This window comes from Leopardus geoffroyi, chromosome D1, assembly GCF_018350155.1.
Source record: "Leopardus geoffroyi isolate Oge1 chromosome D1, O.geoffroyi_Oge1_pat1.0, whole genome shotgun sequence".
Lineage (NCBI taxonomy): Eukaryota > Metazoa > Chordata > Mammalia > Carnivora > Felidae > Leopardus > Leopardus geoffroyi.
The window spans coordinates 102704917-102773913 of NC_059329.1; the positions used below are offsets into that span (position 1 = coordinate 102704917).

Genomic DNA, 68997 nt, shown 5'->3' on the forward strand with positions numbered 1-68997 from the left:
TTTTGTACCTTGACCTCTGAAATGGCATCCTGTCACCTGTGCTGTGCTCTGTTTGTTAGAAGCAAGTATGTAGGTCTGGTGCACACTCAAGGGAAGCACACTGTACCAGGAATGAGTAGCAACAGGCAAGACCATCGGCCTGCCTGCCTATTCCAGGACATTTCCATGTTTTAGCAGCCGGCTCATCTGAAAACCCAGAAGAAGGCACAGACCAACGCCTATGGGTCAAGCAGATGATGAGAAGGGAAGAAATTAGTGGGAATTTTGCTGCCCATCTTCCAGCAGATTGCCACTAAGCATGGATGTAGGCTGACTTGTGAGAGCTTCTAAACTTTCAAAAGAAGGCAAAGCCCAGACTTTCATGAGACGTTTCCTGATTGTAAAACTGTGATAATCTAGCAAAAATACATGAGGATTAGGAGTTCCTGACTTTTCCCTATGGCAGAAAGAGCCTAACCCATCCCCCCACCCTTTGTATGTTTGTTACCTCTCTCTTGTCCCCACCCTCCTGCCCCCATCCCGCCTCCCCCACCATTTGCGAGGGCAGGGTCCAAGCAAATTCACTTTGGACCCTTTCTATAGCTCTTTGCATGTCGCAGCAACAGTCAATATTGTTGAATGAAATTAGAAATTGCTGACCTGTATCTCTTTAAGGAGTGTCCCCCCCGCCGCCCCAATCCTAGGGGGGTGGTTAAAAGTGGGCTCTGTTATCTGAATAAGCTGGGATCCTGGCTCTGTCACTTGCTTGTTTTATGACCTTCAGCAAGTTACTAACTCTTCAGACTTCAACTTCTTCATCTAGAAAGTGAGAATAACGGGGGCACCTGGGTGGCTCAGTCAGTTGAGCGTTGGACTTCAGCTCAGGTCATGCTCTCACAGCTCATGGGTTCAAGCCCCGCCTTGGGCTCTGTGCTGACAGCTCAGAGCCTGGAGCCTACTTCTGATTCTCTCTCTCTCTCAATCTGCCCCTCTCCTGCTCATGCTCTCTCAAAAACAAACATTCTAAAAAAGAAAAGCAATAAAGTGAGAACTGTACCTGCTTCTGAGTTGTTATAAGGATTAACTGAAACAGTAGACTTATTAATACACCACTGCCACTCACGAGCTATCCTTACTGGCTCCCTGGCACCTCTCCCCTTAATCCATTATCTACCATCATCTTCCACTTCCCACCCAGCTGGCAGCTGGAGAGAGCCTCTGAAATGCCAATCTGTCACTTTCACTGCCAGGGTTTACATCTTTCAACAGTTTGCTGATGCCCTTAGTAGGAGAAAATCCAAAGTCCTTAACACAGCTTCTCAGGCTCTTACAGCCCTGTGCCTGCCCAGCAGGCCCCCCCCCCCCCCCCCCCCCCCGTCTCATCTCTCACCACTACCTCCCTTCACACTCCCGGGCCTGCTGAAGCGGTCTCTGGAACCCTCCACACTTTCTGCCACTGCAAAGCCTTTGTAAGTACCATTCGCTCCAGCTGGAACCTCTTCTCTCCACTCCTACCACCTCTGTGATGTTCCCGCTATGCACTATCGGAATTTGCGATGTTCCTTGCTAAACCTGAGGGCAAGCACAAGATCTTTCTCCCGGCTCCCCTCTCCCTAGCACAAGGCGAGCACAGAAGAGGCTAAGAATAGGCATTTGTGGAATTGTCCACAGCCGTGCTGATCCTGCGGGCAGACAGCGCCACCTGTTGGCCCAAGCTTGCACTTCAGTACCTAGGGAGAAGCCTTCACCTTCCGTTCGCCACTAAGGTCAAGGGACATGGTTTTGAGGTTTTCCCGGGGTCTATCCGCAACAGACAAACAAAAAAGCTAACATCGAGTCCTTAATGTGACAGAGGCAGACACTTTCCTAAGTGTTTTAGTTATTAACATGATTCATTTTCATAACACTCAGTGAGGTAGGTACCATTAGCCTTTTATGGAGGGAATAATTGAGGCACACAGCAGGTAAATGCCTCACCCATGATCACGCAGCTAGAAAATTTCACCCCAGACGGCCTGCACTTTTAAGCCCCAAACTCACTGCTTCTATCGCTTCCTTTGCTCGATGCCTAGAGATCCGGTGAGGTTCCATCCCAGGTACGCACCTTCTACCGTGAAGGCACTCCTTCCAGTGGCATTGGTGTCAACCAAAACCCCACCTGGAGTGACCCACACGTTCTGCAAGCTGAAGTTCTCTGAGGCACTCAGGACAGGAAGGACAGGAAGTCGAGGCACTGGTCTCCTCAGTGAGGCGGCAAAGTGTAGCAGTCAGTCCTGGCCCCCATGTGACCGCTCCTCTCATTAGGCCTCCGGCCAGCAACCACCTCTCTGGGCCCCCACTCCCCTATAGGACCCCTTAGCCCAGGTGAGTGGATTAGGTCAGATGTTTTGTGACCATCAAGACATTTTATTTGCATGCACGTATTCCATCCCTAGAAAGAGAATCCCAGGATTTTCCCTTCCGTGTGTTTTTGTCTTGCTTCTTCATGGTCCCCATGACGCCGGCTGAGGCGGTCAGTGCAACGACACCAAACTGGTGGGACAGGAGCAGATTATTCTGCCACTTTTCTGGATCTCTGAGTTGTATCTCAGATCACGCCACACGTGTTTAACCTGCCCGCGAGGCTCGCAAGCAATTTTCCCAGCTCTGTGATCATCAACGATTTCAACTTTGCCAACGTGACTATGCTTCATCACAATGAGGAACCGGACGATGACCCTGGAGCATGACCTAGTAAGGACCTGGCGCCTGCCTCTTTCAGCGTTGTTAATGCTCTCGAGGGTGTTGGCCAGGACATTCACGTGCACCATTATGGCAGCACAGAAAGATGGTGGAAAGAGCTACCTCAGACATCATGCGAAGAGTGAGGAGTGCAGTTTCTGATTCAGGTGAGCAGCGAGTGCCAGTGGGTTTCGCTCAGTCCCCTCCCCGATCACTCACGTCACACCCGAGGCTGGGCCCTTCACACGTTTCGATATTGCCATTTGGAACCAAGGGGTTGGCTGCTTCCTTCTCAAATCCCATCTCCTGTTCACTCGCTCCTCTAAGTATTTCCTTGAGATCTGGAAAAATGCCTGCCTGACTCCACTTAAATTTTAAGCTGTTATTTCAACACACGTATATGGTTAATACTTACTGGGCACTGCCTGTGCCCTAGTCATTATTCTAAAAGCTGTGCACATGGTACATCATTTAATCTTCCCAACAGCCCTACGACTGTCCCCATTTGACAGATGAGGAAGCTACAGCACAGGGAAGGGACAAGTTCAGGGTCACAGGACAAGTGGCCGACCTGTGGCAGGAACCTAAACCTTCGGACCAGTCTGTGCTTTCAAACACCACGCTGGACCCCCTCTGCTGGTAGAGCCTGTGTCTGCTGCCTCTACCCCAAGTGCCGGCCACACTGCTCTGCATATGGTAAGTGTCGACAAATCCGTTTTAATATATATGTATATATACACACACACATACACGTACATGCAGTCACATCCCAGGGGGACAAACACCCCTTCTTCAACCGGGAGACAGCTCTATCATACTCTGGGCTCCTGGAGCCTCTCCACAAGGAGCCTAGGCCTGGCCGTCTTCACAGATGACACCCAATGGGGGCACTTTTGTTAGACAAGTGGGAAGAGACAGGGCGCACCTCGGGATGTATACCGGCTGGGGCCTCACACGGGCCCAGAGCTCTGCTGCACCCTCTTTATCACCTCTTCATCCTGCATAGACAACTCTGTCAACTTTTTGCCCATCCGCTCATGGATGTCCAGGTACTTGGAGACACAGCGGTCCAGGCACACAGACTCGCCCTTGGACAGTTCTGCTTCCTTGTAGTGGGGAGGCACGCACTTCCGGTGGCAGGCACTGGTCATTCTGGGGGGAAGCAAGGGCAAGGTCAGGTTGGCAGCATCCTGAGGCATACCAGGAACTCTCCATCATTCCTGCCCTGTTACACTGATTTCACCTCCCAAGAAGGCGGTCTAAATCCTCGGTTTGCATCTCAACCATCTCGGAATGTCCTTGACAGTCCTCACGTCATCTGAGCCCACGTTTATGACTGATTATATAGGAACCGTTAGTTGAGCACTGGCTAGGTTCCAGGCATCATGCTAAGTGCTTGACACAGACTGTTATGCAGTCCCCACAATAATCCTCTGAGGTAGAGGCGCTATCACTATCCCCATTTTACAGATAAGGAAATTAAGGCATGGAGAGCCTCAGGATCCCATAAAGTTTGGCTATGAACCCATGGACCCTGACCTCACAGCCTACATCTTAAAATTATTTAAAATATTTGAAAAGTATTCTAACATACAGCTTCCCAGATAAACCACCAAGAGAAAATACCAGGAAGCTTAAGCCGATAAAAACAGCAAACGTGTGGATTGCCTTCTACGTTTTGGGCTCGATACTTAGAGCTTGTCATACATTTCTTTGTTTAACATTAACAATGTCTCCAGGAGGTAGGTACTGTTATTATCTCCATTTTCCGGGAGAACCACCAGTCCAACAATCCAAGTGATTTGCCCAAGGCCATAAGAGCGGTGATGGATGGAGTCAATTTGTTCCCAAATTTGCCATATGGCTGTGGCCACTAGTCTGGAGTCAGACTGATGTACTGGTCCTGACATTGCTATTCACCAACTGTGAACCCCGAGAAAGTTCTTGAACCTCCAGAAGCCTCCATGTCTTCACCGTACAATGGGACAACTAAAGTTAGCCCAGTGGGTCATTTTGAAGATTTTTTTAAAAGATTAAGATGTGTAAAATGCTCAGCACGTGCCTGAGGTGGAGTACGAGTTTAAGAAACGTCCACTGCTAAGTGGGCTACATACTGTTTGTCAAAAGGCAGATGCTCAACTGCTCCTGGAACCTAATCAGAGCTTTAACTGCCCTTCCTGCTCAGCTCCTTCCTCGCCATCAGCATCCCGATCTAAATGTCCAACTCATTCTAGTGACCCCATACTGCCTTTGCATTAGCCCTCCACCATGAGGTTCGCAGGTGGGGGTGGGTACCCTCAGAAAGGCACTCCGAGAAAGGGTGACCTAGGCTCATTCTCGAAGACAAGGTAACGCGCGGTTGGCTCTTACCTGTTGTACATATCAGCCATCATCTCCACCTCCAGCTCTGCAGCCAGCTGCTGGGCCCTGAGCGGATCCATCTCAGCCCTGCACCGTGGAAGGGATCTCCTCCTTCTGGCCTCCTCGACCTGGGAGCAGACATCACCGTCAGCATCCACTCCTCCCGTTCAGTTTCCCATCCCAGGGGATGGGGGATGTGGAGGAATCATAGGACACCGGGCGGGCAGGAGCCACTGACCTCAGTGAGTTTAACCACCCCATCTCACAGATGGGGAAACTGAGGCCCAGAAAAGGAACACTGCCTAGCCCAAGGTCACACAGCGCATCAATGGAGGGCCTAGAAATCGAGCCCGGGAGCCCTGACGCTCAGTCCCTCGTGGCCACTTCTATCCAGGAGAAGATGGGGAGCCCGGAAAGAAACACTAAACCGCGGGCCTGAACCTCTAGGGCGCTGGGAATTCGATCACACGCGGAGCGAGGGAGCCCAGGTCCCGGTCCAGAGGCTGCACCTCTGAAATGGCGGCGCCATTATCAGGGTCACCTTGAGTCGAGAGTTCACTTACCACGGCCTGGAGCCAGTCTCAATGCCCGCAGTGACCCCAACTTAGGGCAGATACCAGGAACTCACCGTAAAACCAGGTAGGCTAAGGCGGAAGCACGTGGGTCACTTCCGGGAGGGAAGTCCCGCCTCTTTGGTCGGACCCGCTTCCGGAATGAAGTACCAACGAGGTGCGCTGGGAAATCCGCTACCATAGAGAGGGAGCCGCCGGCCGCGGCTGGAGGCGAAGACGCCTTGCAAATGCTAGAGAGGACACCAAAACACCATAGAGGCTTGGGCGGAGTGCAGAGCGCCTGCAGCCTGGCTGTCAAGTCCCTTGGGTGATCGCGGGGAGGTCTGAATTTAACTGTTCCGGAGGAAGGGTCGCGGGGCCGAGCCCGATGAGCCTCGCCCGCACCCCCCGGAGAGTTGACGCCACGGCAGCAAAGTAGGCGCGGGGAAGGAAAGCCGCCCCCCAAAAGCAGTTCTGTTTGTGCTGCACATTAAGGTCACCTGGAACGCTTTAAAAGACCCCGAAGCCCATGCCTCACTTCATACCAATTAAATCAGAACTCCCGGGAATAGGCTGTAGGCATCGATAAATGTTTCAAATCCTCCAGTGCTCTCCGTGCAGCCAAAGTTGAGAACCAACGCTCCAAGACACTGGGAATACCGCTGCATGTAGGTGCTAAGATTTCTCTGGGATTGCACAGAGAAGCGAGGCACGGTTCCTGCTCGCAGAAAGATGAGACATGTGTACGGTCTGTTTTATGCAACTTCTGTTAGACGCCCTGGGCCATGAAGAGGTGAATAGGAGCAATTTTGGCTGCCACCAGAGCTAACCTAGTGTATTTGAACGAGGGACGAGGAAGGTACTTGTGAACTCATCTTTCCAGGTTCTATGTGTTCCTCGATCTGCACCCCGGCACAACAAAAACCCACCCTAATCCTTTGATTTTTCAAGGGATTTCCCAGTAAACGAAATTTAGAAGATGCAAATGAATGGTGCAAGCATACACTGCCCGTTGGAGAAGATGGGCTAGACACTATATGATTGGTCACTGTTTGCTTCCCTGGTTCCCCGGGAGAGTCAAGATTTCTAAACACTGGCCCTCCTTTCTGCTGTAAGGACTCATCTTTCTCAAACCCTGTGCCCCCATACTTTAAAATTAAGGTATGACAGGGGCTCTGGGCTGGTTCAGTTAGTAGAGCATGCAACTCCTTACATCTCCACCCCGTGGTGAATTCGAGCTCCATGTTGGGTGTAGCTCTTACTTAAAAAAATTTTTTTAATAAAACTAAGGTATAACATTTATACAGTAAAATGACAAATATATGAAACAAACTTGATTTTTTAACTTTTTAAAATTTTATTTTGTTTATTTATTTTGAGAGAGAGAGAGCATGTGAGCAGGGCAGGGGCAGAGAGAGAGAGGGAGAGAGAGAATCCCAAGGAAGCTCTATGAGTCAGTACAGAGGCCAGCACCAGGCACAAACTCAAACTGTGAGATCGTGAGCCACTCAGGCACCTCGTACATAGTCATTCTTAAGACCACCACTCAAATCAAAATACAGTATATTTCCAACACCTTCAAAAGTTATCTTATGGGGGCACCTGGGTGGCTCAGTCAATTAAGCATTCCACTTCTAATTTCAGCTCAGGTCATGATCTTATGGTCATGAAAGAGCCCCATGTGGGGCTCTGGGCTGGGCATGGAACCTGCCTGGGATTCTTTCTCTCTCTCCCTCTGCCCCTCTCCCAAATGTGTTCTCTCTCGCTCTCGCTCTCGCTCTCGCTCTTGCTTTTGCTCTCTCTCTTAAAAAAAAAAAAAAAAAAGTATCTTATGTTCCTTCCCAGTCAATAACCCCTCTCCCAAAGTTAACCACTATTCCAACTTCTTTTTTTTTAATGTTTTATTTATTTATTTTGAAAGACAGAGAGAGGGAGGGAGGGGCAGAGAGAGAGAGAGAGTGAGAGAGGGAATCCCAAGCAGGCTCCGCACTGTCAGCATAGACAGACATGGGGCACGATCCCACAAATGGTGACAGTGTGACCCAAGCTGAAACCAAGAGTCGGACGCTTAACCAACTGAGCCACCCGGATGCCCTATTCTGACTTCTGTTGCCCACTCTTGAACTTCATGTGAATGGAGTTATACATTATTTTGTGGTTTGTGCCCGGCTTCTTTAGCTCAATGTTGTGTCTATCTTTTATTCTTTTTTTAATGCTGTCTAGTGTTTGTATGAATAAGCTACAATTCATCTATCCATTCACCTGTTGATAGACTTTGGGGTTGTTTCCAGTTTGGGGCTATTATGACAATGCTTCCGTGAATATTGCACACATATTTTAGTGGACACACGTTGTGCTGGTTTTTGCTTTTGATATTATGGCCAACATATTATGGAATATTAAGAAAGTGCATGGGAAAAGGAATGGGTTCTTACAAGAGTTATCTGCTTCCTTGATGGGATTTTTATTAGGTGTTACAAAAGGTTACATACTGTATGATTCCACTTAAATAATATTCTCAAAGTGACAAAATTATAGAGACAAAGAGATAAATGGTTACAGGGTAGAGTTGGTGTGTGTGTGTGGGGGGGTGCCTATAAAGGGGTAGCACAGGGAGAGCTTTGTGTTGATGGAATGGCTATGCATCCTGACTGTGGAGGTGTTTATACAAATCTAAGCATATAAGATGTCATAAAACTATACAAACCATTGTTCCAGTGTCCATTTCCTGGCTTTGATATTGCAGATGGTTATGTAAGATTTAACCTTGAGTACTCCCTCCGTGTTATTGGGGCACCTGGGTAGCTCTGTTGGTTAAGCATCCGACTCTTGATTTCAGCTCAAATCATGATCTCATGTTTTGTGAGTTCAAGCCCCACATCAGGCTCTATGCTGACATTATGGAGCCTGCTTGAGATTTTGTGTCTCCCTCTCTCTCTGCCGCCCCCCTCCCCAAAGCATGCTCCCCTCTCAAAATAAATAAACGTAAACAAATAGTTTACACAGCCCTAACCTTCCAGAATCCAGGTACACCATCTTTGGAATCCAGACACATCATCTACAGTTGCTGACCTCTGTCAGCACCGCGCTGAACCTCTGGCCTCTCACTCTACTGTGTTCCACCCCTTCTGAGCCCCACAGCCTCCCAGAAGGGACTTGTGTATTTGTGACTCACCGTGGAACAGTATTGTCCTCTTGGTTGAGACCTCAACCCCAAAGGAAGGGATGCTGACTTGTCACCCGGCATCTTACACGGGCCCTGACCACTCATGAGAGGTGTACAGAATACAAAGACAGCCCAGGGGGACTCCTTTGAGATGAGCAGGAGACGAGAGAGTTAGACCGTCAATGGCTTGAACAGAATGGCCGTTCTATGAGCTTGGAGACAAAGCGGGCACAGTCTTGATCGCTGTTATCCTCTGTCACCATTCCTCATCACTGCCCCTCAACTTCAGCGCTGACCATCCTGTCCAAGCCACCACCATCTTGCACCTGGGTTACTGCAGTAATGTCCTGACTGCTTTCCCCGTCTCCGCTCATGCCCCCCGCCCCCCCCCAACTCCGTCTATTCTCAAAACAGCAACCAGAGTCATCTTGTCAACAACTAAAGTTAGATCATGTCCTTCGCCACCTGAAAGGGTCCACTGGCTCCCAATCACAGAGCAGAAGCCAACATCCTTACAGTGGCCTCTAAGCCCCACGGGATTGCCCCCTCCCCCTCCCATGACCTTCTATTAACCTATTTATTTATTCAATATATGTTTATTGAGCACCTCATATGAACCAGGCAGTTTGCTAGACCCTGGGCACACAGACATGAGCATTGTAGATAAAGTCCCTGCCTTCATGGAGCCTACAGTCCAGTGAGAGTCAGATAATGAAATAAATAACCCAGTTTTGGATATCAATAAATATTATGAAGAAAATAAAACAGGCTGAAGTGATGGAGAGGAACTGAAGCCATGGAGGGTCTCCGAGGGAACAGAATTTGAGGTGAGAGCAGGCTGAGAAGGATGAACAGTCTCGCAAAGGGCAGAAGCCAAAAGGTGACAGCCGTGAGTGTGGAAAGGAATGAACCTATTTGAGGGACAGAAAAGAGGCCAGAGTGGAAGGGGCTGGGGGAGGCGGTGGTGGGGATCCCAGGCTTCAGCAGCGACAGGGGCGTGCCCTGCACACATTCTCCCAGAGTATACCTCTCTTACATCACAGGACACATTAGAGAAGGCTCGATCCGTTCTTCTGAGCAAAAATCCCAACTCAGTACAAAAATGTGTTCAGAGCCTCCTATGTATCCATCCCTTCAGCTTAAAACAGAATTCAGTCCTGTATTTTCTAGACTCTAAGCCCAGCGATCCATCAGCTTGGGCCATCCCTCCTCACCTGTTCGCCCCTCCCCCCCACCCCCACATCCCTCTGTGCAGTGTGAGCCCCTGAGACACCCCCACTGTGGGCAGCTGTCCCGTTAGGCCCCTTGCAGCCCACCCCTCAGCAGCTGTTTCCGTCTGTAGAAGAGTAAAAGACTATTTAAAGGAACATGGGGTAGGGGTGCAGGGGCAGAGGGAAAAGGGGAGTCCCAGCCTGGGCTGTGGACGGGCCAGCGAGGCCAGAGGGCTGGTGACCATATTCCACATGGGCCTGCGGATGGTCTGCGGGGTGACCAGGGCCAGGCAAGTACAGTGGGAAGAAAGGTGGCCACAGGATGGATGCCCCCGGGGTCAGGGCAGGAAAGACGCGCTGTGATTGAAAGGTGCCACCTGTCAAATCTTCACGGGAAATCTGAGCCTCCTAGGCCAAGGGAAAGTGTTGTACCAACAGGGCAGTAAACAATGCTCTCCTTGGACCCAAGGCTCTTGAGGTGGGGGTGGGGTGCGAGGGGGGAGGAGGAGGGGGAGGCGGGCAGACCCAGGAGCTGGGGGCTGGAGGCCACTGGCTGGGGCTAAAGGCAGCCGGGGAGTGAGGCCGCTCAGCTGGAGGAAGGAGACAGCTCCAAGCCCCCAGGCAGAGGCCACGCAGGTAGGAGAAGCCCCAGCCATTTCTAAGTGGCCCCTCCAGCTGCCCAACCCCTCTCCCACCTTCCAAGGCCTGGAGCCTCTACGCAGAGCCCCAGAGTCGGAGAAATCCAGGCTCTTCACTAGCCCTCTCCACCTCTTTGTCGGCTCTCTTTAGATGCCAGAGGTCAGGGACCCAGCCCTAAGGTGTTGGGCAACTAGAGATCAGCCCACAGGTGGCCATTCACAGGGAGGACCGGACAGGGGCAGAGAGGGTCTTGGGAGTCCAGGCCAGCTGGGGTGGGAGGCAGACTCTCTAAGCAGTTGAGACTGGTTTCTCCAAGGGAGGGTCACTGGCTGGCGTGGGGGATGGTGGCAGCCTCAGGACCACCAGAAGACAGGGTGGGAGGCAGGGGTTCGGGGTCTCATGAACAGAACCATAAAGCGTCGTCTACAGGATTTGGAGCTTGGGATTCCAGCTCCTGGGTTCTTTTTCTCCCGGTCAGCCGAGAGAAACCCAGAGAGGGAAAGGGATACAAAATGTAGGCTTCCTGGGGAGGAAGGAGGAAGGGAAGAGGAGAGGGAGGAAGGGAGGGAGGACGGCACCTGCCATGCATGGTAGAGAGAGAGCTGCACTCGTCAGCCACAGCCAACCACCCTCGCCTGCCAGCAGGGTGGCCCTCACTCTGGGCCCCTGGCTGGGGAGCTGGTGGGAGCCGCATCCCTGTGGGCGGAAGCACCAGGCTGGTTGTCAGGAGACCTGGATTCTAGATATGGCTGAACCATTCAACTGTCCTGTGACTTTACTCAAGGGACTCCAACTCCGCGAGCCTCAAGTGCCCAATCTGTAAAATGGGGCCAGTAACGCCTACTTCCAAAGGGCGAGAGCGAGGAATGAATGAGGTGGAACAGGGCCCCACACCGTAAGCTGTCAACCTCCTGTAGATTCGTTAGTGTTGGGGTGGGATGGTGCTATCCTTGCTTCTCACCTCCTGAGTCTCTTCACTCCTTATCTATTTATGACGAGCCTGCGGGGCGGAAAGCTGAGGCGATGAACACGCAGGACGGCGGAGATGTGTGTGTGTGTGTGTGTGTGTGTGTGTGTGTGTGTGTGTGCACCTGCCCGTCCTTCCCCACCCCCGTCTCCCCCACAGTGTAAGGCATGTAGACAAAGGGAAAGATGGCTGCAGCCCTCCCCTATGTCTCCGCCAAGCACCACCGCGCTTCGAGGTGTAAAAGGGGCTTGTGGACATCTTACTGGCCTTCCGTTCTCTCTGCCTTGTCTCACCAACTAAATGCCCTCGTGGCTGGGTCAGGACATTACGAGCTGATGTGGGCCGAGCGCTCCCTTCTGGGCACCTACCCGGCTGGCTCAGTCGGTAGAGCACGTGACCCTTGATCTCAGGGTTGTGAGTTCAAGGCCCACCTTGGGCGTGGAGCCTACTTAAAAAAAAAGAAAAGAAAATCGGATGCGTAACGGACTGAGTCACCCAGGCACGCCAAAGTTAAGATTTCCCTTACTATGGGGTATCTAGAATCCACTTATGCGCTAAAGAAGTTGTGTATCTCTAAAAGGGTAAAGAGTAGGCCGTTTCTGGAATAACCTCAGCCAGAGACTACATCCCCCAATCCCAGCCCCTATTAATGTCTCAGGAGGCCCTCGTTTTCCGCAGAACAGTTTGGAAAACCTGATCTAGATGAATCCTATGTTTGTCAGTGAAAACTGAGCACTTGAGAAGGAAAGGGTCTGTTCAGGTCTCAGAGGGAGCGACCAGGAGATGGGGGGGTCAAGCCAGCTCTCGGCCTCCTGGCTCCCTGCTGATGTGCATTCCATCCTGCTGGTTAGTTTCCAGTTAATCCATTGCTGGAGCCGCTCAACCATGAAGGGGCTCTAGCGGGAGGGGTGCGAGCATCTTTGCAAATTCTAGCCGGCTTCCTCAGAAGCGGTGAGGGCACCAAATCCAGGGACCCCAGGGATCCGGACTGGAGGCAGTAAGACCCGAGTGGGTGGCAGGAACAGAGCCTTGTCACCAGTCCGCCTGTCTTCCTGCCCCTGTCCCAACTGCCCGGGTGCCCTGGGTACCGTGGCCCAGAATGGTGGCGTCGCAGAGGCCAGGAGGTATTTTTAGCCAGTGACAGGAGTGCCTACTTCTCTTACCGTCTGAGTCATGCCCTGAACACTATTTGAGGATTGTTTTCTTTGTAAACAGACACCCAAGAAGGGCAGGGGGATGAAGGAGGTGGCCCTGTCCCCCCCACCCACCTGTTTTTGTACATCCTACAGTAGGTACAGTACTTGGATAGGGAACCTCACATTGAGGTATCATAATGTCCCTCTCTCCCGACTCGTCCCTGGCAGTTGGAGGCTCAGATGTCTCTGGCAGAGGTTAGGGAGAGTACATTTCTATTCTTCACCAAAACAAACTCTTCCGTGTCCAGGCCCGGCTTTTCTGAGAACCACAGGTGGACCGTGCCAAAGCAGGGGCAGCTGGGAGAGACCCAGACACCAGCTGGCCCAGGTTTTCCCAGATTTCGGGCATTTTTACACCACCCCCAGAATTAAGCCACATCTGTACCACCTGTATCCTTTCCTGAATGCCTTCCTTTGCATTAACTTATTTTTAAATTCAATAAATGTATTTTCAAAAGAAACCTTATCTCCCTAGTGGAAATGGACACTCAATATCACCGGCCAGGATGAGAAAGAAACTGTAAACATAAGTACAGTGGAAACAGAACAGCCCTATCACATTCTATCTATATATTCCCGCCTGCTTTGGGCTCCATTAAAACGGGAGAGTAGCCTCTGTGCCACAGGCGTTCCTCAACGCCCGCACCACATTGTACACATTGTAACCATCTCGTTGGCTTCTTCAGAAAGAGGCAAACTCATTGAAGAGGCATCATAGGATCTAACGTTCTCTAGAGCCCAAGCCACAGCCCGCAGAGGGCTGTTAGGGGGGCGCCATCCAATGTCAAGTCACCGTGGCCCTGTACCCCTTTGGGGTACAGCGCTGTACCCCTTCACCTTATCACAGCGAGAAAACTTCATGTCTTGCTCAAGTCACAAGCCCAGGCATTGGGGGACCCGGGACTGAACAGCAGGCCTCCAGACTCTGGGGCCAGCGCTTTCCGCGCTAGGGGCCTTCACCTCACACGGCAATGGGGCACGACCAGGTCTGCTTGTCTCCACTTTCCAGAGATGGAGCAGAAGGAAGGGGAGCCCTCCAAGGACGGGACCACTGTCTCCCCAGCCGCAGAGGCCCCGGTGACGCAGGGAGGTGGAGCCTCTGCAGAAAAGGAGGCCAAAGCCACAGTGGAGAAGATCCTCAAAGAGGGGCCTCCGGAAAGAGCACTGGCCGAGGCCAGCACGTCAGCTGAATTTCAAGGGGAAGCAAACGGGTGGGATGAGGTCAAGGTGGAAGCCAAAGGGGAGGCAGAACTTCACAAGGAGGGCGGCGGGAAGGAAGAGATCACGGCGGCTCCTCAGGAGACCGCTGATGGGAAGGAAGAGACCCAGCTTGACCCCAAGGAGGCCAAGGAAGGGCAGGAGACCACGCCGGCCTCCGAGAAGCAGCAGGCTGACGAGAAGCAGGCCGAGCCTGAATCTAGGGAGGAAGCCCACGTGAGTGAGGAGGCCAAGGCTGAGCCCAAGCAGGCCACTGGGGAGCGGGAGGCCGAGACTGGGGCCGAGGAGGCTGATGGGAAGGAGGGGGCCACAGCGGCCTCTCAGGAGGAGAGCGACAAGCCCGAGGGGCCTGCAGCGGAAGCTCAAGGGAAAGCGGGTGCCCCAGAGGCCGGGTCGGACTCGGAGACGAAGGCTGCTGTGGAAGAGGAGGAGGCCGAGGCTGAGCCTCAGGAGGCTGACGTGAAGGAGGCGGTGAGTCAGGCAAAGGAGGGGAGGCAGGAGGCCCCCACAGTGTTCTGGAGTCCCCGGCAGCCCAGGAAGCAAGCCCCCGCCCCGCCCCGCGTTGTTCCTTTGAGAAAGTCCAGTCTTCCCACTGACATCGAGAGCCTGGGGTGGGGCCCGTGGCCCCAGGCTGCCTTCTAGATCTTTCTGCAGTCCTCACGCGAAGCCTTGGGCAGGCGCTTGTGTGCCCATGAGCCCACACAGATCGTGTTTGTTCCAGGAGTCAGGTGGTCCCCAGGAAGAGCAGGACCAGGGTGTGGAGAGAGAGTCGGAGGAAGGAGCAGGAGTGATTCCCAGCTCCCCCGAGGAGTGGCTCGAGAGCCCCACGGAGGAGGGCAGTGGCCTCAGCCCAGGTGAGTGAGTCCAGGGAGCTCCCCTGAGGGGGGCGCAGACAACACGACAGGGGAGCTCCAGCTTCTCTCCCCACCTTTCCCTCCCTCCAGCTTCTCTCCCTCCCTTTCCCTCCCTCCAGGTGGGTTGGGTCCAGACACCGCAGCAGCTTCAGGAGAGACCAGTCCTTCGGCCAGGTAATGTCAAGGTCTGGGGCCCCAGCTCCAACTCCCTCTACCACACGCTCCTTTCAAAGTCTACCCCCGAGCCTGGGTCTCCCTGGTGCCCGAACTTGAGATGCTCCAGGATTCCTGGCTTTCGGTCCCCTGTCCCAGGGCAGAGCCCACGAAACCAAAGGAGCCGGAGAATGAGAGCAAAGGAGGGGGGAGCGTGCCTCGTCCACTCACTCCTACTCCCCTGCTAAAGCCTCCTCATCCTCGGCGTCCTTGACAGATCTTTACGGGGCTCCTCGTCGTGTGGCTCGGCACATTCCCTAACGTCAGTACGACCCACAGAGCATGAGCAGAAAGCCTGAGTTCAGACCATGACTCTGCCACTTACCAACTGTGTGACCTTGGTTTTGTCACTTTTCTCCTCCTCTGCCAAGTGGGCACCGTGACCGTGCCTACCTCGGAGGATTACTGTGGGGCTTAAGTGACATAAAATGTACAGAGCACTTGGGGCGCCCAGCTGGCTCGGTCGGTAGAGCATTCAACTCTTGATCTCGGGGTCATGAGCTCGAGCCCCACGCTGGGCTGAGAGATTACTTGAAAAGAAAATGTATAGGGGCGCCTGGGTGGCTCAGTTGGTGGGGCACCGACTTGTGGTTTCGGCTCAGGTCATGGTCTCGCAGTTTCATGAATTCGAGCCCCGCGTCAGGCTCTGCGCTCCCCCTCTGGCCCTGTCTCCATCTCTCTCAAAATAAATAAATAAACTTCAAAAAATAAAAATAAAACGTATAAAGCCCTTAGCACAGTGCCTGGCACACAGCAGGTGCTGGATAGAGTGAGAGCTTTCTTGCCATCGCGTAACTTAACCCATTAGAAGAAGCTTCCTTTATTTTGACCTGAAATTCACCTCCGCGTCGCTTTTGTAGGGAAAGGTAATGGGTCAGTGTTCTCTGAGCACTCGGACGGTTACGCGACAAGCAGAGCTGGGTGTTCTCCACTCCCCCTCGCTCTCAAGCCTTAGAGCCCCCTTGGTAGGTAGTTCTTCTCGTCCCCAGTTTACAGACAAAGATGCTGAGACTGAGAGAAGGGACAGGATAGTCCCAAGATCAAATAAGAGGCAAAGCCAGGATTCAAACTCCCGTCAGACTTCACACTTGTCTTAGTTCCGCCCACACATCTCACCAGACCACATGCTCCCAAAGTTACACCGAACTTCATCATCCTGTCTTGACCCGCCTCCCAGTGCTGGGCACAGAGAAAATGTGTTCAGGGAGTGGGGACCTCAGCTTCCTAGGCCTCTTGTGGCTGCAGGGGCTCCCACCCTGGCCAGTCCCCTGCCCCCCGCCCTGTACCCTATAGTGGCGGCTCCCAGCCCCTCTCACACTTCTCTGAACCTTCCCCACAGTGAGTCTTCACCCAGCGATGCGCCCCCGACTCCCACGGAGCCCCCTCCCTCACAGGAGAAGAAGAAAGAGAAGGCACCGGAGCGCAGGGTGTCGGCCCCTGCCCGGCCCCGGGGGCCCCGCGCACAGAACCGCAAAGCCATCGTGGACAAGTTCGGAGGGTAGGGTGCGGGCTGCGCTGGGCTTTCCCCGGGGAACCGTGGAGGGGAGGCCCGGCCGAGGTTGGGGCACTGATGTCTGGGTCCGGGGCTCCTCCCTGATGGGACCTCCCGTGGGGTCTCACGTCTTTGGCCTGGCCTTCTCCATCCCACCCCTTCCCTGCAGGGCAGCCTCGGGCCCCACGGCCCTGTTTCGAAACACGAAGGCAGCAGGGGCAGCCATTGGCAGTGTCAAGAACATGCTCTTGGAGTGGTGCCGGGCCATGACCAGAAACTACGAGGTGGGCACGGAGCAGGGGCGATGTGGGGCAGGGGACCCTTCCCTGTGGCGGCAGGTGTGAGTGGCGCCGAGCCCCAAGGCAACGTCCAGGCTCACCGAGGCCTGCTCTGGGCTCCCTCCCCTGCAGCATGTGGACATCCAGAACTTCTCCTCCAGCTGGAGCAGTGGCATGGCCTTCTGCGCCCTCATCCACAAGTTCTTCCCCGATGCCTTCGACTACGCTGCCCTGGAGCCCTCACAGCGCCGACACAACCTCACCCTGGCCTTCTCTACTGCTGAGTAAGCCGCGGCCACGCGTGGCAGTGCTGGGGTGGGGGTGGGGGGGGGAGCCCGGGAGCCGCTGAGGCGCGTGCTGCATTCACCCGGGTTGGGGAGTGGGGTGGTCAGAGGGAGGCCGTGGCCACACGCTCGTGAACCCAGCAGACACTTTGTGATGGCCGGGAACTGTTTCAGGGCGTAGCAGTAGATGAACTCGGCAAAATCCCTGTTTGCCAGGGCCTCCATCCTAAAGGGAGGGACGGATCATAAACACACACCCCGTGTGAAATGTAATGCCGGGGGGCGGGGGTAGGTGCCCGAAAGAAAATGCAGGCAGGGTAAGAAAGAGAGGAGAAGCCAGCCTGCTGTTTTCGACAGGTTGGTGGCTGAGATTTGGGGCCACGGTCTGACTCTGCCATTTGTTAGCTGTGTGACCTTGGACAGGCTCCTGTACCTCTCTGAGCCTTCACATTCTGATCTTTAAAATGGGCACGGCATTTCCTCCGTTGCAGGATTACGGTCAGAACTGGGTAAATAAGTAAAGTATAACCGTGCCTCACCCACGGCAAACCCTGCGAAAAAAAATCTTAGCTGTCGTTCCTCTATTGTGATGAATGACATCACACTTTTTATGATGATTGTGATTCGGAGCCACCTGGTGGCAATAGACTCTGCAGGGGATGTCGCCAGTGAGGGCAACTCTGAGGCCCCGGAGTAGACACGAGGGCACCCCCAAAGCCCTGGGACAGGAAATAGGTCACAAGGGACGTTAGCAAACACCTTGGTCTGGAACGCTGAGCCCTCTCATGGAGTCCAGACCTGGCCACCAACCTGCCGGGAAGCCCTAAGGCAGCAACGTTCCCAACTCTGGGCCTGTGTGTCCCCTGTGGGCAAAACGGGAAGAGTGAGGCCAAACCGTACTTTTTTTTCTTTCTTTCTTTCTTTCTTTCTTTCTTTCTTTTCTTTCTTTCTTTCTTTCTTTCTTTCTTTCAATATATTTTTAAAGTTTATTTGTTTATTTTTAATTTTTTTTTTAACATTTATTTATTTTTGAGACAGAGACAGAGCATGAACAGGGGAGGGTCAGAGAGAGGGAGATACAGAATCTGAAACAGGCTCCAGGCTCTGAGCTGTCAGCACAGAGCCCGACACAGGGCTCGAACGCCACGAACCATGAGATGGTGACCTGAGCCGAAGTCGGACGCTTAACCGACTGAGACACTCAGGCGCCCCTATTTATTTTGAGAGAGAGAGAAAGAACACCAGCAGGGGAGGGGCAGAGAGAGAATCCCAAGCAGGCTCCGCGCTGTCAGCACAGAGCCCCACGTGGGGCTCTATCTCATGAGCTGTGAGTTCATGGCCAGAGCCGAGATCAAGAGTTGGACACTTAAACAACTGAGCCATCCGGGCGCCCCTGAGCTGTGCTTTTCAAATGGGGTCTTTCTTTTCCAGCAAGTTCCTCACACAAAATGTTAAGTGAATGCCCAACATATAAAACGGATTAAATGGGGACTTTTTATTTTTTTTAAACTTTCCTTTAAATAAATAACACTTTCTTTATGAAATTTAGATATTGCTTCAAACACAATCTCATTCATAGAGCTTGACGTTCATGGCTGTAATGCGTATGTAATCAAATGGGCACAGAAGGCCCAAAACATGTCCTAACCCAAACGACAGTTGTTCACAGCCTGGATGACATTGGACCACGTGACCCGTTAACATGAATCATTAGAACCCTCTGGCTTCTTGGTTATTTGAGCTCATCCCTCTTCTCCTCAGCCACCTGCTCATGGTTAGGAGTTTCTGCCAATAACTATACCACGTGCAAAATCTTGCTCTCAGACATTCCGCTACCTGTCCCCACCCCTCGCCCTTCTAACTCACTTGGTTTAACATCGTCACTGCAAGACATTTTTTGCCCCGTGGGGACTTCTAATCCATTAACCTCACCATTTTCCACTCTCTATCAGCTTGCTTATGTCTTCGATTTCATGGTCTATCAATGTCGTCACTCAAGGGGGGACCTTTCTAGGTCGGGAGGGGCTCCTGGAGCACACCAGCTCAGCACCCAACACCCTTCCCAGGATGCTCCCTGAGGCATATGTATGGGGCCCTCGGGCACCAAGGATGCAATTGGAAAACCATCAGCCTTGATATTCCAGAAGATCCCTTTCAGGTTCACGTTTTCCTGCCAGGGGATGGAGTGAGTGCCCTGGGGTGGGAAGCCGAGGAGGTCAGGAGCACCCCGTCCTGCTCTGGGCTCAGAAGCACCTGTAATGATGACGAGAAGCCCCATGACTTGAGGGTGGTTAGGTGCCGGGTGTCGTGCTGAGCGCTTTCCTTGGGTCCCCTCTCATTCTATCCTGTCAGCAGTCTTACAGCGTGGGTAGCAGTAGTGGGGCCACTCGACATCCTAGTTCATACAGGAGGGCAGTGGCAGGGCCGTGACATGGGAGTGAACCCCCCCAGTCGAGACTGAGAGCTCTGAGTGAACATCAGGAACCACGTGTCCCCGGCCTGCAGGACACAGGTCATTGTCCTCCTCCTGCCGCTGCCTGGCCATGGTTCCAAGCCAGAGCTGCAGGCAGGCAAACCGAACCATCAGGTGATGATGCCGAGCTGCCAAGAAGCATCGGGCAGGAGCAAAAAGGGAAGGATGTTGGTGGGGATGCGCGGGGCTGGAGGATGCAGAGGTCGACCTGCCGAGCTCGAATCCTGCCCCCTCCTTCTCAGCGCTGTGACTCTTGGCGGCTGACTTCGCTTTTCTTTGGGTTTGGTGTGATGAGGCGTGCAAAGTAAGGGGACCCCTGCCACAGCCATCGCCTCCCACTGCCCCGTTCGAGAACTCACCTGATCACCACGGAATCCTGGGATGAGGGGGAATGGCAGTGCCCCGGCCCCCAGAGGGCTCCATCAGCTGTGCTGCCCGAGGAGCCCGGCCCCACCCCCCAGGCCCTGCGGGAATGAAGCTTCTCCCGTGTAGGGGACCAGCACCCTGACCCACACCCCAGAGCTGACACGACCGCATTGGGCGGCAGGGAGCACAGCCCATTCCAGGAAATCTTCCAGTCTGTGCCTCCCTCCTGACTCTCAGGCCAGTCCAGCTTGGGTTTCAGCCCAGCCGTTGTGAGCCCCAAGAGAGGATTTCTGCCGGGCCCCCAGATTCGCCTACGGTCGGCACCCAGGGCAGGTTGGCAGGCTGGGACCCGCACCCAGCTGCAGGGCAAGGGTGCCAGGGACAGGCTTAGGGTTGAATTCCAGCTGCATCACTGTGACCTTGAGGAAATCCCCCAAATGCTCTGAGCCTCCAGCTCCTCTTCTGCTGGTTGAGGATGGAGGCGGGGAGTACATGAGACCACTCCCGGGGAAGCCCCGATAAAGTACATGGCATGTGGTACCAAGGCCCCAACAGTGGTTTGCTCCGATTATCGGCTTCAGCAAAGCCAGCAGCACGTGGCCCCGAAGAGCAGCCAGGAAGTTAGAAAAAGAGGACTTGCTGCTAAACGCCACGCAGTCCCTCAAACACTCGAAGCACTCCTGCCTCAGGGCCTTTGCACATGCTGTTTCCTTTGCCTGGAATCCTCTTCCCTCAGACACGCACATGATTTACTCTAAGAAGCCTTCCCTGAGCACCCTATTAAAAAAAAACACCCCCTAACATAGGGATATACCCTATCTCCCTTCCCTGCCTTATTTCTCTGTAGCACCTCTCACCATCGGACCCGCTGTCTGTGGCATGTTTGATTACTGCCTGTCTTCTGCCACAAGACTGTCAGTGAGTGACACGAGTGAGGGAGTCTGGGTTTTGCACGGTGCTGAATTCCCCACGCGAGTGCCCGGCACATAGTAGGTCCTCAGGAAACACGTAGAGACTGCATGAATATGGAGACTGCGATGGTGCAGATGATGCGAGCCGCGCTCTGGCTAGGACTGGGGTTCCATGCTCTAAACTCTTACCGAGGGGCCTGGCCTCCCAGACGACAGGTGTGCCGGCACGTGGAAGGGGCGGGTTAAGGCAGAACTGGAAACCAGGGTCCTCCCACGCGAGCATGCACGGTGCACTGAAAATAGGGGCTTTGGAATCGGGCCAAGCTGCGTTTGAGTGTGGACCGCGAGGGCCTCGGTGATCTCGTCTGTACAGTAGGACGGCCGGCCGAGACGACCCCCTGGCTCCAACACACACAGTTCTGTGGGTTCCATCCTTCCTGGGCTGCCCCCCTTTCCCCCTGCCCCCCACATCCTTCGGCTTTGGCTCTGCTCCTCACCACGCCCCACCCCTGCCCCTCAGGAAACTGGCCGACTGTGCCCAGCTGCTGGAGGTGGACGACATGGTGCGGCTGGCGGTGCCCGACTCCAAGTGCGTCTACACCTACATCCAGGAGCTGTACCGCAGCCTGGTGCAGAAGGGACTGGTGAAGACCAAGAAGAAATGAGGAGCTGACCGGCGCTGCAGGTGGAAGGGGGCGGGACGCCCGGCTGACCGGCCACGGCCCCCCGAGGCTGCCGGAGCTGGGGCTCGAGCGAGGGCAGGTGGCACCGGTCTTAAACGCATTAAAGGCACTTTTGTAAAATCCTGTCTGGCCCTTCGGTGCACCCTACACCCCCCGCCCAGGAACCTCGCTCGCTCTGGGGTAATGGAGCCCGGCCGCCGGGCTTCCTCACCGGACACGATCTTCTCAACAACCACGACACCGTTTGGGAACGTACGAGGGCCTGGGTCCCACCACTAAGCAGCTGTGTGACCTCGGACCAGTGAGTTAACCTCTCTGAGCCTCAGTTTACCATCTGAACAGGCAGACCAGGAGTTCACACCTCGTGGACCTGGTGGGAGGGTTAAACCAGACGATGGAATGAACGGAAAGCTTTGCCCGGTGCCTGTCACATCAAGTGTTCGATAAGTGAGGCCGAAAGTAAATGCATTCGTATGTTTTGAGCCATCGGTGGTGTTTTTCCCGATTCTCTTCCCTCTTTCCACACTTCTCCCAAATTAGGGAATTCCAGAACGGGTGCTGGAAGATTCTCTAGAAATCTCAAACTAGGTTAGTGGGGCCTGGGGCGATTCCCTCAACTCAAAGATACCCTACATTTGTGTCTAAAGTGGTGGTTTTCCCGCAGCCTAGAACCACTGGCCCCTGAAAGTCCTTCCTCCAGGTTAAATTAATCCCTTCGGCTTGGGCTGAAGTTTTGGCTTGGCTTTGTTTTTTCTGTTGCTCATTAGAGATGCACCCCCTGAGCTGCTTATGATTTCCTGCTGACAATCCTGTCTGGCTCTATCAGTCTTTTGGAGCTTTGTGTGTGGATGAGAACAGCTCGTGAAAAACACAAATGAAATCCAGCCGGTTTGGCACTGCGGCAGGAGGTGTGGACTCTGCCCTGATTGGCAGAGCGGACCCGGGAACCCACTGAAGCACTCTGGGCCTCAGTTGCCTCATCTGTAAAGTGGGGGCATGTTGATGGCCTAGTCCCTCATGGCCAGCTTTGCCCACAGTGTTTGGGGTTACGTGAAGCTCGAAGCCCAGAGAGCCACCAGTTCTGGGGAACAGGGCCACACCTTTTCGTAGATGGAGCTAACCCTCCGCCTCACCTTCTCCTGAGGAAACCACACCATCCTCTCAATAAACACTCAGCTGGTCTCCAAATTCATCTGTGACTTTAATGGCTGGACAAGCAGATGGTTTCTGTGGTCATCCCGGACTGGAAGCTGGAGGGCTTCCTCCCAGGCTGAAGCCTGGCCCCCAGAAACTGGTAACCTAATGGGATTGCATGTGGGGCGCCTGAGTGGCTCAGTCGGTTGAGCATCCGACTTTGGTTCAGGTTGTGATCTTGCAGTTCGTGAGTTCAAGCCCTGCATCGGGCTCTCTGCTGTCCGTGTAGAGCCCGCTTCAGATCCTCTGTCCCTCTCTCTCTCTCTGCACCTCCTCCGTTCTCTCTCTCACCCTCTCTCTGTCTCAAATTAAAGAAATTTTTTTTTTTTAATTTTTTTTTTCAACGTTTATTTATTTTTGGGACAGAGAGAGACACAGCATGAATGGGGGAGGGGCAGAGAGAGAGGGAGACACAGAATCGGAAACAGGCTCCAGGCTCTGAGCCATCAGCCCAGAGCCCGACGCGGGGCTCGAACTCACGGACGGCAAGATCGTGACCTGGCTGAAGTCAGACGCTTAACCGACTGCGCCACCCAGGCGCCCCTAAATTAAAGAAATTTTAAAAACACAAACCATATAGTCAGGGACGCCTGAGGGACGCCTGGGCGGCTCAGTCAGTTAAGCGCCTGACTTCGGGCCAGGTCACGATGTCACAGTTTGTGAGTTCAAAGCCCCACTTCAGGCTCTCTGCTGTCAGCATAGAGCCTCAGATCTCTGTCACCTTCTCCCTCTGCCCCTCCCCGCCTCTCAAAAATAAACATTAAAAAATATCACACTATAAAAAAAACCACATAGTCAGATTTCTGGATAGAGATTAGATTCTTCACTTCATGATTCATCAGGGGAAAAGGAAAGGTTTCGCGCATAAATCTAGAAATGAAGTACCTATTAGCAGTCTGGCTGACTTCAAATACTCAATAAACAAATCACTCAAGTGTAAATATGATTCTCTCCAAGTGCCCTGCCCCCCCTCCATACTCCTCACATCCCCTCTGCCCCTCTGCCTGGGCCCTAGGGGGATGCGAGGCGGCTCTAGGCTCACTTCCTACCAGCTGGCCTGAAGGCGACGTGTGTCTGTGAGACCACGGAGCCCTGGAGAGCTGGCCTGTAATTGCACAAACGTGAACTCGTCTGCCTCTGGGGCAGAGAAAGAGCAGGAAAAGCACACTGTGGCCAGGTGAACGTGGGAATGGGTCCATGCCACACACACACACACACACACACACACACACACACACAGGCTAATGACTAGCTACTTAAGAAGGAAAACATGGAACAAATGAGAGGAGGCTCCAGCCGCACCCCTCCCCCCTGCCCCAGCCCCCCACAGCTTCCATGAAATGTCCGCCCGTCACACAGAGAGGATCCGGCAAAGAGAGGGGTCAGAACCAGTTAGGAGGGCCGGTCGACTCCATACTTGAGGGTGAACTCCCTGGCCTCCCTGTGGAACAGCTCCGGATCTTGCTTCAGTAGGTCTGCGAGCTCCAACCGGACCGGCTGCCCCAGGTCTGGTCTGTTCACCAGCACGTTGAGGGCCTCCAAGACTGGGGAGAGAAGCCAGGTCAGGACATCAGGACGGAGAGAAAAATCCTGGGAAGGAGGCGATGGCAGCCCCCTCCCAGATCCCCTGGCACCTCCACGCTCAGTCCGTGGGGGACCCCAAGGAGGTCGATTTCTTAGGATGATGACATTACAACCAAGTTAAAAGCCCCTCATTCCTCACTGATGGTGCCCAAAGCCCTGTCTGGCTAGGTCAGTGCTTTTCAAACCATGTTCCATGGCTTCATAGAAACGTCTCATCGTGGGGGTCAATGAGATAAATGGGGTTTCTGTTTCCAACAAGAGCCGCCCTGTTCTTCTGTTTGATATTAAGATTCCAAATAGCCCTAAGTCGGGCTCCACGCTGACAGTACGTCGCCCGCTTGGGATTCTCTCTCTCCCTCTCTCTCTGCCTCTCCTCTGCTTGCTCTCTTTCTCTCTCAAAATAAATGAAATAAAAAAAATTTTTTAAAAAAGAATTCCAAGGGGTGCCTGGGTGGCTCAGTCGGTTGGGCGTCCAACTTCGGCTCAGGTCACGATCTCGCGGTCCGTGAGTTCGAGCCCCGCGTTGGGCTCTGGGCTGACAGCTCGGAGCCTGGAGCCTGTTTCAGATTCTGTGTCTCCCTCTCTCTAACCCTCCCCCGTTCATGCTCTCTCTCTGTCTCAAAAATAAATAAACGTTAAAAAAAAAATTTTTAAAAGGATTCCAAATAAATCAACTTTTATTTGGGAAAAGGGGTTCAGAGGCTCCAGACTGTAAAGTGCTATTGCCCCGTGGCTCCTAACCTTTCACGGATGGCTCTGGGAACCAGGAGAAGGCGGTGGGCTATCTCTCGAGGCACATGCACGTGTGAATACGTGCCAACATGCAGTTCTAAGTTAAGAGTGCTGCACAGACCCCCTGAAGCTCACCCAAGGACCACTCCTCCTCCCCACCGTGCCCCGCCCCCCGGGACCTTGTTTCTAAGGCTAAGAACTCCTGAGCTGGTCCAGGGGCACCTGAGTGGCTCAGTTGGTTAACCGTCCAACTTCGGCTCTGGTTGTGATCTCACGGTTCGTGGGTTCGAGCCCCACGTCGGGCTCTGTGCTGACAGCTCAGAGCCTGGAGCCTGCTTCAGATTCTGTGTCTCCCTCTCTCTCTGCCCCTCCCCCACTCATGTTCTGTTTCTATCAAAAATGAATAAATGTTAAAAAAAAATTTTAAATAAACACTAAAAAAACAAACAAAAAAAAGAATTCCTGAGTTGGTTCACGCACCGATGACGTTCACAGACACTATAGAAATGCACTGTCCAATATGGTAGCCACTAGCCACATGCAGATCTCTAAATTGAAAGGAATTAAAATGAACTGCAATCAGGAATTCAGGTCAGTCGCAGGACCACACTTCAGGTGCTCCATCGCCACCTGTCGCAGAGGCTAGGGAAGTGGACAGGGCAGCCATGGATCATTTCCGTCACTACAGAAAGTTCTGCAGGGTAGTGCTGGTCTAGAGTCAGCCAAGCCCGGCTGTGAGTCCCAGCTCTGCCACTTGCCAGCGGGACGACCACAGGCCAGTGCTTCACTTACCACAGGCCTCACTGTGCTCATCTATGCAATGGGCAATGCGAGCACTCCGTATGGGGCTGCTGGGGGACTGGATGAAGGTGGTGTGTGAAGCTCCTAGCACAGGGCAGAAAGCATTTAATCCACACGTACTACCATTACTGGGCCAATCCCCTCAACTGTCATTTAGGGCTCTGAGCCTGCGAAGGAGCAGACCTCAGCAAGGTCCGCAGACAGAGCAACAGAGCCCGTCCCTCCCAGACCCGTGGCCACGCTGCTCTGTCCCACCTGCCCAGGTAGAAAGCCGAGGCAGGACCAGGTCAGCAGGCCCAGGATCTCAGGATGCATCCCTTCTATCTGAAGACAGACTCAGCTGAGACCCGCCATTTTTATTTCCCCTCTTTGGGGCGTTTTCTGATTCAAAATCAGTCCCATCACCTCTCCTCCAGGATCAGACCCTCCCGTTAGGCGAGGCCCAGCCCCACCTTGGCAGGTCTTGGTGTAAGGACTCCAGTTCTCCTTGCTGATGATGGGCAGGCAAACCTCTCCGTTGTGGCCCACGTTGGGGTGGTAGATCCTGGTGGTGAATGTCACCGTAGGGGGCTTGAACGGATAGTCCTCAGGGAAGTTGATGCGCAGGTGGAAAGCCTTGAGGTTGTAGGGTGGCTTCTCCTGCGCAAGAGAAGGGGTGAAGCTCTGTTCCAGCACACATCTGCTCTGAAAAGCCTGTTTTCCTCCCGGGGCCTTGGTCTGGTGGCCCCTCTCACGGCCTCGCCACCGGACTCCGAGGAGTCCTCTGTGGCACGCCCAGGTGGGACCATGAACGGACACGGGTGGCTCCTGTACTCACTGGGCAACTGAGCCGCGGATTAGTGGAGTCACAAAAGAACACTGGCCTGGGAGTCACCAAAGTCCCACCCTGGCTCTTTCTGTGCAACAACTGTGGGCCAGCCACCTCCCACCTTTGGGCCTCAGCTTCCTCGTTCGAAAACGGGGTCACATTTGACTAGGACTATCTCAGCTCTTTTTTTTTTTCAATGGATAATTAATTTCTGTCCATTTCTATTGAAAAAGAATCGACAAACACGATGGTGTAAGTGGATGGTAAAATGACTACCACCATGGGCTCAGCGAACGTCCGTCTTCTCACACAGATACAATTAAAAAGAAAAGATGGGGCGCCCGGGTGGCTCAGTCGGTTAAGCATCCAACTCTTGGTTTCGCTTCAGGTCATGACTGCATGGTTCATGAGTTTGAGCCCCGCATCCTGCTCTGTGCTGACAGTGCAGAGCCTGCTTGGGATTCTCTCTCTCTCTCTCTCTCTCTCTCTCCCTCTCTCCCTCTCTCTCTGCCCTTCCCCTGCTCTCTAAACAAACAAACAGGGGCGCCTGGGTGGCTTGGTCAGTTAAGTGTCCGACTTCGGCTCAGGTCATGATCTCACGGTCCGTGAGTTTGAGCCCCGCGTCGGGCTCTGTGCTGACAGCTCGGAACCTGGAGCCTGTTTCGGATTCTGTGTCTCCCTCTCTCTCTGCCCCTCCCCTGTTCATGCTCTGCCTCTCTCTGTCTCAAAAATTAATAAACGTTAAAAAAAATAAACAAATAAATAAATAAACTTTTAAAAATTCCATCTATAGATGAGTTCATAGAGAATTTGTCTTTCTCTGCCTGACTCATTTCACTTAGCATAATGCCTTCAAGGTCCGTCCATGACGTCACAAATGGCCATCTCGGCTTCAACGTCTTCATGTTGCAAAAGAAGAATGCAATAGAAGAATGAAGCATGGGAGAAATCATTACTGGGGGGTGCGAAATGGAGAAAATAAGGGGATCATAAGAAGTCAGGGGCTTGGGAATGTAAAATGGTGCAGCCACTGTGGAAAAACGTATGGCAATTCCTCAAAAATCTAAACATAGAGGGGGCGCCTGGGTGGCTCAGTCGGTTAAGCATCCGACTTCGGCTCAGGTCATGATCTCATGGTTCGTGGGTTCGAGCCCCAAGTCGGGCTCTGTTGACAGCTCAGAGCCTGCAGCCTGCTTCGGAACCTGTGTCTCCCTCTCTGTCCCTCCCCTCCTCATGCTCTGTCTCTCTCAAATGGATTAAAAAATTAAAAAAAAAAATCCAAACACAGAATTAGCACGGGATCCATGCTAACAACCCAAATACTCACTGATGGATGAATGCAGAAACAAAATGTGGCATACATGTACAATGGAATATTATTCACCCTTAAAAAGGAATGAAATTCTGACGTGTGCCCCAACATGGATGAACTTTGAAGACATTATGCTAAGTGAAACAAGCTAGAGAAAAAAGAACAAATACTGTATGACTCCACTTACGTGAGGTACCCAGAATAGTCAGATTCACAGCCATAAAATAGAAAATGAGATGCCAGGTGATGGGGCGGGGCGGGGGGAGAGGGAATGGGGAGTCAGTGTTTCATGGGTACAGAGTTTCGGAAGGGGAAGATGAAAACGTTCTGGAGGTGGGTGATGGGGACAGTTGCACAACAATGCAATGGGGTTAGTGCCCCTGAACTGTAAACATAAAAAGGGTAAATATTGTTATTGTGTACTTTACCATAATAAAAAAATTTTACAGAAAGAAAGAACTCGGGGGCTGGAGTGACTGGGGGTTAGGGGTAGCCAGGGGCCAGTAGAAGACCCTCCAGACTTTGAGCAACCTGAAAAACTTTCCTGGGTGCCTATTCTGTGCCACCTTGTGTTAAGAGCTTGACAAACATTAGTCCATGCAGCGGAGGGCAGGGGTTCCATGGACTTTGGAGCCACGGTATGAATATTGGCTCTGCCACTCTAGCTGTGTGACCTTAGGCAAGTAACTTAACCTCTGTGCTTCCCTATGACAATAATAGGCTTCTTCATACAGCTTATGTGAGAACTAAATGAGTTAATTTATGTTAAGGGCTTAGAACAGCACATGGAAAGCACTATCTGTGTGTCAGTAGGTAATACAGTAGGTATTATGAAAACTCACCACTATTAGCATCTACATTTTCAGATGAGGAAGCTCAAGTTCAATGTCTTGTAACTTGCCCAGGGCCCCAGTGGAGTGCTGGAGGGGAACCCAGAATTGCCAACTCTATGTCTCCACATGTGAGCACTAGTCTACACCCCTAGAAGGGGGGAGCCCCAGAACTCGGGTGACCCCAGCACAGAGTCCAGGGGCTTCCGGCTGCTTCCAAAGCTCCAGATCCTTTCAGAGCCTTCGTTACTGAGAAGACAGGACAAGGACATATGGATGTAAGCCCACAGTCAAAGTCTTAAGAGAACTCCTCTTAGTTAGCAGAGGGCAAAGGGGAGCCATAGGGGTCTTGGGTGTGTCTGAGATAAGAGATGGGGCAACTGTATAGGGCAGGTAAGGAAAATGGCTCAGCTTTTCATTCTTGATGATAAGAGACCAAGGCCTGTGCAGTGGAGACAGAGCCGAGCATGAGGCCTCAGAAAAGGATGGGAGAATGTCCATGTGTCCTGTCTGCAGGGTTGCATGCTGGGCTTCCTGGGTCTTAACAGAGGAGCCTTGGACTTGAAGGCCCTGGGAGCCCACCCCAGCTCTGCCTCAAGCCCACCATGTGGTTTTGAGCTCCTCCAGGAATCGGGATCCTCATCTGTAAAATGAAGAAGCTGGGCCACCCCGAGGGCTTTCATACTATACCTTAGGGTCAGCTGAGAAAGTCTGATTTCCTTCTAGGCTTTCGGTTTATTTTTCATTATTTTTTTTTTAAGTTTACTTTATTTGAGAGAGAGAGAGAGCGAACGTCAGAGAGAGAGGAGAGAGAGAGAGAATCCCAAGCAGGCTCCCCACTGTCAGCGCAGACCCCCATGTGAGGCTCGATCTCACCAACTGTGGGATCATGACCCAAGCTGAGATCAAGAGTCAGGTACTTAGCCAACTGAGCCACCCAGGTGCCCCTGAGTTTGGGGCTTAAAAAAAGCACTCGGCTATTCTTCCAGCTCTGCCACCTTATTCTTTTTTTTTTTTTTTTTTTGCAAAAAAAAATTCATTGCTAAGTGCTTAGAGAAGAGTTGGTGTTTTATAGGTGTTGGCCAACTGTCTCACTGGAAGGGGGCTTCTTTGCTGAAGCTGTGGAGAATTGAACTTTAGTCTCAACAAAACTGCCATTGGATAAAAGTATTATGAAAACTCACCACTATCAGCATCTATTATATATTATATTATATTATATTATATTATATTATATTATAATATTATATATTATATTAATACTATTATATTATACTACTATTATGTCATTTTGGCAGCACTGATAATTGGAAGCTAATCATAAACTTATTTTGTTCTGCGTCAATATCCTAAGAGCCCTAGAATTTTTTTTTCCAACCTCAAAAGTGATCCTATTTTAGCCATTAGTAAATCATAGAAAAGTCAGTATCCTGCCACCTTATTCTGTGTGACCTTCTGTGTGACAAGTTACTCAACCGCCTCAGCCTCCATTTCCCCAACCCTAAAAAGATGTCAGTCTTCCTCACAGAGCGGTTGAGAGGGCTCAGTACGACTGCTCAGGCAATGCCCTGGAAACAGGGCTCGGTCCACAGTGGGTAATGAATGGCAACTCTTACTATTAGCTTTCAAAAGCTCATCCCGCTGTCAGCTTCCGTGATAAGAGGTGACAGGTGGGGCCACCTTGGTGAGCGTGTATACGGAGACTGAGCTTTTTTTTTTTTTTTTTTTTTTTTTTTTTTTAATTTTTTTTTTTCAACGTTTATTTATTTTTGGGACAGAGAGAGACAGAGCATGAACAGGGGAGGGGCAGAGAGAGAGGGAGACACAGAATCGGAAACAGGCTCCAGGCTCTGAGCCATCAGCCCAGAGCCCGACGCGGGGCTCGAACTCACGGACCGCGAGATCGTGACCTGGCTGAAGTCGGACGCTTAACCGACTGCGCCACCCAGGCGCCCCGAGACTGAGCTTTTAAGGGACAATCTGTCAGCTCATCCCACAGACCTGTCTGGGTTCTCCTTCCCCTGCCCTCCAACCATTCCTCCTTTACGGCTTCATCAGGCACCTCTGGGCCCCCTTAGCTGGCTGTTCTGCATCAGCCTTTGGTCCCCCAATCCCAAGTGTTGACAGTGACAAAAATGTCTTTTGTTATGTTAATGAGCTAGCTTTGGAAGCACCTAAGGAGGGGGGCTATAGTTGGGGGAACCAACCAGGGGGTTAGAGGGTTGGAGGGGAGAAGGGCTAGAGTTCAGTCACCAAAGGCCAAAGATTTAATCAATCATGCTTACGTAATAAAGCCTCTGTGAAAACCCAGAAGGGCAGGGTTCAGAGAGCTTCTGGGCTGGTGAACGCGTGCTGGCTTGGGGAGATGGCGTGTCCAGAGAGGGCACGGAAGCCCCGCGCCCTTCCCCCATCTTGCACTGGCAATCTAGCAAGTAAAATGCTTCTGAGTTCTGTGAGCCGCCCTAGCAAATTAAGTGAACCTGAAGAAGGGGTCATGGGAGCCTCTGATTTATAACCATTCAGTCAGAAGCAACCGGGACTTGGGACTGACATCTGAGGGGAGGAGGGGGAGGGTGTGTAAAAGGGACAGTCATGTGGAACCCAGCCTTTAATCTGTGGGATCCAATGCTATCTCCAGGGTAGATGGAGTCAGAAGTGAGTTAAATAGTAGGACACAGGACATCCAGGGGCGCCTGGGTGGCTCAGCTGGTTAAGCGTCCGACTCTTGATTTCAGCTCAGGTCATGATCTCATGGTTGGTGGGTTCAAGCTCCTAGTTGGGCTCTGTGCTTGCAGTGCGGGACTTGCTTGGGATTCTCTCTCTCCTTCTCTCTCTGCTCCTCCCCTGTTCGCACTCTCTGCCTCTCTCTAAATAAATAAGCATTAAAACATGATTTTGGGAGGGCGCCTGGGTGGCTCAGTTGGTGAAGCGTCCAACTTCGGCTCAGGTCATGATCTTGTGGTTCACAGGTTCGAGCCCTGCATCGGGCTCCGTGCTTCTGTCTCCCTCTCTCTCTGCCCCTCCCCTGCTCATACTCTGTCTCTCTCTCTCTCTCTCAAAAATAAATAAAACATTTTAAAAATTCTAAAAATATTTTTTTTTTATTTTTTTAACTTTTTAAATTTATTTTTGAGACGGAGAGAGACAGAGCATGAGTGGGGGAGGGGCAGAGACAGAGGGAGACACAGAATCGGAGGTAGGCTCCAGGCTCCGAGCCATCAGCCCAGAGCCCGACGCGGGGCTCGAACTCACAGACCGTGAGATCGTGACCTGAGCTGAAGTCGGACGCTTAACCGACTGAGCCACCCAGGCGCCCCTAAAAATATTGTTTTTAATAGTAGGACACCCAGCTTGCTTGGGTGTCCTAAGAATTGCTTGGAGGTGGGGCAGAGACACCCCTCCACACGATGGAATTGTGCTCAGACCAGAAGACGCCCCACCTTGGTCTTGCCGACTGTGATTTCACAGTATTCTCTGAAATGTGACGTCCCCCAGGTGTCCCTGTCGCCCACCTTCTGCCTTCTCACCCGCTCCTCCACCTTTACTCTCATCCACCTCAGAGCTAACCTCCCTGGGGCATCTAATCAGTCCCTGGAGCACCTTCTAGCACCTTCTTCCTCTGGCCCCTGAGGCCCAGAGCAGCTGTCCTCACTCCAAGCCAGGTAAATGGATTGCTTCAACCTAGCAGCCCACTGGACACGACCGAGGTTCATATGTTGCCCCGAGTCAAGCCTTTCCCTATTTTTCAGGACTACAGGCCAGTTGAAAGAGAAGAGGGCACAATCCAGGCCATTGCACTGTCAGTAAAAAGACCAAATCTTAAATAATCAAATGAATGGTTCTTTTATCTTCCAAAGAGCTAATGACAAGTTTCACTGTTTTAATTTTTATGTCCATGTAACTAAAGATGTATAGATGACTCTCCCACAGAAAAGATCTTCAGTCTATTAATAATAAAAGAGAAATCCTGCATGCAGATTGGTCCACTAGAATATTATTTTCAGGGGGAGATTTTACTGAGAGAGATCTAATAAATGGAGACAAATCAGAATGGTAAAGATGAGTTATCTATGTCGTCATATGTAACAACAGTTGTCCTACCGTTATATTATTGTATACCTGGAACTAATATACCACTGTAGGTTAACTATGCTAGAATAAAAAAGAAATAGTTGTCTGAAATATGATCTTTAAATTTATTTCTGGGGGACGCCTGGGTGGCTCAGTTGGTTAAGCATCCAACTTTGGCTCAGGTCATGATCTCGTGGTTTGTGAGTTCGAGCCCCGCATCGGGCTCCGTGCTGAAGCTCAGAGCCTGGAGGCTGCTTCGGATTCTGTGTCTCCGTCTCTCTCTCCTCCTCCCCCACTCATGCTCTCTCTCCCTCTCTCAAAAATAAATACACATTAAACAAAATTTTTTAAAAAGACTATCAATTAAAAAAGACATTAATTTTTTTTTAATTTACTTATTTATTTGGAGGTAGAGAGTGTGCGTAGACGAGGGGCAGAGAGAGAGGGAGAGATAGAGAAGCCCAAGCAGGCTCCGCACTGTCAGCAGAGAGTCCTGTGTGAGGCTCAAACCCACAAACCGTGAGATCATGTCCTGAGCCGAAATCAAGAGTCGGACACTCAACCAACTGAGCCACCCCGGCACCCCAGGAATATGACCTTTAAAAGAAAACAAAATACATTTTGGGTTTGAAGGAGCAAATTCTACCAACTACGAACAGGAACTTTATCCCCAGCCTCCGACAAAGGTCCAAGAGATCTTTTCTTTCTTCTTTTGATGCTGTTTGTCTGTTGTAGCTTCTTGGTGGGCTTGGTGACGGGTTGTCACCGGGTGGGCTTGTCCTACGGGTTTGAGGACAGGCTCTCCTACCAGATCCAAAAATCTTTTAACCTCTTCATCGGTCTGCTCTGACCTCAGAAGCAATCAATCCAGAGACCTCCTCTACCAACGACTGACCTCCAGTTACAAAAAGGACTCCACGACAGGGGAAGTTCTCACCCAGTCCTCCGCCTCCCTGCCCTGTCACCCTAATCAAAGGCCATGATCCCCGGGGACACTCACAGGCAGGAGGAGGGCGTGCCACACCAGGACATCGGCATCATGGCTGAACAGGTTCCGTAGGTACCGGGGAAGCTTTGCCTGGAGACTCTCCAGCTCCTGCAGGGGATGCATCAGTGAGCAGCTTGCCGGTCTCCCCTACTTCAGCCCCCCACCTCCCTGTCCCAGCAGCGAGCTGTCCCAAGTTTCAAAAAGGACACCCTCAGGGGCAGAAACCGGCGAAGTCAGAGCCCTCAACTACTGAGCACTCAGAATGTGTCAGGCACAGCGCTATGTGCTTTAAGTGACTTATCCTACTTCAGGCTCACCAAGCTCTGTAGGTACTGGGTGGGAGGAAGGTGCAGATCGCTGCTTCCAGATGTTACCACTTGGGAGTAAACTGTCTTCAGAGCCTTTCTTCCTGAAACCAAGATACCACCTGACCTCTGTCATCTCGCTGTCTTCCTGAAAGGTCCTAACTCTCTCCCTCCCTCCCTTCTCACAGCATGCACTGCGTGTCTGGCATGACGACAGGCCCTTACAGTGCTCAGAGTGGACAGCAAAGACAAAGTCCTCCAGACCAGGCCTGCGGAAGGAGGACGGTTCAGGCAGACTGCAGCAGAGAAACACATCACGCAGAGAAACAAGGGGACAAGGAGTGACTCACCCCGTCCCCTAGAGAGGTAGCCCAGATACCCGGACATCAGCGGATTCTCCCTACAGCCCTTTACGGAGCATCCTCTAGCGACACTTGAGTAAGAACGGCCCAGCCCTCGAGAACTTTGCTGGAGTGATGGCAGAAAGGTGAATGTGACTATGTGAATAATGGGTACGGACACATAATAGGGAAGAGGACAGGGGAGCGGGAAGGTTTCGCAGAGGGTGCCACTGTGCCAGGCCATGCAGGGAAGGGGACAGGCACCAAGGCAGAGGCCTGGTCAGAGCAAAGATACAGTGTGTTCCATGCAAGCTCAATAGTTATTGATGGAAAAGCGATCCACGGTCAAGTACATCGGAAAGCACAAAGCTAAACAGATTCCTTTACTGCAGGACATCCCAGAGCCTTCAATGTGCTATTGTGCATCACAAATCTCCAAGCTGTGTGCCCACAGCATGCAGAACTTCTCAAACACATCGACCAAGGAACCCGTCTCCTCTTCGGGGGTCAATAGACTTTTTTTTTTCTTTGAAAACAAAACAATAACAATAACAGATAAGAAGACATTCAAGGGCAAGGTCATATGCCTCTGGAACAGCAAATGGGTATAAACCATTGGTTGTCAACTGGGGGCCGTTTGACCCCACACCCCCAGCGGACACTAGGCAATGCCTAGGCCTTTTTTTTTTTTTTTTTTTAAAGGAGGCTTCATAGCCAGTGCAGAGCCCAATGCAGGGCTTGAACTCATGACTCTGAGCTCAAGACCTGAGCTGATGGGGCACCTGGGTGGCTCAGTCAGTTAAGCATCTGACTCTTGATTTTGGTTGGGGCCATGATCTGATGGTTCATGGGATGGAGCCCCCGGTCAGACTCTGTGTTGGCATCGCGGAGCCTGCTTGGGATTCTCTCTCTCCCCCTCTCCTGCCCCTCCCCCGCTCATGCATATGTGCACTTGTGCTCTCTCTTTCTCTTAAAAATAAATTCAAAAAAAAAAAAAAAAAAAAAAGACCTGAGCTGAGATCAAGAGTCGGAACGCTTAACCGACTGAGCCACCAGGCAGCCCTAGAACATTTCTGGTTGTCACACATTGGGGGAGTGATGCCAGCATCTAGTGGGTTGAGGCCAGGGATGCCGACAAACATCTTACAAAGAATTAGCCAGCCCCAGATGTCAACAGTAACGAGGCTGGGAAACTGTGGTATAAACGAAGGTGGCTCAAAACCAGTTCACAGTTTGGGACGGGCTTTTCATACTGTGGACCACGTGAACTTTCTCTGAACCCCCAACACATAAACACAACCCTGGCCCCATCTCCTATCTCTTAGCTAGCCCATACTCTCTATTCATAACAAAAAACTGCTTCTTGTGCCTTCTGCACAGAGTCTCTGATCCCTCACTTATTATATTAAATTTTTTTTAATGTTTACTTATTTTTGAGAGTGAGACAGAGTGCCAGCAAGGGGAAGGGGCAGAGAGTGAGGGAGATACAGACTCTGAAGCAGGCTCCAGGCTCTGAGCTGTCAGCACAGAGCTTGACATAGGGCTCAAACTCACGAGCCCTGAGATTAAGACCTAAGCCAAAGTCAGGTGCTTAACCAACGGAGCCACCCAGGCGCTTCTGACCCCTCATTTATTTTTCACTCCATATTTGCTACCATGAGTCCTAGCTCCAGTATCATCTACGACTCTTTGGCAAGAATGAAGTTCTAGGTCAAACAGAGAAGCTGTGGAATGGACACTTTCCTGACTTTACTATAACTGAGATCATTTGGGACATTTCGTTTCTTCTCTTTTTTTCTTTAATTTTTAAGTGTTTATTTATTTTTGAGAGACAGAGAGAGACAGAGCATGAGTGGGGGAGGGGCAGAGAGAGAGGGAGACACAGAATCCAAAGCAGGATCCGGGCTCTGAGCTGTCGGCAAAGAGCCTGACATCAGGCTCAAACTCACGAACCGCGAGATCGTGACCTGAGCCAAAGTTGGATGCTCGACCAACTGAGCCACCCAGGTGCCCCTTGGGACTTTTCTGTTATAAATGAGTTCTGCCAAAAGATTCTGCAAGCCTGAGGATGTGAAACCCAACCTAGGACACTCAGCTCTTTCTTGAGGCCTATTAGGAAATCACCTGACTCAGAGAAATAGAAACTAAAAGTAATGAGGCCACTGGAAGGGTGTGCAGGTTGGAGCCCTACCAACCTGGACTCCTATCCCAGTCCCATCACTCCTTACTGGGTGACCCTGGACAATCGAGTTATTCTCTCTGAGCCTCCACTTCCTCATCTGTAAAATGGGGGTATACGGCTTCTCTCACAGGGTTGCTGTGAGAATCTGATGAGCTAACGTAAATGCCCAGGCACTTAGCGGTGCCAGTGTGATAAATACCGGCTCCTAGTTCTTTCCCACTTGGCTAGAAAGACCCTTTGCCCCACTTTGTTGCCAACCTCCGGATTTCAGTTCTTCTGGATTGAGCCTACTCTGTGTTCCAACCTGAGACTCTCTAACTCTCAAAGGCAGAGAGGAGAAGGCAGCCCTCTTCACCCCCTTAACCCTGCTCCCACTCTGCATACTGGAAGGGCACTTCCAAGAGAGTCAAAGTCTGGGGCATGTCAGACCCATTTCACCTGACCTCTCTTCCTTCCCCGCCTGTGCCCACCTCCCGGCTACACCCCTTCAAACACCCTGGGTTTTCCCATATCCTGGGGAATTTGACCCTTCCCATCCTTCCAGACCTCATTTCAAATTGTGTCCCTAACTGGAAAGAAAGCTCAAAGGGAGGGGCGATTTTTGCTCATCTCTGCTTCCCTACTTCCTAGAACAGGAGCCAGCACATAACAGGCATTCGACAACATTTGTAGAAGGAATGAGTGCGCACCACCTACTCCGGGACACCTGCCAGCTGCGCCTTGGCATCTTTTCCCCCCGAGAATACCCAGGGAACTTTGTTCCCGATTCCTACTCAACACCCCATACTGGTCGGGACTCTAGAAACATAGGTACCCAATTAAGGGTGGGGCATGAGCTACTCCAAGGCAAAGACCTTGTTCTGGTTATCTCTGTCCCTAACCCCCTCCACTCCAGCAGAGCGCCTGGCTCCTGGAACCTTTCCAGCACCTCAGTGACAAGCAAGCAATTATTATCACAAGTTTCTTGTAGGAGAAAAGAAACCGAAACCAATTCGGGAGGAACCATCCGCATCCCCAGCGCAGCCCAAGGCGCCAGGGACAGCTCCGCTCCATACGCCCCCGCTTCCTCAGACTCCATCTCCTGCCCGTCTCGAAGACCTGCTCCTCCTCCGGGCCAAGCGACGGTAATAGGGACAAATAACCGCGCTTGGAAAGCCGGGGGAGGGATGCAAGGAGCAGGTCACGGGAGGCGAGAGGAGCCGTGAGAGAGGGGTCGCCCGACCTCCTTACCTTCGCCACCCGCTTGCTGGCAGACATCTCGGGACCGAGCGTGGGGGCTTCCGGGCGCGGGGGCTTCCGAGCGCAGCAACAGGACCTCGGCCGGCCAGCGGACTCGGAGCGCACCGCCCCCAGCCACGCCCCCAAGCGCCACGCCCCCAGCCACGCCCCCGCAGCGCAGAGGACTCGGGTTCCCGCCTGCCCGCGCGGAGGGCTGGGCTCCCGTGACCCGCGCGCGCGCGCGCGCGCGCGGCCGGGGGTGCGGCGGGCCCGGGAGCGCGCGGCGTTGCTTGTCCCTCGTGCCCGCTGGGGGGCGCCGTGCACCGGGCGGCGAGCCCCCGGGGGCGCGGCGCCGGTGCGTCCATCCGGGTCCTAGATTGTAGCTCTGCCGCCGGAGGTCGCGCGTGGCCCGGCATCCCCACCGGCGCTTCCATGCCGCCGCCGGGACACCCTTTCCGTGAGTCAGCACGGACTGCTTGAGGTGCCAGCGCAGCCCGGTCGCAGGTCGCCCGAGGCCTCCGCCGTCAGACCGCCGCCCTGAGCCGCTGGAGCGCATTCCCGGGGCCTTCTGGACGAGCTACTTCCCCGCCCTGGGCCCAGTGTTCGTCTCTAAAAATGGGTGGGGGGTGGCGCGGACGACATCCCCTCCAGGGGCCCCCTTCCCTGGCAGCTCGGGTCCTTTGTGGTGTCCGTTCACCGATGGGACCGCGGGGACGCTTCTCCCAGGTGGCGGCTTGGTGCAGAGCACCGCAAGGGGGCGCTGGCGGACCCAGTCCTCGCGCTGTTGGGGTTGCGTTCACAATTCGTTTGGCCCTTGATTAGGTTTAATGTTTAGTGAGGGCCTACTCTTTGCTGATTTGGGGAACAGTTCGGTGGAGGGAGCCCTAAGATGGACTTCAAGAGCGAGGCTCCAGTAGGAGGCCGCTCGGCCTCCCTATACTACCACCGGTCCGTGACAAACGGGCCCTCCCCCCCTTCCGCCTGGGGTCTCCACCCCTCGGTGCCAGGGCAGACACCCTTCCCTTAGCCCGAGGCTGAGGCCACCGTGAAATAGCAGCCCTCAAGCGCGGAGCAGCATCTGGGGAAGAATCACCTAGTAAATTTGGACTGCTTGGGAGGAGGACCTATTCCTCACGCCCACCGACTTTTTTTCAAAAGTCCAAGTGAGGAAGGAAATCGGCGTATTTTGAGCACATATTTTGAGTTCTGAGGTCTGTATCCCACATGGTTTTATCTAAATCTGTTAGCACCAAGTAACTTCTCCGCTCAGACGCGGGATGTATTTGCAGAATGATTAATTCTGTTTAATTCAATTCAAGAAACTAACCGGGCATCTTCTATGTGCCAGAAATGAATAGGAAACTGGAAGATGTTTCAGTTTCCTCCAAATACAAAGGTATTTGAACCCACCTCTGGTCATTCATCTTTGTTAGTAAGGATTTACTACTGAGTGCCAGGCACAGCCTTCAGGAGATACCCTGATGAGAAAGTGAGGTCCTTGGGCCGCCTGGCTGGCTCTGCCCATGAAGCATGTGACTCTTGATCCTGGAGTTGTGAGTTCAAGCCCCATGTTGGGTATAGAGATTACTTAGAAACAAAATCTTAAGGGGCGCCTGGGTGGCTCAGTCAGTTGAGCTCCCACTCTTGATTTCAGCTCAAGTGAGGATCCCAGGGTCATGGGATCCTGCCCCGTATCGTTCTCCATGTTGAGCGTGGAGCATGCTTAAGATTCTCTCCCTCTGCCCCTCTCCCCTGCTCTCTCTCTAAAATAAAATAAATACAAATAAAATCTTCAAAAAGTGGGGTTCCTGCCCTTGAGGAGCTCTCAGGCTATTTAGAGAGAAAGAATGCGGCCCCTTTTATTTATTTATTTTTATTTATTCTAATTTTGTTTTTTATTTTTTAAAATTTACATCCAAATTTGTATATAGTGCAACAATGATTTCAGGAGTAGATTCCTTAGTGCTCCTTACCCATTTAGCCCATCCCCCCTCCCAAAACCCCTCTAGTAACCTTCTGTTTGTTCTTCATATTTAAGAGTCTCTTCTATTTTGTCCCCCTCCCTGTTTTTATATTATTTTTGTTTCCCTTCCCTTCTGTTCATCTGTTTTGTCTCTTAAAGTCCTCATATGGGTGAAGTCATATGATTTTTGTCTTTCTCTGACTAATTTCACTTAGCATAATACCCTCCAGTTCCATCCATGTAGTTGCAAATGGCAAGATTTCATTCTTTTTGATTGCCGAGGAATACTCCATTGTGTGTGTGTGTGTGTGTGTGTGTGTGTGTGTGTGTACCACATCTTCTTTATCCATTCATCCATTGATGGACACTTGGGCTCTTTCCATACTTTGGCTATTGTTGATAGTGCTGCTATAAACATGGGGGTGCATGTGTCCCTTCAAAACAACACACCTGTATCGCTTGGATAAATACCTAGTAGTGCAATTGCTGGGTCATAGGGTAGTTCTGTTTTTAGTTTTTTGAGGAACCTCCATCCTGTTTTCCAGAGTAGCTGCACCAGCCTGCATTCCCACCAACAATGCAAAAGAGATCCTCTTTCTCCCAATCCTCGCCAACATCTGTTGTTGCCTGAGTTGTTAATGTTAGCCATTCTGAAAGGTGTGAGGTGGTATCTCATTGTGGTTTTGATTTGTATTTCCCTGATGATGAGTGATGTGGAGCATTTTTTCATGTGTCAGTTGGCCATCTGGATGTCTTCTTTGGAGAAGTGTCTTCATGTCTTTTGCCCATTTCTTCACTGGATTCTTTGTTTTTGGGGTGTTGAGTTTGATACGTTCCTTATAGATTTTGGATACTAATCCTTTATCTGATACATTTGCAAATATCTTCTCCCATTCTGTCGGTTGCCTTTTAGTTTTGCTGATTGTTTCCTTCTCTGTGCAGAAGCTTTTTATTTTGATGAGGTCCCAGTAGTTCATTTTTGCTTTTGTTTCCCTTGCCTCCAGAGACGTGTTTAGTAAGAAGTTGCTGCAGCCAAAATCAAAGAGGTTTTCGCCTGCTTTCTCCTCGAGGATTTTGATAGCTTCCTGCCTTACATTGAGGTCTTTCATCCATTTTGAGTTTATTTTTGTGGATGGTGTAAGAAACTGGTCCAGGTTCATTCTTCTGCATGTCGCTGTCCAGTTTTCCCAGCACCACTTGCTAAAGAGACTGTCTTTATTCCATTGGATATTCTTTCCTGCTTTGTCAAAGATTGGTTAGCCATACGTTTGTGGCTCCATTTCTGGGTTCTCTATTCTGTTCCATTGATCTGAATGTCTGTTCTTGTGCCAGTACCATACTATCTTGATGGTTACAGCTTTGTAGTATAGCTTGAAGCCTGGGATTGTGATGCCTCCTGCTTTGGTTTTCTTTTTCAAGATTGCTTTGGCTATTTGGGGTCTTTTCTGGTTCCATACAAATTTTAGGATTATTTATTCTAGCTCTGTGAAGAATGCTGGTGTTATTTTGATAGGGATTGCATTGAATACGTAGATTGCTTTGGGTAGTATCGACATTTTAACAATATTTGTTCTTCCTCTCCAGGAGCATGGAAGAATGCAGCCCCTTTTAATACACAGTGGAAAGCATAAAGATGTAAGGAATCATCAGGTGCTGTGGGAGCCTGGAGGACTGTCTTTTGATCCAGCTTCAGAGAGGGGCAGGGGTTTCCTGGAAGATATAAATATCCAGGTAAATTGCAGAGTATGAGGCGTTAGCTAGAGCGAGAACGTGGGATGAGGGTGTACCAAGGAGAGGGACCACAAAGGGGCAGAGGCAGTGCATTGGGCAATAGGAAACAGTCCCATATTCTGGAATGAAAGTTTCTGTCCACTGGTTCTTCCTCTCTGTTGCAGAATTTCTGCACCCCCCAGTTGAATTCAGTCATGAATTAGCCCAGGCTCCCTGTTCAGGAATGGATCCTAAACCCCCAACAGCAGAAAGACCCACATGGTGCCTGGGCTTCACATCCTCACACAGTGCAAGCCTTTGTGTGTCAGAGCCAGTCCCAAGGAGACCTGAGTTCTAGTTCCACATCTTGATCCTGGGGTTGTGCCCTGTGGCTTTGGATGAGCCATAGAAACCCGCACCTGCTTCCCAGGATCACTGTGAGGCTGAGTTCACGGAAGTGAAGAACTTTGACAATTACAATCTGATATAAACAATCAGGTTTGAATCCCCGCTTCAGCTAACTACTGACCCTGTTTGTGCCTCCATTTCCTCATCTATAAAATAGGGCTAATAAGAGTGGATGTGAAGAGAAATGAGCTTAAAAAGAGAGTAATGAGGGGCACCTGGGTGTCTTAGTCAGTTAAGCAACCACCTTCGGCTCAGGTCATGATCTCGCGGTTCATGAGTTCGAGCCCCATGTCGGGCTCTGTGCTGACAACTCAGAGCCTGGAGCCTGTTTCGGATTCTATGTCTCCCTCTCTGCCCTTCCCCCACTCGCACTTTGTCTCTCTCTCTCTCTCTCTCTCAAAAGTAAACATTAAAAAATGTTCTTAAAAAGTAATTAGTTGATATTTGGACAATAAGTAATATTTAAATAACAATGCTGATAGTATGGGGCGCCTGGCTGGCTCAGCTAGAAGAGCATGCAACTCTTGATCTCGGGTCATGAGTTTGAGCCCCACGTGGGGTGTAGAGATTACTTAAACTAAATTAAATAAATAAATAAATAAACCAATGTTAATAGTAGTAAAAATAATGCTAATAAATATTAAAACGATGTCGGGTGCCTTCCCAGGAGCAAATGTGCTGGGTTGGAAGAACAGAGATGTTTGCGTTTGTTAGAGCAATGGTCACACCATCTTCCCAAATAGGAGAACCCTTTTGACTTTTCTTTGATCTAATCATTGGCATTTATTCCTCCATTCTACAAAATGTATTGAGCATGTACCATGCAAGGCCCTGGGTTGGGCACTATGAGATGGGGGCAGGGTGAGGCCGACTCTGTCCTTACCATCAGTAGAAGAGACACACGTCTGTGTGGATGGCAAAAGATTGCAGGAGAAGGGCCTCTAGGCCTGACTTTTCAAGACTCAACTCTGCCAACTGTAAGACTTGCCTGTGTGTTGAGAAACAAAGTGAGACTGTTAGGTGACGGGTACCTTGTAGGTACTAACACACTTTATCTGTTCCTATTGCAAGGTTCAGAAGCCTCTTTGAGCCTTCAGGGCATCTATGAGGGGAGGAGTGGGTTAGGAAGGAGCAGATGTTTTCCTCTAGGCCCCCTGCCTGGGCTGGTTCTGGTCTGGGGCAGGGAGGGTTAATCTGAAACTCCCCTAGCCTTCCCTCCAGCCCAGAGGAGTTCTCAGGGGACCAAAGGCAGAAGAGAATTTCCTGCTTTTTTTTTTTTTTTTTTTTTTGAGAGAGCGAGAGGGAGAGAGTGCATGCATGTGCACATGCTAGCACACACAAGCTGGGGGAGAGGGACAGAGGAAGTGGGGGGAAGGGAGGGAGGGAGGGAGAGAGAGAGAGAGAGAGAGAGAGAGAGAGAGAGAGAGAGAATCATAAGCAGGCTCCATGCTGTCAGCACAGAGCCCAACTCGGGGGACTCGATCCCACAACCCTGGAAGCATGTGAGCTGAAATCTGGAGTCGGACACCCAATCGAATGAGCCACCCAGGTGCCCCGGTTTTGTTTTGTTTTTTTTTTTTAACTTTTTTTTTTTATTTATTTTTGAGACAGAGACAGACCATGAATGGGGGAGGGTCAGAGAGAGGGAGACACAGAATCTGAAACAGGCTCCAGGCTCCGAGCTGTCAGCACAGAGCCCGACGCGGGGCTCGAACTCACGGACCGCGAGATCATGACCTGAGCCAAAGTCGGCCGCTTAACCGACTGAGCCACCCAGGCACCCCAGTGCCCCGGTTTTGATGGAGGAGGAGATTCCCGCTTCCCGTCACCTCACACACCTCCTTCTGGGTGAATCATGCACACGTGCACACACACACACACACACACACACACCCCTCTCTCTCCCAGGCTGCACCCCAGTGAGTCCTGCCTTTGTGGGTGAGGTGGAGGGCATGGGGTAGAGGCAGCCATGAAGGCAAGAGCCCCAGGAGAGGAGCTGGAGGGGTCCTGCCCAAGAGCAGGGAGACAGTCTGGCAAGCCAAGGAACCTGCTTCCTCAGCCTGGCTCAGCCACCCACTCACTCACTGGTAGGGGGACTCTGAGCAAGAGAGGTAATAGTGATGACAATGACAACGATAATAACTGAAGTATATTGAATGTACCAGGCTGTCTTGGCCAGCTCGGGCTGCCACAACAAATACCACAGGCTGGGTGGTATAAACAACAGAAACTTATTTTCTGGGGTGCCTGGGTGACTCAGTCGGTTAAGCGTCTGACTTCAGCTCCGGTCATGGCCTCACAGTTCATGGGTTCAAGCCCCGCATCACGCTCTGTGCTGACAGCTCGGAGCCTGGAGCCTGCTTCAGATTCCGTGTCTCCCTCTCTCTCTGCTCCTCTCTCTCTCTCTCTCTCTCTCTCTCTCTCTCTCAAAAATAAACATTTAAAAAAAAAGAAAAGAAATCTATTTTCTCACAATTCTGGAGACTAGAAGGCCAAGGTCAAGGTTCCAGTGGATTTGATTTCTGGTGAGAGCTCTCTTCCTGGCTTGCAAGACAACTGACTTCTCAGTCCTCATATGGCCTTTTCTTGGTGTGTGTGCTCAGGGAGAGCAGAGGGCACTAGGTCTCTGGTGTCTCTTTTTATAAGGACCCTAATCCAACCAGGGCCCCACATTTATGATCTCATTAAATCTTAATACTTCCTTGAAGGCCCCATCTCCAAGTACAGCCACGTAGAAGGGTTAAGGCTTCAACATAGGAATTCAAAGGAGACATAATCATTCATTTTATAACACAGCCATTGTGCCAAGTGCTTGACATGCACTATCATAATTGATCTGTTCCCTTTATTTATTTATTTTTAAATGTTTATTTATTTGAGGGTGGGGGGGCAGGGGGGAGACAGAGAATCTGTGCTATCAGCACAGTGCCCAACCTGGGCCTCAAACTCAAGAACCATGAGACCATGACCTGAACCAAAATCAAGAATCTGATGCTTAACCAACTGAGCCACCCAGGCTCCCCTGTTTATTTTTAAGTAGACTCTATGCCCAGTGTGGGACTTGAACACATGATCTTAAGATCAAGAGTCGATTCTCTACACACTCAGCCAGCCAGGTGCCCCTGATCTGTTCCATTTTATAGGTAAGGAAACTGAAGCTAGGTCACTGTCCAAAGGCCACACATCTATTCAGTCTCTATGTTGCAACTTTTCTTTTTTTTTTTTTAAGTAATCTCTACACCCAACATGGGGCTCGAACTCATGACCCTGAGACTAAGAGTCACCTGCTCCACCAGTTGAGCTAGCCAGGTGGTCCCCAAGCTGGAACTTAACCCCAGACTGCTGATTTCCTGCTTCTTATCTGCGTATCTACTTAGGCCCCATTTCCTCCTGTTAAAGATGATGAAGAGAAATTTTGCCTTGTCTGCTTCATGTGGTTTAACTTAAAGGGCCTTGATTCTTACAAAGTGATGTGCATGTATAAGTTCTTATTCTTAACAAGGAACAGCCCCCAGAATTTAGCTGTCCCAGGGTATTCAAATTAGCCCCAGGTCCCCCAGATACCAGAGCTGGAAGGGAGCCTTGCGGTCATCTAGGGTTGTCTAACCACCTCACTCTGTGCCACATCCCGCCGTGTGGATAAGAAAACAGGCCCAGACAAGGGAAATGGCTTGTTCAGGTCATGGATTAGAACCTAGATATTCCTATGCCTGGTCTAGGCTTTCAGGCTTCCTCCAATTGCCTCAGCCTCATGCATGATTTTTTCTGAATTGGGCCATTTGATAGCAACAAATGGATCACCCTTCACTGATGTTTTGCCATCAGGGGTAACTGGTATTCAGGAATCATCCCCTGGTCCGGAACTGGGGTATGGCGGGTTCCATGCTCATCGCTGCTGGACTGTGGTCAGTGCTATTTACAGCCTCCCTCCCTTTGTTTGCTCATCTATTTTCTTATGACTAAAAATAGAAGTGGCAGACTGGTGGCTCAGAAACAATCAATTTGGCAGATGTGTTCTGTGTGGCTTGTACCTGTTTTTTCAATATGATACGACATTTTTATTTTTTTTATTTTATTATTTAAAAAATTTTTTTAGTTTATTTTTGAGAGAGAGAGATGGGGGTGGGGGGCGGTGTGGGGCAGGGGCAGAGACAGAGGGAGGCACAGAATCTGAAGCAGGCTCCAGGGTCTGAGCTGTCAGCACAGAGCCTGATGCGGGGCTCAAACTCACCGAGTGTCAGATCATGACCTGAGTCAAAGTCGGGCGTTTAACCGACTGAGCCATCCAGGTGCCTCTAATGAGGCAACATTTTTGAAATGAAAGATCTAAGTGCCACACTAGGAAACTCATTTGCAATTTATTCCAGACAAAGAGTTAGTTCCCCTCCTGTATAAAGAGTACCTATGAATGAATAAAAATTCAACGATTCTAGTAGAAAATGGAAAGAGATGGGAAAAGATAATTCAATGGAAAGGATGTAGAAATTGTTCTGAAACATGTGAGGGCCACTGGCTGGCTGAATCAGTGAGCATGCAACTCTGGATCTCAGGGATGTGGGTTTGAGCCCCACATTGGATGTGGAGAATCACTTTAAAAAATAAAATCTCAGGGCGCCTGTGTGGCTCAGTCTGTTGAATCTTGATTTCCACTCTCTCCCTCCTTCTGCCCCTCTCCCCCACTTGCACCCCCCCCCCCAAGAAAAGAAAAATAATTCAAAGAAAAAGAATGAGGCAGTTGTTTGTGTATTGATAGAGAAGGCTCTTAAAGATAAATTTTAAGGAAAGAAAGCGGAATATGGTACAACGTGAAAAGTATGTTATAATCTGTGTAGGTAAAGGAAAAATAATATTTGCCTCCATACGTGCACAACGTCTCCGGAAGGATGCAAAATACTGTGCTTATCTCCAGCGAAGGTCACGAAGTAACTGGGTGTGGAGAAGGCGGAAACCTTTTCTCTATAAACCTCATTTCCTTTAAAATGTTTGAACAACGCGAATGAACTACTTGTCGATGCAAATGAACCCACCTTTTAGAATCTCTAAAAGCAGAAAAGAAAGTTTTAGTGGAGCCAAAGTTAGGACAGCTGCCTGGGGAAACACGCTCTTCACAGGGAAGAAAGCGTTCTGGAGAACGAATAGATTTTACAGGGTTACAAACGTTTTACATCTTGTAAAGGCTCAAAAGATGATAGAATTAGTGTAGAGGCAGGAATCGCGAGTTTTGTCCTAAAGGAAGGCAGGAGACAGGAGCACTGAGCGATATCTCAAGGACAAGGTGGTTTTCCTTTAGGGTGCTTATTCACAAAGCAGACGTACAATGCATGTGTGACGGGCCATAAGTCTTTTGGCTTGAACAAAGTTTATATACAGTCACGTGGACTTAGAAAGAAATCTAAAATGGTTTCCCTTGTATATCAGGCCTTTAGAGAGTTTTTCTCCCACCAACCTCTTCAAAAATGAATAACATTTAGATTTTAAAATATTCTGTCCTTAGGGGCACCTGGCTGGCTCAGTCAGTGGAGCATGTGACTCTTGATCTCAGGGGTTGTGAGTTTGAGCCTCTCCTTGTATGTAGAGATTAGTTAAAAATAAAATCTTTAAAATATTCTTTCTTGGAACCCCTACTGTGGAGTCCCTTTGTACTTATTACTCCCGGGAGCACATTTGCTACCCAAGGTATGTTCTTTGGCACATTGATTTTTTTTAAATATACTTGTTTGTTTTGAGAGAGAAAGAGAGTGAGCAGGGGAGGGGCAGAGACAGAATCCCAAGCAGGCTCCGTGCTGTCAGTGCATTGCCGGACACGAGACTCGATCCCACACACTGAGAGATCATGACCTGAGCCAAAATCAAGAGTCAGATGCTTAGCAGACTAAGCCACCCGGGCGCCCCTGTCTCATGACCAACTAGAAGAATCCTGAAAGGTGAAATAAAATTTTCTCCTCCCCAGTACTATATTCCTATCTGCAAGCTCTTCTTTCGCCCCCAGCATCAGGGCTTTTCTTGCTTCCTGATAGCTGTGGTCTTTGCAAAGCCAGATGTGTACATAAATGGCATGGTGCCCAGCCCGGCTCAGGATGCTTCCAGGGTCTTCAGGGTGGAGAACTGTCGCCTTCCACCCTTCGATAAGCAGAATCTTCCTTTGTGACAGCTCCGTCATTGACGGGGGTGTAGGAGATCACCTGAAAAGGAGTTGGGAAAAATTACTTTTCAGACACCGTGGGCAGTGGGGGGTCGAACCTGTGTTTAAAGACTACGGAGTATACATTTATGGTTGCTTGTTAGAGAGTAACCAGAAAGGAGACTTAAGAACCTAATAGAGTAGTTACCAGTTTGGGAGGGGAAAAAAATGTGTCTACCGTCAGCAAACCCTTTCCAAGCTATCCGCCTTTCATAGTCTTTGAGTTATTATACAACTCTATAAGTTGTAGTAGCTGATAGCATGCAAAATATTTTTAGAGACCTGCAAATTCTTTCTGTCCAATAGAGGTTTAATTGACTTCCTTTCCCCCACCCCATGGAAAAACCAGTTTTGTCTTTATTTATATATTCATTTAATACTCTTGATCTATAAACATGTCTGTTTTCAGATTCTGTGATTCTAATATCTGCCTGGTTCCCTCGTTGATTAATGAGAAGAATGAAATCTTTTAAATTTTTTTTTTCAACTTTTATTTATTTTTGGGGGACAGAGAGAGACAGAGCATGAACGGGGGGAGGGGCAGAGAGAGAGGGAGACACAGAATCGGAAACAGGCTCCAGGCTCTGAGCCATCAGCCCAGAGCCTGATGCGGGGCTCAAACTCACGGACCGCGAGATCGTGACCTGGCTGAAGTCGGACGCTTAACCGACTGCGCCACCCAGGCGCCCCGAGAAGAATGAAATCTTTAACATGTGTCCATTTTATATCTCTATGAGTCTTGATTTTGCCTTTTTCTAGAAACTACCTTTAAACAGTTATAGATAGGGGCGCCTGGGTGGCTCAGTTGGTTAAGCATCCGACTTCAGCTCAGGTCATGATCTCACAGTTCCTGAGTTCGAGCCCGACGTTGGGCTCTGTGCTGACAGCTCAGAGCCTGGAGTCTGCTTTGGATTCAGTGTCTCCCTCTCTCTCTGCCCCTCCCCTGCTCTCTCTTGCTCTCTCTCAAAAATAAATAAACATTAAAAAAAAATGTAAACAGGGGCGCCTAGGTGGCTCAGTCGGTTAAGCATCTGACTTCGGCTCAGGTCATGATCTCACAGCTCATGAGTTCAAACCCCGTGTTGAGTTCTGTGCTGACAGCTCAGGGCCTGGAGCCTGCTTTGGATTCTGTGTCTCCCTCTCGCTCCCTGCCCCTCCCCGACTCATGCTCTGTCTCTCTCTCTCTCTCTCTCAAAAATAAATAAAAACATTTAAAAAATTAAAAAATATATAAATAGTTATAGATTAAGCTGGAAGGATGCTTAAGAAACTGATGATGGGAGCATGGGGGGCTTAATGGGTTGAGCATCAACTCTTGATTTTGCTCAGGTCACGATCCCAGGGTCATGGGATTGAGCCCCATGTTGGGCTCCACACTGACAGCACAGAACCTACTTGGGATTCTCTCTCTCCCTCTGCCCCTCCCCTGCTCATGCTTTCTCTCAAATAAAAAAAAAATAGAAAAGAAAGAAACTGATGAGTGGGTTATCAGTTTCACGAGGGAAATTGGGTATCTTGGAGTGGGAAGGAGACTTCTTTTTCACTGTTCGGTATTTAAAAATTTTCATATGTGAATAACTATCCATTCAAAACAATAAATAAATATAATATGGTTTTTATTTTATTTTTAATTAATTTATTATTTTTATTTATGTATTTTGGGGAGAGCACAAGTGGGGGAGAAGCAGAGAGGAGAGAGAATCTCAAGCAGGCATTGACAGATGGAGACAGACTTGGGGCTCGAACTCAAACCGTGAGATCACGACCTGAGCTGAAATCAAGAGTCAAAGGCTTAACCTACTGAGCCACCCAGGTACCCCATACAATGTGGTTTGTAAAGAAAATTAATGGAAAAGGGGGAGACAAAAATAGGAAGTGTAACCTGGGGATTAAGAGCATGGAATTCAGAGCCAATCAGACCTGGATTTAAAGCTCTGATATTTCCTAAGTGATTCTGGGCAAGTCACTCACCCTCCCTAAGCTTTAGTTATCTATAAGATGGAAATATTAATACCGTGTTCCCAATGTCCTGGTGAGGATTATGTGAGATTTGAATATGAAAATTTCTAGCCCAGGGCCAGAAATACAGTAAGCACTCAAACCAAACCTGGACCACAGGAATCTAACAACCAATATCACCATCTCCATCATTGTCATCATCAAATCCAGTGTCTCCCCAGTACGGGATGAACCCACGGGAGGGGTGTCAAGCAATTTTAGGCGTACAAGCTAACAAAAAAATCACTTTTCCTTTTCAATTTCTTTTGATCCTTTTCCTTTTCAATTTCTTCTGATCCTTCCTGATTTCTCCAGGACAAAGTATCAATTTGGTGCCAGTAGATCTTTAAAGACCTAACACATGTTAATCTCCTTTTTAAAGAAGGACTTGGGTGGGGGCACTTGGGTGGCTGAGTCAGTTAAGGGTCTGATTCTTGGTTTGGGCTCCGGTCATGATCTCGCGGGTCCTGAGTTCAAGCCCCACTTCAGGCTCTGTGCCAGCAGCACAGAGCCTGCTTGGGATTCTCTGTCTTTCCCTCTCTCTCTGCCCCTTCCCCACTCGTTCTCTCTCTCTCTCTCTCTCTCTCTCTCTCTCTCTCTCTCTCACACACACACACACACACACACACACACACACACACACACAAAATAAATAAAGAAAAATTTTTTAAAAAGTGGAAAAGCAGGGCACCTTAGTGGCTCAGTTGGCTAAGCATCCAATTTCAGCTCAGGTCATGATCTCATGGTTCATGGATTCAAGCCTTGTGTCAGTCTCTGTGCTGACAGCTCACAGCCTGGAGCCTGCTTCAGATTCTGTGTCTCCCTCTCTTTCTCTCTGGCCCTCCCCCGCTTATGCGCTCCCCCCCCCTCTGAAAAATAAACAAACTTCAAAACAAAACAAGGTCTAAGGAAGCACATAAAGGAGGTATAGAAAATTTCAGCAGGCAGAATCAGCTAGAAGTTAGTAACTTGATTCTGTTTTCATTGTGTTTCTTTTATAGGTACATTCATTCCAGGGTTGTACTCTGACTTTCATGGGCCCTAGGCACTTTTGCCCTGGTGGGACCTTCTAACGTTAAATGAAAAAGAGAGAGAGAGAGAGAGAGAGAGAGAAAGAAAGAAAGAAAGAAAGAAAGAAAGAAAGAAAGAAAAGAAAGGAAGGAAGAAAGAAGGAAAGAAGGGGGAGGGAGGGAGGAAGGAAGGAAGAGAAAAGAAAGGAGGGAGTGAGGGAAGGTAGAGTTTAAAAATTATATTTTATGACTGCATTGGTATAAACAAGAATATAATCCAGGCTGGATTCATTATTGCCTTTTCTGATTTTAAAGTTTGTTTGTTTGTTTGTTTGTTTGTTTGTTTGTTTGTTTGGAGAGAGTAGGGAGAGGGGCAGAGAGAGAGGGAGAGAGAGAATCCCAAGCAGGCTCAGTGCTATCTGCCTGGAGAATGACTCAGGGTTCAGTCCCACCAACTGTGAGATCATGACCTGACCTCAACTGACTGAGCCACCCAGGAGCCCCTTTTCCTTCTGATTTTAAAAGAAATTTACATTAAAGCATTTTCTAGACCCCTAAAAGTATCCTGGGCTCAAGGCTCTGTGCCTGGTTGGCCCTGATTGATTTTATTTATGGTGAGTGCTACCAATTTTCTAATTACAAAGGAGATGTCAACTTTCCTTTTTATTTAAGTGTATTCAAGTAAACAAATGAGTCTTAAACAATATCGTGTTAGTCGGTTCTGGCGGCCGTAACAAAATACCGCAGACCGGGTGGCTTAAACAATTGGAATGTATTTTCTATCAGTTCTAGAGGCTGCAGGTCTGAGTTCACACTGGCAGAGTAGACCTCTGGAGAGAGCCCTCTCCCTGGCCTGCGGACAGACTTCTTGTCCTCACGACGAGGGGGTGCACGTGTGTCTTTCTTCCCCTTCTTAGAAGGCTTCCGTTATGTTAGATTCAGGTCCCACCCTTGTGACCTCGTTAACTTTACCAGTCTAAAGACTCCATCTATGGATACGGTCACATTAGAGGTAAGGACTTCGACACAGGAAACTTGTGGGGGGCAGGGGGACACAGTTCAGTTCAGAGCTGATGTGAGAGTACACAGATGTGTAAGAATGTGGCAAAAATAAAAGCTCTTCATTTTAATTTTCAAAAAATTTTTAATGTTTATTTATTTATTTATTTTTTCAACGTTTATTTATTTTTGGGACAGAGAGAGACAGAGCATGAACGGGGGAGGGGCAGAGAGAGAGGGAGACACAGAATCGGAAACAGGCTCCAGGCTCTGAGCCATCAGCACAGAGCCTGACGCGGGGCTCGAACTCACGGACCGCGAGATCGTGACCTGGCTGAAGTCGGACGCTTAACCGACTGCGCCACCCAGGCGCCCCTAATGTTTATTTTTTGAGGGAGAGAGAGAGAAAGAGACAGCACAAGCAGGCGAGGGGCAGAGAGAGAGGGAGACACAGAATGTGGAAGCAGACTCCAGGCTCTGAGCTGTCAGCACAGAGCCCGACGCGGGGCTGGAACTCACAAACCGTGAGATAATGATCTGAGCCGAAGTCTGACGTTTAAGTGACTGAGCCACCAAGGCACCCCGAAAGGTCTTCATTTTAGAGATAAGAAGACGGGGGTCTAGAAAAACAAAGCCTCACAGAGCCAGGACTGGAATTCCTAAGCCTTCTGGATCCTTCAGGACACTTCATGATGAGGCAGCTGGGTTCCTCCAGATCACTCCCGAGATTGGGACGACCCTTCGGGCCGCAGGCCTTCTCCAGCAGGACTAACCCCACAGCCTGCTCTGGCCAAGCCCACGGCCTGGGGAGTCGGCTTCCCAGAGGACTCTGTGAGGAAACTACTCCGGATCTTCAGATCAGTGTTCCGTCTCCATCTGAACACTGTTTAAAAACCATTCAGAAAGGCCAACAAAGGACAGAGTCCCTTGAAATCCAGGCAGCAGCGCCTTGTTAAAAATAATAATAATAAAGAATTGCAGGAGCTTTGAAGAAGAGTAAATTAGCATTCTGACTAGGAGGCTCCTGCCAAGGCCTGAGGACCGGACTCCTGTCACCCAGGTAACCACATCCCCATCAGAGGCCGCCTCGGAGACAGAGAGGAGGGACCCTGGCCGCCCCTCCCCCAGGGTCTTGTCCTCTTACGTCCATTTTAGCCCCCTGGACTAGAGGCTGAGGGGAAAGGCCAGAGGCCTAGCAGGAGAGCCAACTCTACCAATGGGTCTGCTTTCTGGGTCAGCTCTCTGGACGGCCGTGGGAGATGAAAGTGTGGTTTTTGAAAATGCGGACGGGGATAGAGGTCTGGGAGCTGGGAGCTTCTGCTACTTGTGTGAGCCTGGAAAGGCCCCTAGGGAGCTTCTGAGTAAATGAAAAGCCTGCGCTGGGTTTGAATACCAAATGAATCCTAAATCCAGCAGGTAGACCCAGGGATGAAATTAAGCAATGGTAGAATATGGTTGGTTTGGATAGAAAGCGACCGTATGGCCCTATTTGTAACATTTTATATTTTTAAAGAAATTTTCTTTTTTAAGATTTTATTTTTATTTTTAAGTTATTTATTTATTTTGAGAGAGAGAGAGAGAAGGGGAGGGGCAGAGAGAGAGAGAGAGAGAGAGAGAGAGAATCCCAAGCAGACTCTGCACTGTCAGCACAGAGCCTGACAGGGGTTTGAACCCATGAACCGTGAGATCATGACCCGAACTGAAGTTGGATGCCCAACTGACTGAGCCACCCAGGCGCCCCTTAAGATTTTATTTTTATTTTTATTTAAAAAATTTGTTTTACATTTTTAGTTATTTTTGAAAGAGAGAGAGAGAGAGAGAGCGTGAGTCGGGGAGGGGGAGAGAGAGAGGGAGACTCAGAATCAGAAGGGCTCTGACCTGTCAGCACACAGCCCATTGCGGGGCTCGAACTCTTAAACCTTGAGATCATGACCCGAGCCAAAGTTGGACGTTCAACCGACTGAGCCACCCAGGTGCCCCAAGATTTTATTTTTAAGTAATCTCTACACCTAACATAGGGCTCGAACTTTTAACCCCGAGACCAAGAGTCACATGTGCTATTGACTGAGCCAGCCAGGTGCCCCCTCTAGTTGTGATATTTTACAATTTTAACCAAAAGACCATTTTTGTGTATCCCACAGGTAAATGTCGGCAACTAACTTTAATGTTTAAATGTCCATCTATTTAATCAAGTGGTGTTTTTAGTACGGAAATGAGAGTAACCCAGGGCTAGCATTCATAAGGAAAACAGGACTGGAATATATTGGGGTGGGGGGGGGAGATAAAGAAAATGCCTTGACCTTGAATTGTTAATGGACTCCTGGCTGCAGCTGTTTCTCTAGAATTTGGGGGAGGGTTTGCTCTCCCCTCCTCCCCATCCCCATGTGCTATCTCTGTGTCTCTCCTCTCTTAGTCTTATCAGTTCTTTAGAGGAGGTAACAGGCACCACCAGTCTCCTGGTTGCAGCTGCCAGAAGTGACGGTTGGGATGGGTGTGCAGGAGAAAATAGCTGCTAGAAGGCATGGGGGGACAATTTAATCTGTGTCCTTGATGGCCAATATCAAAGGACCTTGGTCATTCAATCATTCCACGGTTATCTATCGAGTGTCTGCTGTGTGGCAACTGGTGGGCTGAGAGGAAGCTGCGTGGGCCAGAAATGGAATCTGAGCCTTTCACAAGGCAGGCGAGGATTTCAAACCACAAGGACACCTCCATGAGCGCCCCGCATGAGCCCCCGGCCTCCGCAGGAGACACTGGTGCGTAATTGGTATGCTTCTCTCCACACCCACTCTTCCTGTCTGTGGGTTGTCTTTTCTTTTCACTTACCCAGATGAAGGATGGAGAGGGGTCAGAAGCAATTGTTAGGGACCAACGGATGGGAATCCCATACTACCTCTGACTGGGTGAAGAGCTTGCGTTGAGTTCATTTCCACGTAATTCACCCATCTTCTCTCCCGGGCACACACAATTTTGTCACTAGATGTCACTTGAGACTCTCAGTGGTTCATCCAGCCCCTGTGGGGAGTCTCTGCCTTCGGAACTACTGACCTTTAGCTTAGGCAAGATGGATCCATTTATTCAACAACCATTTATTACGTGCCTCCCCATGGTGAGCGCAGAATGATGGGCTGGGAACACATGATGAACAAGATGTGCAGGGTTCCTGCCCTCATGTGGTTCACAATCTGGTGGGGAAGACCAATCATCAAGTGAGCAATGAGCAAACAGAATGATTGTCCCTGTTGTGGTAAATGTGACGACGAAAACCAGAGAGAGGGGCACGGAGGTAGAAATAGAAACCAGAGGGACCATAGTGTGGTCAGAAAGGTCTCTCTCGGGGCGCCTGGGTGGCTCAGTCGGTTGAGCGTCCGACTTGGGCTCAGGTCATGAACTCGCGGTCTGTGGGTTCGAGCCCCGCATCGGGCTCTGTGCTGACAGCTCAGAGCCTGGGGCCTGCTTATGATTCTGTGTCTCCCTCTCTCTCTGCCTCTCTCTCTCTCTCTCTCTCTCTCTCTCTCTCTCTCTCTCAAAAATAAATAAACATTAGGGGCGCCTGGGTGGCGCAGTCGGTTAAGCGTCCGACTTCAGCCAGGTCATGATCTCGCTGTCCTTGAGTTCGAGCCCCGCGTCAGGCTCTGGGCTGATGGCTCAGAGCCTGGAGCCTGTTTCCGATTCTGTGTCTCCCTCTCTCTCTGCCCCTCCCCCGTTCATGCTCTGTCTCTCTCTGTCCCAAAAATAAATAAATGTTGAAAAAATTAAATAAATAAATAAATAAATAAACAAACATTAAAAAAATGTTAAAGAAGGTAGGGTCTGCTTGGACCAGTCTCATAAGCCAGGCAGACTAAAGAGTTTAGATTTTATTGAAAGTGTGGAAAGAAAGCCTTTTTTTTTTTTTTTTTTTTTTTTAATTAAACTCTACACCTCACGTGGGGCTCAAACTCAACTTGTGAGATCATGACCCGAGCCAAAGTCAGGTGCTTAACCAACTGAGCTACCAGGCACCCTGGCACAAAAATTATTTTTAATGAGACAGATTGAACTAAAATATAAACTGTGTTTTAATAGCATAAAATGTATTCAGTAGTTGGAGTGCCTGGGTGGCTCAGTCAGTTAAGCGTCCGACTTCAGCTCAGGTCATGATCTCGCGGTCTGTGAGTTCGAGCCCTGCATCGGGCTCTGTGCTGATAGCTCAGAGCCTGGAGCCTGCTTCAGATTCTGTGTCTCCCCTCTCTCGGCCCCTCCCCTGCTCACGCTCTGTCTCTCTCTGTCTCAGAAATAAATAAAAACATTTAAAAAATTTTATCCTGTAGTTAGGAAGAAAACGAGCAAAAACAGGTGGGATACATCTACAGAGAAAACTATAAACTGTACTGAGAGATGTAAACAAAGACACAAATGACTGGAAATATATTGAGTAATTGGAAGAGTTGTCAATTCTGCCCCACAAATAATCTACAGAAGTAATGACTGGTCAAAATCCCTACAGGTTTTTTTGTTTGTTTTATTTTGTGGAAACCGACAAGTTGATTCTAAAATATATATTGAAATGCTGGAATCAGGGGCACCTGGGTAGCTCAGTCAGTTGACTGTCCGACTCTTTTTTTTTTTTTTTTTTTTTTTTTTTTTACTTTACATCCAAGTTAGCATATAGTGCAACAGTGATTTCAGGAGTAGATTCCTTAATGCCCCTTTACCCATTTAGCCCATCCCCCCTCCGACAACCCCTCCAGTAACCCTCTGTTTGTTCTCCATATTTAGGAGTCTCTTATGTTTTGTCCCCCTCCCTGTTTTTATATTATTTTTCTTCCTCCCCTCCCTTGTGTTCATCTGTTCTGTGTCTTAAGGTCCTCATATGAGTGAAGTCATATATTTGTCTTTCTCTGACTGATTTTGCTTAGCATAACACCCTCTAGTTGCATCCACGTAGTTGCAAATGGCAAGATTTCATTCTTTTTGATTGCCGAGGAATACTCCATTGTGTGTGTGTGTGTGTGTGTGTGTGTGTGTGTGTGTGTGTGTGTACCACATCTTCTTTATCCATTCATCCATCAATGGACTCTTTCCATCAATTTCTATTTGGGCTCTTTCCATACTTTGGCTATTGTTGATAGTGCTGCTATAAACATGGGGGTGCATGTGTCCCTTCGAAACAGCACCCCTGTATCCCGTGGATAAATACCTAGTAGTGCAATTGCTGGGTTGTAGGGTAGTTCTATTTTTAGTTTTTTGAGGAACCTCCACCCTGTTTTCCAGAGTAGCTGCACCGGCTTGAATTCCCTCCAACAATGCAAAAGAGATCCTCTTTCTCCGAATCCTCGCCAACATCTGTTGTTGCCTGAGTTGTTCATGTTAGCCATTCTGACAGGTGTAAGGTGGTATCTCATGGTGGTTTTGATTTGTATTTCCCTGATGATGAGTGATGTGGAGCATTTTTTCATGTGTCAGTTGGCCATCTGGATGTCTTCTTTGGAGAAGTGTCTATTCATGTCTTTTGCCCATTTCTTCACTGGATTCTTTCTTTTTTGGGTGTTGAGTTTGATACGTTCTTTATAGATTTTGGATACTAACCCTTTATCTGATATGTCATTTGCAAATATCTTCTCCCATTCTGTCGGTTGCCTTTTAGTTTTGCTGATTGTTTCCTTCGCTGTGCAGAAGGTTTTTATTTTGATGTCCCAGTAGTTCATTTTTGCTTTTGTTTCCCTTGCCTCCAGAGACGTGTTTAGTAAGAAGTTGCTGCGGCCAAGATCAAAGAGGTTTTTGCCTGCTTTCTCCTCAAGGATATATATATATATATATATATATATATATATATATATATACACACACACATATATACACACATATATACACACATACATACACACACATTTTATACATATTATACATATTATATTCATATTCATATTATACATATTATATTCATATTTATACATATTATATATACATAGTGTAATTATATATACATATATATGTATATACAAAACCAGAGGGATAATAATATATGTATTATTTTATATATTATATAGTATGTATCCCACACACATGATGATTACTTCTCCATGATTTCTTACTCAGTTAAGTATCATGGGCTTCCTGCTTTATCAAAGATTAGTTGGCCATATGTTTGTAGGTCCATTTCTGGATTCTCTATTCTGTTCCATTGATCTGAGCGTCTGTTCTTGTGCCAGTACCATACTGTCCTGATGATTACAGCTGTGTAATACAACTTGACGTTTCAGCATCCAACTCTTGATTTTGGCTCAGGTCATGATCCCAGGGTCATGAGATCAAGCCCTGAGTTGAGCTCCACACTGAGCCTGGAGCCTGCTTGGGACTCTCTCTCTCCCTGCCTCTCTCCTCCACTTACACACTCTTTAAAAAAAGGCATGAATCAAGAACAAAGACATTTTTGAAAAAGAGAAAAGTCGAGGGATGTGGTCTACCAAATAACAAAACTTATAAACTCACAATTTGACATCCACAGGCGTCGTCTGTTCAAGAAACAAACCCACCCTTCATGTAAAATTCCATCCATGACCAACCAGTTTATGACCGTTCTAATGGGAAAGAAAAACAGTGCTTTTTCTGGAGAATTATGGAAAATCAATCATCCCCACTCAAAAGCTGTTAGTAAGGATCTAATCACAACGGCTATCATCTTCAAACACCTTTGAGATGCTTTTCAAACCTGTCTTACTTCATCCTCAAAATGAGCCTCTGGGGGCGCCTGGGTGGCTCAGTCAGTTAAGCATCTGACTTTAGCTCCGAAGTTCATAAGTTCAGGCCCGGCATGAGGCTCTCTGCTGTCAGTGAGGAACCTGCCTCAGATCCTCTGTCCCCCTCTCTCTCTGCCTCTCTCCCACGGTCTCTCTCTCAAAAGTGAATAAACGTTAAAAAAAAAAAAAACCCTATGGAAGAGACAGTACCACTCCCATGTAAGGTTTGGAACTATTAAGTTTCCTTGGATAGTTAGTGACTAGAGCAGCAGGACTTAAATCCAAGTCTTTGTGACTCAGTGGCACATGGCCCTTCCCCCTCTCTGCACTGCATCTCGTCACACATGACACTCTTCTATCTGAAAAAAATTACCATTCGTGGCAGACACAAATTTGGACGATGAGATATTTACGTGGCTGGTAGGGCAATGGTAATTGCATTGTAGAGGCTGAAGCAAAGGACAGTTTTTATTTGTTTCTTTGTATGTTTATTTTTAAGTAAGCTTTACACCCAATGTGGGGCTTGCACTCACAACCCTGAGATCAAGATTGGCATGCTCTACTGAGTCAGCCAGACGCCCCAGAACATTTTTTTGTTTATTTTATTTTATTTTATTTTATTTTATTTTATTTTATTATTTTAAGAGAGAGAGAGCAGGAGGTGCAGAAGGAGGGAGGGAGGGAGGGAGGGAGAGAGAGAGAGAGAGAGAGAGAATCTTAAACAGGATCCATGCTCAGTGTGGAGCCTGATGCAAGGCTCGATCCCACGGCCCTGGGAGCATGACCTGAGTGGAAATCAAGGGTCAGATGCTCAACTGACTGAGCCACCCAGGCACCCCATCCAGAACAGTTTTTTTTTTAAGTTTATTTATTTTGAAAAAGAGAGAGAATGTGAGTGGGGCAGAGGCAGAGAGAGAGAATCCCAAGCAGGCTCTGCACTCTGTGCTGAGCCCAACACGCTGTGAGATTGAGCGATCATGACCTGAGCCGAAATCAAGAGTCAGATGCTTAACCGACTGAGCCACCCAGGCTCCCCCAGATGGGCTCCATGCTCAACTTAGGCAGGGCTAGAGTGTCGGCTCCTAGCCTCTGCCACACATAAACACATGAGGGCTGGGTAAGGCTGGTTGGCTTCCCTGGGACTGGGGCGCACTTGGGAGCAGTGCGTGAAAGTAGAAGCAGCAGGTCAAAATGAGAAATCCCAATTGGAAGGGGACCAGAATCACAGCTGAGCAGATCGTCCAAACCTTGAGCTAGGGTCAAAGGTTAGAGACAGAAATTTGGCAGAGAGACTAGTTAAGCTGCTGAGTAACAAGTGTAAATGTGGGCAGGCAAGAGAGAGCTTTCTGGAACCAACATGGGAATCAACTCATTTGTGTCTCAGTGTGAGATCCAAAAAATAGCGTGTGATACATCCATACAATGAAATACCACGCAGCCGTTAGAGGTGCCTATAAAGTATGGAACAAAGCCCATGACATTTAACTGAGTAAGAAATCATGGAGAAGTAATCATTATGTGCGTCAGAGATATACTATATAAAATAATATTATATAGATATACTAGATATAGTATTTTTAAAAATTTTTTTATGTTTTATTTCTTTTTGAGAGAGAGAGAGAGACAGAGACAGCACAAGCAGAGGAGGGACAGAGAGAGAGGGAGACACAGAATCCGAAGCAGCCTCCAGGCTCTGAGCGGTCTACACAGAACCTGGTGCAGGGCTCAAACTCGTGAATTGTGAGATTATGACCTGAGGTGAAGTCAGGCACCTAACTGACTGAGCCACCCAGGCACCCCAATATATATAGTATTTTTTAGAGAGGAGAGTCTGGAATTACACATTTGGAACTATTACCAGCAGTGGTTTCTGGAACAACTTTTCATTTATACATGTCTGGATTGTTTGAAAATTTTTACAAAGCACATATATGACATTCAGTAATAACTGAAAGAATAATATAAAAGGTCCTTAGAAAGAAAGAAATTAGCCCATATAGAACACCCACATGGAGTCCTCAAATGTTTCCGTTCCACCTGGAAAAGCTTTGTATTCCTTGGCCTTCCAGGAGCTTCAAATAGGTTGTGGGTCTGGGGTCTGGGGTTGGGAGTATTTGTGTCTGAACAGTTTGGATCTAATTCCTGTCTTTGTTTCTCATTTCCACCTGCCTCCTATAGAAGTCTGAAGGGAAGGCAAAGAAAAGAGGCTCTTTATCTTATTCACTTATTATTATTATTTTTTGTGTGTGGTAAGAACACTTAACATGAGACCTATCCTCTTAATAAATGTTAAGTGCACATTATTTTGGACTATAAGTACAATATTGTACAGTAGTTCTCTAGAGCTAACTTATCTTACTTAACTGAACCTGTATACCTCCTAACAATTCCCCATCCCCCAAACCCTGGTAACTACCATTTTAAATTCTGATTTTTTGAATTCATCTTTTTTAGATATCTCATAAAGTGGAATCATCCTGGGGAGCCTGGCTCTCTCAGTGGGTAGAGCATGTGACTCTTGATCTCTGGATTGTATGTTCAAGCCCCACACTGGATGTAGAGATTACTTAAAAATAAAGTCTTTCTTTTTAATTAAAGAAATGTTTGTTAGTTTGTTTGTTTATAGCACAAGTAGGAGAGAGGCAGAGACAGAGGGAAAGACAGAATCCCAAGCAGGCTCCGCAGTGTCAGCACAGAGCCTGATGTGGGGCTTGACCCCATGCACTGCAAGATCATGACCGGAGTCTAAATCAAGAGCCAGACTCTCAACCTACTGAGCCACCCAGGCTGACCTGTTCAAAATAAAATCTTAGGGGCACCTGCAGTGTTCAGTGGTTGAGTACTGGACTTCAGCTCAGGTCATGATCTCAGGGTTCATGGGTTTGAGCCCTGCATCAGGCTTCCTGCTGTCAGCACCGAGCTGCCTTGGGATCCTTGGTCCCCCTCTCTCTCTGCCCCTCCCCCACTTGGGTGCACTCGCGTGCTCTCTCTCTCTCTCTCTCAAAAATAAATAAACACTTAATAAACAAATAAATAAATTCCATTCTTTTAAAGAAAGATCACTCTGGAAAACAGTATGGAGGTTCGTCAAAAAATTAAAAACAGTACTACCCTATAACACAGCAATTGTACTATGTATGTATGTATGTATGTATTTTAATGTTTATTCATTTTTTGAGAGACAGAGAGAGACAGAGCGCAAAGGAGGGGCAGAGAGAGAGGAGTCACAGATTCCGAGGCAGGCTTCAGTCTCCCAGCTGTCAGCACAGAGCCTGATGCGGGGCTGAAACCCATGGGCCACAAGATCATGACCTGAGCCGAAGTACCTAGGTGCCCCAAGTACTATTAGGTATTTATCCAAAGGATGCAAAAATGTTCATTCAAAGGGGCACATGCACCCCAATGTTTATAGCAGTGCTATCAACAATAGCTAAATTTTAGAAAGAGCCCAAATATCAATCAACTGATGAATGGATAAAGAAGATGTGGGATATACATATATACATATATATATATATATATATATATATATACACACACACACACATATACACACACACACACACATATATATGTATACGTATATATACATATATATCAGAGAAAGACAAATATCGTATGATTTCACTCACATGTGGAAACTAAGAAACAGCACATGAACATAGGGGAAGGGAAGGAAAACTAAAATAAGATTAAAACAGGGGCACCTGCGTGGCTCAGTCAGTTGGGTGTCTGACTTTCACACAGTTCACGATCTCGCGGTTCGTGGGTTTGAGCCCCGCGTCGGGCTCTGTGCTGACAGCTCAGAACCTGGAACCTGCTTTGAATTCTGTGTCTCCCTCTCTCCCTGCCCCTCCCCTGCACGCTCTCTCTCTCTCTCTCTCTCTCTCAAAAACAAATAAACATAAAAAAAATAATAAAAGACAGGGAAGCAAACCATAAGAGACTCTCAAATACAGAGAACAAACAGGGTTACTGGAGGGGAGGGGGGGTGGGCTAAATGGGTGATGGGCATTAAGGAGGGCACTTGTGACTAAGAGCACTGGGTGTTGTATGTAAATGATGATTCACTAAATTCTACTCCTGAAACCAATACTACACTGTATGCTAACTAAGGAATTTAAATAAAATTTAAAAAAAATAGGGGCGCCTGGGTGGCGCAGTCGGTTGGGCGTCCGACTTCAGCCAGGTCACGATCTCGCGGTCCGTGAGTTCGAGCCCCGCGTCAGGCTCTGGGCTGATGGCTCAGAGCCTGGAGCCTGTTTCCGATTCTGTGTCTCCCTCTCTCTCTGCCCCTCCCCCATTCATGCTCTGTCTCTCTCTGTCCCAAAAATAAATAAACGTTGAAAAAAAAAATTAAAAAAAAAAAATAAAAAAAAAAAATAAAAAAAGAAGTGGAATCATGTGGTACTTGTCCATCTCTGTTTGACTTCTATTACTCAGCATAATGTCCCCAAGGCCCATCCGTGTTGTGGCAAATAGCAGAATTCCCTTCTTTTAAAAACAAAAACAAAAAACATTTATTTATTTTTGAGAGACAGAGAGAGACAGAGTGTGAGCAGGGGAGGGGCAGAGGAGAGGGAGACACAGAATCCGAAGCAGGCTCCAGGCTCCGAGCTGTCAGCACAGAGCCCGATGCTGGGCTCAAAGTCACAAACCGTGAGATCGTGACCTGAGCCCAAGTCGGACACTTAACTGACTGAGCCACCCAGGCGCCCCAAGATTCCCTTCTTTTTTAAGGCTGAATAGTAATCGGTTGCATGTACATATCCCATTTTCTTTATCCAGCCATCTGTTGATGGACATTTTAGGTTGTTACCACATCTTAGCTATTGCAAATAGTGCTGCCGTGATCACAGGAGTGCTAATATCTGAGAAGAGGGTCTTTTGGAGAAAGGTCCTGTGAATGAGGGGTTCCCAGGGTGGCTCAGTCTCTGGAAGGGTGAGCAGGAAAGAGCCCGCGTGGGGCTGACTGAGAAAGGGAATGAGGGAAGATGTCAGGGGAGCACCGGCAGCAGGAACCTCTCCTCGCTCATGGCTGCCACACCTGTGCCTTCCCCCAGAGAGGACTGTGTTTGCAGGAAATAGGAGACAAGGGCCCATCAGTGGTCCACCTTCAATTACAGAGCATCAATAGCTTCACAAAAGGGGAAGCCACCACCCACGTTTCAAGATGGTAGCAACATCACCATCGTTCTCACACAGATACACAGTGAGAATATTAAGGAGACAAACATCAGGATGACAAAGCGGGTTCAAAGAAGGATGCAAAAAACTACGTGTCCGTGCGTGTGTGCACATGCACGAGCTCACACACACACTCTCAATGAAAAAGAGAATTCTGGACGAAGAACCTGTCTAAGTCGACGATGGAAGTGACTACTGCCTTACCATGCAAGAAGACCACAGTCTTTGGGGTTATCATTACTGTCTTTTCCAAATGTTTCTATTTTACCTTCTTCGATACCAGAGAAAAGTGGGGCGCCTGGGTGGCTCAGTCGGTTGAGCGTCCGACTTGGGCTCAGGTCATGATCTCACGGTTCGTGGGTTCGAGCCCCGCATCAGGCTCTGTGCTGACAGCTCAGAGCCTGTTTCAGATTCTGTGTCGCCCTCTCTCTCTGCCCCTCCCCCACTTGCACTCTGTCTCAAAAATAAATAAACATTTTTTTTTTAATTGAAAAAAAATACCAGAGAAAAGCATTTGCATCTTACCCATTTTGGCAGGTCAATATCCGACATGAAAGATTCTGGATCCTGATCCATAGTAAATAAGAAGTCAAAGCAAATTTTTCTTCCCCTAGAATGGTATTCCTCAGCCAGGTTCTGAAGAGAGGTTGGCGCCCTAATGCCCAAGGCATTCCTTTTTTTTTTCCCTTAGTTATTTTAATGTTTATTTATTTTTCAGAGAGACAGTGTACGAGTGGGGGAGGGGCAGAAACAGAGGGGGAAGGGCAGAGACAGAGAGGGAGACACGGAATCTGAAACAGGCTCCAGGCTCTGAGCTGTCAGCGCAGAGCCGGACGTGGGGCTTGAACTCGGGAGCGGTGAGATCATGACCTGAGCCGAAGTCGGACACTCGACCAACTGAGCCACCCAGGAGCCCCCCAAGGCCTTCTTCATATGTAATCAACGCACTTCTCTCTGCATCTAAGGTGGTATCAGTTGTGTACTGTCCATGGGAGAAAATAGTCACTTGAACAAGTCTCTGTGTTCTGAGAATAAGATGACCCTGATTCCTCTGCCCCGGGTCCAAATTTTGGTTCACTTTTCTTCAGAGGAGAAACTATAGGTGCATAGATTTTGAGCAAGAGTTCATCCACGTAACTTGTACTTCTACTATCTGAGGACCAACTGGAAGAAAAATATTCAAAACCTGATAAAATGCCCAACGTGATAAAATTCTCTCTAGAGAAAGAGCTTTAATGAGAACTTGAACCTCACCCAGGATACCAAGTGGGGAGAAGCCATGTGCATATCAATATGGGGGAAGAGGTCCCCACCAGAAGGGAAGGTTCTCGAGGCAAAGAAACCCTAGACCTGCCCCCCCAGGGTTGGTCTGAGTTCACAGCCCTGAGCTGATTGGCTATCTGAACACCCAGACTAGTGAGAAATTCTGCAAATATCCTAATTAAGTCAACCGCAGGCCATTCGTCTTGGGGAAGAATGCTAATGTCCTCAGCCAGGGAAGATCTTCAGCTTTAATATCAACCTCATGGGACAGGAGAATCTCCACAAAGCAAAGACACCCTCTGAATGTCCAGAGTGGCCAGAGAGCTGAGATGGCTGAGGAGGTAGACCCACAGACTGGGCAAACGTCTCCACCGGGCCTTCTCCACCCAGAGACTGGTCCACAGACCACCACACTCTGGCTGCCGGACGGGAGATGTTCACTCTGGTGCCTGCTTCAGGTTAACCCCTGGTGTCTACCTCTCCTTTACAAGGATTCATCAGGATTTGTGGTTCAGACGGACTTGTTCCGTATCCTGGCTCGTCACTTACTTGCTATGTGATGTTGAATGGATCGATTAATTTCTATGAGTCTCTCTCTTCTTAAAAAAAAATTTTTTTTTTTTGGTTTTAATTTTAGAAGAGAGAGCATGAGCAGGGGAGACGGGCAGAAGGAGGGAGAATCTTAAGCAGGCTCCACACTCAGCACGGAGCCTGATGTGGGACTCTATCCCAAGACCCTGGGGTTACGACCTGAGCCAGAATCAAAAGTCAGATGCTCAAGTGACTGAGCCCTCCAAGCGCCACTCTCTCTCTCTTTTTAATTTTATTTATTTATTTTTTTAATGTTTATTCATTTTTGAGAAAGAGAGAGAGAGAGAGGCAGAGCATGAGCAGGGGAAGGGCAGAGAGAGAGGGAGACACAGAATGTGAAGCAGGCTCCAGACTCTGAGCTGTCAGCACAGAGCCCAAGACAGGGCTTGAACTCATGAACAGCAAGATCATGACCTGAGCCAAAGTCAGACGCTTAACCGTTTAACCGACCGAGCCACCCAGGCACTCCAGGACATGTCCTCTTTTTTTTTTTTTTAATGTTTATTTATTTCGAGGGAGGGGAAGAAAGAGAAGGAGAGAGAATTCCAAGCAGGCTGAGTGCTGTTAACACAGAGAGGCGGGTCTTAAGATCTCACCGTTGGTGAGATCATGAGCTAAGCCAAAATGAAGAGTCGCAGGCTTAACTGACTGAGCCACCCAGGCTCCTCGCCCCTCTCTTTTTTTAAATTTAAGATGAGATTAATATAAGCACCCACTTCATAGGTGTCATGAAAATTAACAAGGATGTTAATTTTCACCTTCTTTTTGTTTGGCTGACCCAATTTCCCAGAATCCACAAGCTCAGTGTGTGTCCCAGGCCCCCAGCTTGGGCCTGGGGATGGGGAAATGGCATCCTCTGTGCCCTTGTGGTGAAGGAACTCCCCCATGGCTGAGGGGGTTCCCAAGTGGCCATAGGAAGTGGACCACCAGCAAAGCACAGTCTTTATGGGTCTTTTCCAATGACCCCCAAGGAGACGCACAAATATTCTCTCATCCTGTCCTTGGGCAGTCCCTTAGGATAGCAGTTCTGAAGCTAGCAGCTAACTTTCCTGACTGTTCTAAACGGACTGGCCCAGCAGTGAGATGATCATAGAACTTTACAGCCATATCAGAGACCTTGTTGGGCAAAGAGGGAAGGGTTGCCAGAATTAGCAAATAAAATACAGAAGGCCCAGTTAATTTTGAATTTCAGATAAGGGACCAAAAAATATTATTACTTTTTAATGTTTATTTATTTATTTTTTTTTTTGAGAGAGAGAGAGAGAGAGAGTGAGCAGGGGAGGGGCACAGAGAGAGGGAGACAGAGGATGGAAAGCAGGCTCTGCATTGACAGGAGAGAGCCCAATGTGGGGCTCGAACTCACGAACTGTGAGATCATGCCCTGTGCCGCAGTCGGACGCTTAAATGAGCCATGCAGGCGCCCCAGGAGGAAAAAAAAAATTTAAGTATTTCCCAATATTGCCTGGAACATACTTCCTAAGAATTTTTTTTTTTTTTTTTTTTTGGTTGTTTATCTGAAATTCAAATGTAACAGGGCTTCCTGTATTTTATCTGGCAACCCAGAGAGGAGGGCTTAGTGCAAGGGGGAAACAACTTGGGGGTCACACAGCAAGCCAGGCCTCACCGCCAGGTCTGCTGGTTCCCAGGCCACTGGCCTCACACCCAACCATCTGCCCAGGCATAAGGGGAATGAATGCTTGCTGAGCTGGCGGCCTCGCGGATCCCTCGCCTGTTCTATAAGCGAAGAACCACTCATTCCAGGCCTCCAGCGGCGAAGCACGACACCCGCACAGCACACGGGAGAACAGGGCCGAGCTCAGGACTTGAGGGGATTTAGGTCAGAGTCCAGGCTATTTTCCAAGTGCGGGTGATCACAGGCCAGACATTTAACTGCTCCAAGGCTCAGGTTTTTAAACTACCAAACGGGCACAATGAGACCGATTTCCAAAGGGTTACTTTGAGGATTAGCAGAGCTGAGCAATTCCCCAAAAGCTGGTTGCTTGTAAACTATGGAGTATATTCTGGGTCTATGCAGTTTCATCAGGACCCATGAAGACGCAAGAGGAACTTTGGGTGTGTAGGGCTGAGAACTTGCACCCAAGCTTCTCCACCCGGGCTCCCAAGGGGCTTGGGGCTGAAATCTGGCCCGGCCCCACGGCCCCACGAAGCCCGACCGAGTGGTCCGTTCCATCCCCATTTACGGGAACTCACAGCGGCGATCAATCATCCTTAATTTGTAACTGGGCAGTGTCCTGAGCCAGCCAATAGCCAAGACCGACCCCACCACGCACCCCACCTCCCTGACCCTGCGGGACTATCCACTCAGTCGGCACTGAAACTGCCCAGCGTCCAGGAGTTTGGAGCAGGTTTGGTGATGGGGGAGGGGGGGCGCAGGGGTGCGGGGAGGGGGGGAGTGGGGTGTCTTCGTCTCCTTTCCCTTCCCTGGTTTCTTGCCCCCCTTTTATCTCTGAAGTTTCTATAGACTTGCTTCCACTGAAGACTTCCGTTCCCCTCCTCCCGTTACCCCCTCCCCTCAGTGCCCCTCTCTACACCCCCCCCCACCGTAACCCCCCCCACCGTACCCCCCTCCAGCTCCCGCCTGAGCTGTGGTACCCAGCCCCCTCTGGACCTCCCCTGCTTCCCCCTGCCTCTAGCGTCATTGTTAGGCTTTAAAGCCGGACTCTGGATGGAACAGATGGATGGAGACCCGGCCTTGGGAGGGGGAAGGAAGGGCCAGCCGGTGCCGGGAAAGGGAAGCGGTTTGGGGAAAACAAAACAGGGGGAGGAGCCTGGGAGAGGAGGAGGAGAAGGAGGAGGGGATTCGCGCTGAGGGGCTAAGGCCGGGAACCGAATGGGGGCGGGCCCAGGGTGGGTGGAAGGTGCTGTGGGGTGGAATCCCCCAGGGCCCCAGGGCTGGGCGCTGACTGCAACGCTGGCTGGCTCCGCAGGTCCCGGCTGACGCCGCCGCCCAGATGGCCTCCAGGCTGACCTCGCTGACCCTCCTGCTGCTGCTGCTGCTGGCTGGGGTGAGTGGTC

General features: G+C 49.6%; 4 protein-coding genes across 10 annotated transcripts in view; 2 read left to right on the forward strand and 2 right to left on the reverse strand.

Moving 5' to 3' along the window:
• Positions 1–3397: 3397 nt before the first annotated feature.
• TIMM10 (translocase of inner mitochondrial membrane 10) lies at positions 3398–14161 on the reverse strand. 3 transcript variants are annotated; one of them, XM_045485275.1, is made up of 3 exons: positions 14156–14161; positions 5071–5189; positions 3398–3852 (listed from the first exon to the last, which is right to left on the reverse strand). In XM_045485275.1, the coding sequence occupies exons 2-3, from the start codon at positions 5139–5141 to the stop codon at positions 3651–3653; spliced, it is 273 nt and encodes a 90-aa protein (XP_045341231.1). In that variant the 5' UTR covers positions 5142–5189; positions 14156–14161; the 3' UTR covers positions 3398–3650. The 3 variants fall into 3 exon arrangements, with proteins under 3 accessions (XP_045341231.1, XP_045341230.1, XP_045341229.1); XM_045485274.1 differs by lacking the exon at positions 14156–14161 and adding an exon at positions 5690–5856; XM_045485273.1 differs by lacking the exon at positions 14156–14161 and adding an exon at positions 5625–5747 and having other exon boundaries at positions 5071–5193.
• SMTNL1 (smoothelin like 1) lies at positions 10503–22045 on the forward strand. Of its 2 annotated transcripts, XM_045485271.1 has the most exons (9): positions 10520–10625; positions 11413–11523; positions 13801–14480; positions 14731–14863; positions 14983–15037; positions 16416–16574; positions 16738–16852; positions 16979–17130; positions 21401–22045. In XM_045485271.1, exons 2-9 carry the CDS (start codon positions 11499–11501, stop codon positions 21543–21545), a joined length of 1464 nt encoding a protein of 487 aa, XP_045341227.1. In that variant the 5' UTR covers positions 10520–10625; positions 11413–11498; the 3' UTR covers positions 21546–22045. The 2 variants fall into 2 exon arrangements, with proteins under 2 accessions (XP_045341228.1, XP_045341227.1); XM_045485272.1 differs by lacking the exon at positions 11413–11523 and having other exon boundaries at positions 10503–10625.
• Positions 22046–23557: 1512 nt separating this feature from the next.
• UBE2L6 (ubiquitin conjugating enzyme E2 L6) lies at positions 23558–38485 on the reverse strand. 4 transcript variants are annotated; one of them, XM_045485277.1, is made up of 6 exons: positions 37942–38077; positions 35046–35055; positions 34201–34292; positions 33896–33991; positions 26327–26513; positions 23558–24301 (listed from the first exon to the last, which is right to left on the reverse strand). In XM_045485277.1, exons 1-6 carry the CDS (start codon positions 37966–37968, stop codon positions 24150–24152), a joined length of 564 nt encoding a protein of 187 aa, XP_045341233.1. In that variant the 5' UTR covers positions 37969–38077; the 3' UTR covers positions 23558–24149. The 4 variants fall into 4 exon arrangements, with proteins under 4 accessions (XP_045341233.1, XP_045341232.1, XP_045341234.1 ...); XM_045485276.1 differs by lacking the exon at positions 35046–35055 and having other exon boundaries at positions 37942–38485; XM_045485278.1 differs by lacking the exons at positions 34201–34292; positions 35046–35055 and having other exon boundaries at positions 37942–38074.
• Positions 38486–68135: 29650 nt separating this feature from the next.
• Positions 68136–68997, forward strand: part of SERPING1 (serpin family G member 1) — a 12186-nt gene continuing 11324 nt past the window's right edge. The window contains exons 1-2 of the mRNA XM_045485281.1: positions 68136–68327; positions 68910–68987. Coding sequence (XP_045341237.1) covers positions 68934–68987 — 54 coding nt within the window. The 5' untranslated portion in view covers positions 68136–68327; positions 68910–68933. The remainder of the gene's footprint in view (positions 68328–68909; positions 68988–68997) is intronic.

Bases quoted from the DNA above. Each gene is read 5' to 3' on its own strand.
- SMTNL1 (XM_045485271.1), top strand. From the start codon at position 11,499: ATGAGGTGGAACAGGGCCCCACACC. The intron at 14,864-14,982 runs GTGAGTGAGTCC...CCCTCCCTCCAG, and splicing joins GGGCAGTGGCCTCAGCCCAG to GTGGGTTGGGTCCAGACACC. The intron at 16,575-16,737 runs GTAGGGTGCGGG...CCTTCCCTGCAG, and splicing joins ATCGTGGACAAGTTCGGAGG to GGCAGCCTCGGGCCCCACGG.
- UBE2L6 (XM_045485276.1), bottom strand. From the start codon at position 38,485: ATGCGCTCCAGCGGCTCAGGGCGGCGGTCTGACGGCGGAGGCCTCGGG. The intron at 33,992-34,200 runs GTGAGCCTGAAG...CATCCCCTGCAG, and splicing joins CCCAGTACCTACAGAGCTTG to GAGCTGGAGAGTCTCCAGGC. The intron at 26,514-33,895 runs GTGAGTGTCCCC...TCTCTTGCGCAG, and splicing joins GGCACGCCCTCCTCCTGCCT to GAGAAGCCACCCTACAACCT.
- TIMM10 (XM_045485275.1), bottom strand. From the start codon at position 5,141: ATGGATCCGCTCAGGGCCCAGCAGCTGGCTGCAGAGCTGGAGGTGGAG. The intron at 3,853-5,070 runs GTAAGAGCCAAC...GCTTCCCCCCAG, and splicing joins ATGGCTGATATGTACAACAG to AATGACCAGTGCCTGCCACC.